Genomic DNA, 60,266 nt, shown 5'->3' on the forward strand with positions numbered 1-60,266 from the left:
TGTCGGTGAGGTGAGGATAGGTAAGGTCTGATTTTCTGTGCTGTTGAGAAGGCTGTCTCCATCCAGCAGCAGTGTTCTTCTTCTTCAGTTCTAGCAATCTTTGGTGCATAATACAGGTCTGAGGCCTGTTAGGTTAGTTTCTGCTTCTAGATTAGTTTGTTCTGCTGCCAAGCGTACTTCCAGTTTTTCTGCAGCTCCAAGCTCAAGGCCAACCAGGCTGGTTTGTGTGTGTGGGTGCAGGCAAAGAGGGGGGTGGCTCTGAGACACCAGAACACACTGTTGGGCCCTCTGGGTGTCTTGGGTCCAACTAAACGAAACACCATTATTGAGACGGTGCCCACCTGATGACCCTGTAGATATGCCTGCTCTCTCTCCATAGAGCTTGTGTATTTTTTCCAAAGTAATTGCTGTGAGAATGAATGTATCTGATAGCATCAGCAGGTTAGTGAAGAGAGAGCGGACAGCAACACAGGATATAATACGTGAGCAGGTTTAGGATGGGGAAGGGTTGGAGTGTGATCTTGTCGTGGGCCACATTGTATTGTGTACTTGTACTTTGGTGACTCATTTTTAGTCAACATGTCCTCATGGATGAAAGTCCTTCGGCTCCCAGAGTGACAAACACTGATGTTTGTGTCGATTTTAATGGTGCCCCACGTATACACAAAAGGCCTTTTCATCTGACCCGAATTAATTATTCATCAAATGATAAATGAATCAATTTAAGATTAGAGGCCATTAATTAAATCTGCTGCGAATTTTAAATAAGTGCCTTTAAAGTTATTCAGCGTCGGCTGGCTTAGTGTTTTCAATGTGCCTCGAGTTGTTGACACCAGGCAGACCCCAGTCAGTGCTTTCAGACGATTCAGTGTGTCTAATTTAGTTTCCAAAGAGTTCTCTGTTGTTGCTTCATAAAGCTCCTAAATTGCACTGATACTGTTGTACTGAGGTCTACTGATAAGCACAAAGCCTTTCCTGTTTCATTGATTCGTTCTTTGCCCTTATTTAGAATTCCCAAATGGATTAGCCATTTTAATAATTGTTTTATTAAAACGTATTATTTTCTCATTCCACCCATGTGGCCAGTAGTTTTGAGGTTTATAGACAACAGGAATAGAAAGCACTTCTGGCAAAGCAAGTGCTGAAAGGATCCTTGAGAATAAAGATGCTGAGAATACTGAGGATTTCCAATTAGACTTATTATTCTTTGAGAAGACAGTGCTGCTCCCTGACCACATGCACCTCTGTATTAGAAGAGCTCGGAGCCAGGAAGCAGCATGAAGCCTGACAGAGCTCGCCTGATGTTTTGTTTTGGTCGGGCAGAGCAGAGAGCCATGGAAAATCGTGGTCATAACTTAAAATGTGCTCATGCTGACTCATATTTTTCAATTAATCTAAGAGCAATCTTTCCATTTCTCCTGCATTAGTGCATACATAGATTTTTCAGAGAAATTATTTAATCACATTGTCCTTGATGGGACCACTCTGGCAGCAGTTCATCCAGTTTCTCTTAGCCTTGGTCATCTTTTATCTTTTTCATCACCTGCATTTTCCCCTGAGCAAAATCATAAATTCAATTCCAGCAACTCATCCATCTGTTTTTCGTAGAATAGTCATGAATGTGTTTTCTTAAATATGTTTTCTATCATTTAAACCTATTTTATCCCCTTTGAAACCAACAAACCAACCTTCATGTACTGACAGCATACTTGCAGCATGACATTGGATTTACTTAAAATTATATTAAATATCTACCTTTTGTGGAATCCATATTCATCTAAACGATGAACTTTGAGTGATGCAGCCAGTCTTCTTCTTTTCCTTTGGGCTGCTCCCTTCAGGGGTCACCACAGCGAATCATCTGCCTCCATTTAACCCTATCCTCTGTATCCTCCTCACCCACACCAACTATCCTCATGTCCTCCTTCACGCCATATTCACTTAAAGGTGACTATGGTCCAGTAAGAAAGGTACTTAAAATCCTACACCTTCTTCACCTCTACTCCCTGTAACCTCACCGTTCTACTTGAGTCCCTCTCAAAATTCCTCTCCTTTCCAGAGAAAACCTCCACCTCTCTAGCTTTTCCTCCACCTGCTCCCTGCTCTCACTACAGATGACAATGTCATCTGCAAACATCATGGTCCACGGAGATTCCTGTCTAACCTCATCTGTCAGCCTGTCCATCACCACAGCAAACAAGAAAGGGCTCAAAGCCGATCCTTGGTGCAGTCCCACCTCCACCTTGAACTCCTCTGTCACCCCTACAGCACACCTCACCACTGTCTTACAGCTCTCATACATGTCCTGCACCACTCGAACATACTTCTTTGCCACGCCAGACTTCCTCATACAAAACCACAGCTCCTCTCTCGGCACCCTGTCATACGCTTTTTCCAAATCTACAAAGACACAATGCAGCTCCTTCTGGCCTTCTCTGTACTTCTCCATCAGCATTCTCAAAGCAAATATTGCATCTGTGGTTCTCTTTCTTGGCATGAAACCATACTGCTGCTCACAAATGCTCACTTCTGACCTCAGCCTAGCCTCCACTACTCTTTCCCATAACTTCATTGTGTGACTCATCAGCTTTATTCCTCTGTAGTTTCCACAACTCTGAACATCTCCTTTGTTCTTAAAGATGGGCACCAGTACACTTCTCCTGCCTTTACTAAAGCTGTTTCAAGAACAGACAAAAACAAAAACCTCTTTTTCCACAGAATGTGCCCCTGAAGTCCTTTATAACAAGTCAAATGAAATGCTATGAAAAATATCTGTTAGTGGACAAAAATCTAACTCAAATTGGTCCAACACAACTTCCTCATTAAATCTTAATTTTATACAGCACAGTATGTGCAACACTGAATAAAGCTAATATCTGCTCAGGCCACGTTGCCTCTTACATGACTGCTTCGTACTGTCTTGGTTCTGTAAGCATGTTTGAGCCTTTGAACCCAAATATACAAGCACAACATTAAGACAAATAAAAAAACACAAAACACACAGTTTTAAAGCAAACCAAGTGAGTCATATGTTGATTTCTGAAAGCACTGAAGCCAAAATCCTGATAGGAAATCAGTCTAAATGTTGCAACAGGGTTTTGGAGTCTTTGCTATGCTGCTATAAGGACAATACAATTTAACAGGTGTATAGGCTGCATATTCACTAATGACTCACTGGCAGCAGCCATCAATAATATAACTAGAAACAAATTCATTTCAAAAAAACTAACAGGCATTTTTTATCTTAACTACTGCAAGATCTTTGTATGTGTGGTCTGGTTTTACTCAGCACAAAATATTAGATTATTAATAATCCACTTACACAGTCTATCCCTGTTTCTAAAGTCTGCACTGCATGTGGTAAAGTAAGTATTTTTGCTGCCACCATTATTGTGACCTCTCCACAGCTACACAATTAGTAGCTACGCAATTTCCCTGTTGATATTAATTTTAATGGCGCTACAGGAGTGAAATGCTAAATGACTTACCACTACTATTTATCATGAAGTTTTAAATATCTTAAATGCACATCATCCACTACATTATGCAGCAATGTAATAATGCTTTCATCCATCCATTGTGGTGAGGTTATCCTGTGCAGACTCTTAAAATCAACCTGTCGTTATGTTTTCATGCAGTGACCATGAAACGCTTGCTGTCATCTATCATACATATGATTTCAACTGTAGAAAATGAAATGTAACACATGTAGAGTATAGACTATATAATCTGTCTTTTTAAAATAATTCATTTTCAGCTGTACTAACATCAAACACCTTATTTATTGTTCATAAATGCTGCAGAGAGACTGAGGGAATGCTGCTGCTCTTCAGGTTGCTTACATATGCTGCACTTTATGTGTATGCAGAACAGGCCAGCATCCATACATCACTGTCAATCTGCAGAGAGCCTGATAAACTATTCTTAGCTTTGCACAGACCGAGCAGGAAAACACTGTACCACTCCCAGTTTTACAGGCAACGTACCACAGTCCTCATCTCATCTCCCAGGCTTATTTACTGTTGCAATGCAGGTAAAACATCATCACTACCAAAGGTACAGCGAAAAGGCACCAGGATGATGATTGAGATTAACGTTATTAGAGCTCTTAGCAGGACATCTGTGAATGATTTGTTTGTGAAGCTGCAGCCAGCCTCCTATGAGGAGAACTACAAATGGTTATTATGATAAATCTGACATAGGAAGAACGTGCAACGTCACACGATGATGTGTGACACACACATGCACAGAACAGAAATGTGTTTTTGGATATCATAGCCTAATACACACCACCATCACAAACTTGTTGCAGGACAGTTTTCACTCTCTCCAGTCCTTGCAAGACAACAGATATAATGTATAGAATTATATGTATATTTTATTAAACCACACAATCTGGCAGCCTTAGGATCTACTATAGTTTTCACTCTTACTGTATACTGTACCGTAAGAAGTGCTGCCTCTGCAGTCCTGAGCTCAATGGCTCCTAGGCAGAGCATGGCACCGCAGCACTGCAGTATATGGGGGTCCAGGCAGCAGCAGCTTGTTTAATGATTCACATTGATTTCCTCATTTTGCTACTGACCTTTCGTTCTTGCTGCTTGTTATTAGCCAAAACTGTGACAGAAAAATACACAGAAGAGAGAAGGTAAGCTACAGTATATATACACCATACATTATTCTGACTTTAAGACCTTGCTGGGAATATGGAGATGCCATTAGTGAAGAACCAGGTGAAAAAAGACCTGCTGTTTACAATCACACTGTTCTCCTGTTATTTACGATTTAGTGATAAACAAATAAAAACAAATTCAAATAAAGGTTTTGTGTCATATGTCATTATGTCTTGGGATAAACATACTCATCAAAAATGGATGAGACGTGAACTTGAATTGAATTTTTACTAACCTTGACAGTCTCCTGTGAGGATCGCTACCTTGATGTGGTTTGGGGCTTGCGTTTCTCAATGACCTGGAGAGCGATGCTGGCAGACTTGTCTGTAAACTACAGATTACAGGCCAAGTTGATAATAACATGACCTGAAGATTGTGATGGGGGACTTGAATGAAAAGGTTAGAAAAGACAGCACCAACTATGAGAGCACTATGGGGAGAGTGGGATGTGGTACCATGAATGAGAACGGACAGAGGTCATTGGAGGAAATCTCTTTCCACGCAAAAACATTCACAACTAACCTGACAGTCTCCAAATGGAAGGCATAAAAAAAACAGGTAGACCACTTCATGGTACCTGGCCACAAGATGTTGGCTGTGACCATCATGTGGTTGTTGCAACAGTGCGAGTGAAGCTCAGGAAAATGGGAAGCAGAAGACCAGTAAGAAAGATATTTGATGGAGAAAAACTGCAGCTAAGAACCTGATTTCAAGCCTTGACAGTTGTAGAAGACCACACACAGATAGACCCACAAGATGTGAACACCAAGTGGGACCATGTTAACAGCTTATTCACAGGCTAGTGAATCACGATTAGGAACCAAAGAAAACATGAGGAAAGACTGGATCACAGAAGGAACCTGCCAGGCCATCAATAGAAGAAGAAAATTGAAGCAGCAACTCTTAGAAGCCAAGTCAGAGAGACTGAACGAAAGATACAAACAACAGTATGGAGAAGTGAAGTGGTCAGCAAGAGCAGATAAACAAGCGTTTGTAGATGCAAGCCAGGCAGAGGATGCAGCCAACAAAGGAGAACAAGCAAAGGAAGCAGAACACGATCTTAACATTAACATTGCACCACCAGAGAAAGAATAAGAAAGAAAGAAAACCTCTCAGCTATCAAGTCACTTCACAACAGGAAATCCCCTGGACAGGACAACCTGAATGCAGAATCATTCAAAGCAGATCCAGCACCAGCAGCAAAGATGCTTCTTCCACTCGACCTAGACAGCCAGAGACAGAACAACATGCGGATAAACATGTTGCTGGTCAGATTGGGGAGTCCGGCATTTTTTGGGCAAAGTTGTATAGAAGAATAATAAGTTGTGATGTAATGAGGTGTCGGGTGCATTTCCAATTAGCCTTAGCCAGCAGCTTCGGATCGATGTGGCTCTGGTGCCAGGAAACATTGGACTATGGTAGCTGGAATCTCTAACTTCACATTTCTGACTATAGAGCTGCCAACAATGTCTGGTGGGGACAATCGGTTAGAACTGTGAATAGGCAGTGAACAGAACCGTGAACAGCCGTGGGCTTCTGCTTAGCAGGATGTTTCTATCGGACCAGCTAACAGGCTCCACATCCGCTAGCTGGGCTAAGCTAGCTGGCTTTGGTTCTTCCACTTCAGTGATCCTCGCTTCCAAAGCTACCAGAACCTCCCACTTATTCCAGGTGTCACTGTGACTACAGGAGGCAGAGGAAAAACTAACCATGTGGTATACTGAGCAGGAAAGACGGGGAGAGGTCATGCTAGCAGCTAGCTGAGCGAAGTGGTAGGCTAATGGGTGCTAAGTCTGGAAATAGCAAGAAGTATTGGACAAAAAAGATGGTACTTGCTACAGGAATATGTGACGATTTATGAGTTGTACAGAGTCTAGTTAGCTTTGAGGTGAGTTAGACTGGAGCTAATCTGTGAACAAGCTGTACAGAAACACACAGCACAACACACTAACAACAGGAAGTGAATCCTGTTACCCAGGAAATACGTCACCAGCTTGAAAAGGACTGGTGTCCCCTTTGTTGCTGCCCCACATTCCAGAGATGTAATGAGTGTAATGACTGACTGACGGCCTTCTCACATACAGTGGGTACAGAAAGTATTCAGACCCCTTTAAATATTTCCCTCTTTGTGTCATTGCAGCCATTTGCCATAATCAAAAAAGTTCATTTTATTTCTCATTAATGTACACTCAGCACCCCATCTTGACAGAAAAAAACAAATGTAGAAATTTTTGCAAATTTATTAAAAAAGAAAAACTGAAATATCACATGGTCATAAGTATTCAGACCCTGTGCTCAGTATTGAGTAGAAGCACCCTTTTGAGCTAGTACAGCCATGAGTCTTCTTGGGAATGATGCAACAAGTTTTTCACACCTGGATTTGGGGATCCTCTGCCATTCTTCCTTGCAGATCCTCTCCAGTTCTGTCAGGTTGGATGGTGAACGTTGGTGGACAGCCATTTTCAGGTCTCTCCAGAGATGCTCAATTGGGTTTAGGTCAGGGCTCTGGCTGGGCCAGTCAAGAACGGTCACAGAGTTGTTCCGAAGCCACTCCTTTGTTATTTTAGCTGTGTGCTTAGGGTCATTGTCCTGTTGAAAGGTGAACCTTCAGCCCAGTCTGAGGTCCTGAGCACTCTGGAAGAGGTTTTCTTCCAGGATATCTCTGTACTTGGCCACATTCATCTTTCCTTCAATTGCAACCAGTCGTCCTGTCCCTGCAGCTGAAAAACACCCCCACAACATGATGCTCCCACCACCATGTTTCACTGTAGGGATTGTATTGGGCAGGTGATGAGCAGTGCCTGGTTTTCTCCACACATACCGCTTAGAATTAACGCCAAAAAGTTCAATCTTGGTCTCATCAGACCAGAGAATCTTATTTCTCATAGTCTGGGAGTCCTTCATGTGTTTTTTGGCAAACTCTATGTGGGCTTTCATGTGTCTTGCACTGAGGAGAGGCTTCCGTCGGGCCACTCTGCCATAAAGCCCCGACTGGTGGAGGGCTGCAGTGATAGTTGACTTTGTGGAACTTTCTCCCATCTCCCTACTGCATCTCTAGAGCTCAGCCACAGTGATCTTTGGGTTCTTCTTTACCTCTCTCACCAAGGCTCTTCTCCCACGATTGCTCAGTTTGGCTGGACGGCCAGGTCTAGGAAGAGTTCTGGTCGTCCCAAACTTTTTCCATTTGAGGATTATGGAGGCCACTGTGCTCTTAGGAACCTTGAGTGCTGCAGAAATTCTTTTGTAACCTTGGCCAGATCTGTGCCTTGCCACAATTCTGTCTCTGAGCTCCTTGGGCAGTTCCTTCGACCTCATGATTCTCATTTGCTCTGACATGCACTGTGAGCTGTAAGGTCTTATATAGACAGGTGTGTGCCTTTCCTAATCAAGTCCAATCAGTTTAATTAAACACAGCTGGACTCCAATGAAGGAGCAGAACCATCTCAAGGAGGATCAGAAGAAATGGACAGCATGTGAGTTAAATATGAGTGTCACTGCAAAGGGTCTGAATACTTATGACCATGTGATATTTCAGTTTTTCTTTTTTAATAAATTTGCAAAAATTTCTACATTTCTGTTTTTTTCTGTCAAGATGGGGTGCTGAGTGTACATTAATGAGAAATAAAATGAACTTTTTTGATTTTGGCAAATGGCTGCAATGACACAAAGAGTGAAAAATTTAAAGGGGTCTGAATACTTTCCGTACCCACTGTATTATGAACAAAATGGCTCTTTGAGTGGTGCTTATACAATACCGCCACTCCATCCATAACATAATGACCGAGATTATCTATAATATCTAAAAAAGTGATGATTTATTCATTGAATTTATTGTTAAACAAATTTAACATCAGATTATTCCAACCATTCTTTTATAAGGAATTTCACCTTACATCATGTTTAGTTTAAATTCATTAAAACTAGAAGAAAAATTGCAGGCAGGTAATTTGTAAATTCTTTTACTGTGACTCTTTTAAAATGAAGTAAACTACATGGATGGAAAAATGTCTTTTGTTTATACAACACAAATGCATCCTGGAGCCAGGAAATGCATTTAGCGTGTTGGAGGGAAATAGGTTGATTAGAGTTATTTCAGTTTTTACTTACCTGTGAAGCACAAATGCTTCCAGGAACATGCAGCTTCACACTTCAAAAGATCTGGATGCTTCTTAATATTTAAAAAAAAAAAAAAAAAAAAAGACAAAATCAGCGGCTCAAAATGACAGCACATTCAACAGCCTGTCTCTCATCGTATCCACTGGCTCCCACACCAACTTTTTATTCTATGACAAATTGATTAAAAGGCATCGTAGTTATAGAACTAGAGACAGGCCGATTTCTCATTAGGCTTTGTATCATCATAATATTATCACAATAATTAGTATTTGTAATGTTAGAGGCAGCAAAGCTTGATAAAGTCTCTCTCTTCTCTTTCTCTAAACCTCCTGAGTGATACTATTTGTGACAGTATAGCTCTGCTATCGTATTAATGATCCTCACACCAGTTCATTCCCTTTGTTTTAAAGCACATAGTAAGAAAACAGATTTTAAAAACGTGAACGATTTTTTCAGAGAGGTATTCTTTTCAGATGATTCATCAACATGAAACTACCACTTCTCAATCTCAGTGTTGTTGTAATGAGGGGGCACTAACAGTTACATAAATAAATGATTCCCTTCTGACTGGAACGGTACTGTTCTGTTGAATGGGTTGGTCATACAATGCTCTTTGTTTTGAAACAGTTTATGGTCATCACTCGGATTTCATGTACAACTTCACATCCGTAGTTGAATGGATGGATTTTTTTTTTTTGTTCCGTTTGTTGAACAACCTGCTCCCGAGTAGGTTTGAGATTATGGATATGTTGCCATGACTACGAGTCAACAGACCTTGTCCCATGTCAGATCATTACAAAAATGATCACGTCTATAATTGAAGAACAAAAGTCCTCAACACTGGATGAGAATGATAGATAACAAGCTGAAAAACAAGGCCAGGAAGGAATCAGAGATTTGAGTCGAAACTAGAATGAGATGTAGGTTGAACATGTGTCAGCGGCTCCACTACACTTTCAGCCGTATCAGCATATTAGTCTGTGATTGTGATGCAGCTGGGGGGATTTTCACTGATTGCATCTCATGCTCTATAAGCTGTATGTTAAAAAAATAAATAAATAAAATGAAATAAATGCAAATCACATAATCAGTACTAACTAGTAATTATGAGTACTGATTATGGTTTTTATTCTCTATTCATGTTGGCTTCACTTAAAAAAAAAGTGAAGAGTGAAATGCTTCTCTGAGAACACTGGTCTATTTTCTGTGTTTGAAGAACGAAATTATCTGGGTGAGAACTAACAGGACAATTACAGAGGTTAATATCATGTTAGCCTGGATGGTCGAGCCACAGTTGAAGAAAATGGTCTGATTCTGATGCTGAAAAGAGATGCTGTTGGTTCAGTCATTCCTTCAGTGAGACACTCTTTAAAGCACTAGTTTAATGATATATATAAACCTTCACAGTGGAAACCCAGAAAAAAAGCAAAGAAAACTAAAAGTTGTAGTGAAACTTTGCCTCTTTATTCACACCATTTTCTACTCCAGCTATGTTAGAAGTTAACGTAATTGTCAATCCTCTAGTTCCTATGTCGATCATCTCATTTATCTGTACACACTATATAAAAAAAAGTCAAGATTATATGTTTAGAAATCCAAAAGCGCTGTGAGGTGAAGAAGGCTCGACAGGTGCTGAGGGTTTTTGCTTTACAGTCCCTCAGCTCTCTTCCAGCCTCCTCCACCTCCACTTTCACTTTTTTTTTTCTCCATTAAACAAAAGAATATATTGAACAAGGCATTTGTACCAGAGCTTGGGAGGGGACTTGGACATTTGTAAAGCGCTTTTACTGTACAGCTCACGCAGAACACAACCAACAGGTCATATACAGAGCATGGTAAAAGAGGAATAGTATACTGCTTGGGCACAACACAAACACAATACAATGCAATCTGACAGAAAAAGTACCATTGAAAAGAAAGACTAATTATTCTCTTCAACTTTTTTAAGCATTTCATAGAAACAAAAGAGAAAGATAAATTGCAAACTTGGAGTAAACAAATCAAGAATATATATACAGTGAGGTAAAACACATTTGTTTTTAAAAGGAGGTATTTTCTTTTTGATTAAGTGACCTTTTTAATATGTTAATTAAGTTTTTTTTTAAAGATCTTCTCAGCTTTTGGATGACATCTATAAAGCAAGTAATGCAGACATCAATGCAGGCACACAATCACATGCAGTCTTGTCATTCGAGGTGAAAAATAAACGAGGTCTTGTCAAACTTAGGCACCAAATAAAACATGATAAAGCTTTCTGCTACCCTTGTTGCCACAAAGGCCTCACTTGCAGCAATGACCTGGAGAGAGGAGCAAAGTCTGAGCCTTTTAGTGATCCAAACCACATAAACGTTCGCACTTTCCCTGGAGTTTGACCACTGCAGATGCTTCAGCATCATGCAGCACATCTCTGAGACAATAGAGGGCAACCATTAAGGGAAAATGTTTTAATCCCGTAACCCTGATGCGGTTCTCATCACAGTGTGTGGATCATGCTAGCATAGATAGGTCGTTTAACCTGTGTGATCCAGTGGGACTGAATGGGCAGATACGATTGGTCCAGTCTTTGCATAAATAAGAGAAACGGAGATATGTTTAGTTGGCAGTTTATTAGTTACATCCAGCTAAAACTAGTGCAATCTAATAGAACGAGAAATCCTGCTTTTATAAAAGTGTTTTAGAGAGGTAGGATTAAACTCTGAGAATTTAGTAAAATGTAACTGGTGCTGTCGTTGGATTATTACTGCATTATATTGGCAGGTGTTTCTCTTATTTTGTCCACCACATTTAGATAATCGAGGGAAGGCTTAATAACAGAAACACCTCCCCATCATAAACAGTTCAACATGCACAAACTCCATCTTTCAATAGGACCACAGACACCTCTCTAAAACAGAGACACACTTAAAACATCATCTGAATATTGTGCCTTTCATGCAGCCTTCCCTGCATTAATTTTAGTTTGGTGCGCCCAATAAACTGACCAGAGTGTAGCACTGAGTGTACAAACATCTGTACAGTGGATATTTTTGCATGGTCACAAAGTTGCTGCCACAATCTTTGGGCTGAGTTATGCAGGTTGTGCTTGGATTAGCTGTCGACTCTGAGAGGGCTGATACATTCACTGCTGTGGGAATGTCTCAGTGCGTGGTTTGAAGCTGGCATAGTTTATGTTTCCTTCCTCTTTTGATCGTCCATCAATGCACACAGAGCACAAGAAACTGCTCATTTTGTACCTTTCTTGGCTTAAGTATAAGATGAAAAGGCTGCATATTTGACCAGACCTAACAAACAAGAGTGCTTCTCATTCAATGGGTTTGAGTCACAAAATGGCTCATCACACTGCTGCTCACATGCACTACCTCTGTGTTGACCAGTGGACTGAGGTTTGAAATTGTGTGGTGGCTGCATATCAACAGTGTACAGAATCCTCCTGGCCCCTTTAATCTGAGCTACAGAGAGAAAAGGCAAGGTAAGATTAGCAAGCTTAAACAAAAAAAAAGAGAAAAAGTCAGCCATGTCTGAAGGCAAAGGTGTTGATAGCAATTTCATTTGGCCACGATCAACAGTGGTGTTACTGACAGAGAGAGGTCAGATGCAACAGTCATTTAACTATGAGGGTATGAGACACATGTTTCAGCCAGTCTCTCTCAGAAGACATTCATGAGTTTGATCAGGTTGGTCATACCAGAACTGTAGAAACAAAAACAATGAGTCCAGGAACTCCACTGATGATACTGTAGATGTGATAAGGAAGTTTTATAAATGATATGTTTGATAAACGTTCTCAGGTGAAGTCACTTGAGTCAGCGTCAATTGGGTCTGACTAAAGGTTTGACAATGCATGAAGTAAGTATACCACCATAAATGTCTTCCAGTTAAGACCTGAAACAGTCTTACCCCCATCTGAACAACTCATTGCCTCATATGAACCAGTTTGTTAGCATATCCCAACCTTAAGATCTGAGTTTAAAGAGTTAAAGTAACAGAGCAGGCAGGGATGGGTTTGAGTTGGTTCACCTGTTATGAAGCTGTGAAAAAGGTGAACTGGCTACAGTGAAGCGGGGCCCTTGTAGCTACAAGATATCTGTTTTGTTAATTATAGAACAAGGAATGACAAGAGAGAAAGGCAAGATAGAATTAAGGACAAAAAGCCTGCTGCATAAAGACCACAAGAGAAAAAACAGCTGGCTGCAAACATCTTTTTACAGTTAAGTCATCTTGGGTTTTGGGAAAAGAAAAAGTACAAGGCTGCTGGTGACTTTAAGACAGAATGAAGGTGTCCTAGTAGAGGCATACCAGAGGTGCTGTTGAGTTCAACTATAGTTGTTGTAATGTCCCAGAGAATGACACTGCTAATGGAATACCTCACCCCACAGTCCCCACCTAAAGGTCCGGCAGGGCTAGCCAGGGCTTACTTAAAGGGATACTTGGAGATCTGAAATTCAGAATTTCACAAACCACCATCGGTCCCCCACCCTGCTCCCCAAATCCTCATGGCTTAGAACGATGAATCCTTGGCCCTGGTCTATCCTAGCAAGCCCCAGTTGGCCCTACAAGTTTGACCCTTTCTGTACACATTTAACATTTCATTTACATAGCCTGCCACCCTTCTTGCATTTGAATATAGCAGCAATATCCACTTTCCTCAAATACGAGGATAGATTTCTTCTTTTGTTTACTCCACAAGATATTTACAAGACATAATGTGTCTCTTCTGTCACTGCTGACCCTTTCTACATATTAAAGAACACTTATTTCACTAGAATGACTCAGTGGAACAGTGGGACCTCAGATGTGGCACATCACACCTTGTCTGATTTTAGCCAAACTTAGTTTCTGTAGCCTCAGTTTCCTTGAAGGGTAACAAGGGAAATGCTGAATAAAACCTGTTGCAACTGATTATGTCATTTTTACAAAAAACGGATATGTCATTTGGAAAATGCTTTGCACATTTTAAACGGTTGTTGTATATTACTGGTGAAATGCTATTTCACTTCAGCCAACTAGATATGCAGATTTTGTTTTTGTTTTTTTCTCTGAATCAGAAAAGAGCAATTAGCTCACGCAGAAACTTTCACTGAACATTTAACAATCTCAGACTCCACACAAGCCGCAACTTCCTCGCTTGTTCTGGACAGGGTGTGCTGTTGCTGGTGTTCAAACCTGACATTTGAAGTAAATTTTTTAAGACTTTGCATTACTATCATTAAATATATCATCCCTCCTTACTCCCTATAGTGCTGAGCTTCATCTTTTCTTGTGAAGAAACACCAATCTCAAACTCAACTTCTCTATATACACTCCACAATAACACATTGAGCCAATCCACACAAACTGCCTGGGTGAACATTATCGGCTGATCAAAACTGCGATTGCATTGAAAACTGTAAAAAGTGAGTTGTGGATGTTGAGAGTTTTATCAGCTGCTGTTGTTGAGGTCAAAAACAACCTTAGTAAGCCCCAGGAAGGCGAGATTTTTATTTTTTTTTCTAATTAACTGGTTTTAGTTTGGTTTGAGGGGATCTGATTTATTTAAGCAGTTTGATTTAGAAATTCAATCCACTGAATCAAGAAGTGATGTTAAAGAATAACTTCAGATAGGCTGTCATAAACCATGTTTGGTGAACAAAAATGCTTTCTATTACATTATCTTAGAATTAAATCCTCAAAAGCCTTTATTGCTAGACGTATAGCTTGTATATATTTTCAGTGTTTGTATATATATGTTTGACGAAAGACGCTACCTGTTACTGCATTATCAGCTGCTAAAGGGCATCAACATTGAGTTTTATCAAGAACACTTTTCACTGAGCAAATCCATCCATTATCTATACCCGCTCATTCCTAATTAGGGTGACGGGGATCTGCTGGAGCTACCAATCAACCTGACATACATGTTTTTGGACTGTGGGAGGAAACCAGAGTACCTGGAGAAAACCCACGCAAGCACAGGGAGAACATGCAAACTCCACACAGAAAGGCCCCTGATGGGTTTCAATCTAACCACTAAGTCACCATGCTGAGGAAATCACCCTCTCAAAAATAACTGGATGGTTTCGCTCTTCCCCCCCACAACCCTACACTTGAACTTCTAGTAGATGAAAATATTTTCAACTGTGCTTCATGTGCAGGGATCAAAGTGAAGAAACTCCAATGTCCATTGATCGATTGGCACATGTATCATTTCCCACCACAACCTGCATATTCTACAGCAGCTGATTAAACTGCCCTGCACTTTAAACCAGACGGGGAACAACTCAATGAAATAAGCTACTACAGTTGGTGGAGAGGTGGACTGCTGCTCGCCCATGAATAGTAGCCGAGGACAACTCTTTGACACACTTTAGTAATTCTTTGCGATGACTGCCTACAGACAGTGGGTAAGATTTGGGTCAGACCAACATGGCACAGAATGATCAGATTCAGGCAAACTGAGGACATTTACATCCAATGGCATCTCTCACCACAACTCGAAGTAGCAGCACATCAATAGACTATGTATCCATAAAGACGAAACTATGGAGACAGACTCCGTCACCAACATCCAAATTGCCACACAGGTAAATCCCACAGTGGTTCAGAAGTGCACTTATTGCTGAACAATCCAGAGACTCTGTGGGATTTTTTTTTGAGTAGATTATTATCTGAGTTCATAGTTACTGTACATGTCAATTATTGATTTTGTGTTTTTAATCTATTTGCAATTATGTATTTATATTTGACCTGTGTACCAAAAACACAGATGCTTTTGATGAAACTCAGACACATTCAGATCTGTAAGATAATGCAGAACGGATTTAGACGTATGGCAATTTTGGCAATCAGACAGATACTGAGAAACTGTTAAATCAGGTGCTACATATACTTCTTTCATCCATTAGATATAATCATGACACTACTTCAAAATAAAGAAAAACAATAATAGGAGCAGCTCTTGACTTATATGTTGGTCCCTTAAGGCTTGCTAAGACAAAACTGTCATTTGAATTTTACACATATCTTTCCATGTTTTGTTTATCATAAATGTACATTCTAGTAGAAAAAGACCTTGCCACAAAAAAAAAAAATAAACAAACAAAAAAAACACAACCTGTAAAACCTATGGCTTAGTAAATATCCATTTGCTATATTTAAATGAATGTACCTCACTGTTTTTTTTTTTTTTTTGGATTATCCTACAGAGAAGAAAACACTTGATAGCTTGATTAGCGCTGCTGCGCTGTCAATGGCACAAACATGTGAAAGGACAAAAATCAAATCTAAGAGTTTACATTTAGAGGGCAACATCCATAATCCTTACAAGTCTGTCTCTTTCTGAAAGCTGTTGTGACCTTATGTGGTGGCGTTCTCCAACTAAACACAGTTTGAGGTGCTGGAGCTCAGTTTCCAGTCCAGTGGGAGAAGATGCTCTGTGATGAGTTAATGCTGTGGTGGTTGGTGTTCAGGAGGCAGGGTTTGAAAAAATGGCACCAGAGATTCACCTTGGTTGTGGTTGCTGTTGCTGTTGCATGTGATGTATGTCCCTTGTTGCTTTCTGTCCCTTGTTGGGTGTGCATAGTACGAGCTTGCTGTATGCTCGACAGGGCTCCGACAGGCCTTCTCTAACACACACGCATGGAGCTGCGTACATGCAGAGAACAAACACACTCCACAGCAGCTGACATGAGAGGAGTTGGGTTTTTTAAGCACTGGCACTTTCCGGTAACAGCTGGTTTGGAAGGCATGGTGGCAGCTGATTGTTGTTGTCCTTGCTGTTTGTGGTTTAGCAGAGCAGAGTATAGAAAATAGACACATTTTTCTACTGTATATTGCATATGTTGCAGCATGTTCATCAAGAATGAATGAGGTCATCATGTCCAGTTTAGTTTGAAGAAAAAAACAAAAAACAAAATAAATTAAAATGACCTGTCTGATCCCCTGATAATACTATATGGGGAAGAAAAATAGCAACAACTGAAAAAACAGGTGCAAAAGTGTTGCAGAGATGAAAGGTTCTGCTTACAACTTCACTAGACCACATTTGTGTGGACCACATAGGGTGGCTTACAGACTAGCTTATGACCCAAGTGCTACTGTAACATGACTCAAGAGCAGGGCTGCAAACATCACATCAGACACAGATGTTTCTTTGTTGAAATATTATAAAATATAAACTATGCTATATTTTACTTTGAAAGTTATCTTCTTAAATGTATGTGGTTTGTATTACATTACTTTCAGCAGATTTTTTGGCCCAGCTATTTTAGGTTTTATTTGGTTTAGAAGTTTTTTGCGTGGCTTGTGATGATTTGCAAGTTTAGATTCAAATGAATCAGCCCCTCTTCTAACCAGACATTAAGTTCATTAGTTAATTTCAAGGTCCATTTTTTCCTTTTATTCAGTCAGCATTTTATAAAAGTTTTAAGATTTATAGAAGTTTAGCTCTTCAGATTTTTTGTTTAATGTAAAGATGTAACCACAGTTGTTGATTTGCCTAAATTTAGACTAATAAAAAATAAGAATAGATGGCCCAGATGCTTTATTTTTATGTGTTTATCTGTGTTTTACCCTGAGCCTGATAGGACAGAGGCCCAATTGATTGTATTCAGGTTTGTTTATCCTTTTCTCTTTTTTCAAAAATCCAATTTGGCCAGTGTGCCATTTTAATTTAACTTAATTTTTTTAAATATATATTTAAAATTTAATGTTTCTCGAATAAAAAGAAAAAATGAGAAAAAAAACCCCCACATACATTCAGAGAATTGTTTCCATAGTCAAACTTTGCAATTCTTAAATTCGGTGGTATTCGGCACAATAAAGTATTCAGATGAAACATTTGAAATCTTACCAGAAAAATTTTTTTTTTTTTTTTTTTACACTGAGGAAATTTTAAAATTTATCATTTAATCGAATAGTCAAAAACATAAATGCAAACTTGCAGCCCTACTGAAGTAGATGAGTAAGGAAAGAATGAAACGCTAATACACAAATGACGGAGTGATAATGAAGATGTGAAGAGATGAGAGCGAAGCTCCGACAGCTCAGAGGCCAGGTGATGTCTGGCCTTTAATTAACAGATGAGGCCTGAGCTCTTACTGGTTGGGTGTGCACTGAGCAATGGAAGCAGGAGTTAAGATGGACACCAGTTGCCTCTGTGGTTCTTTGGGGGATTTCATGTGATGAAAATAATAAATGAAAACTGAGGATAATGAGTGGAGGCTTCCTTTAATGCCTCTATCAGACATGGCCATCTCTCGGAAGATCTATCCAGCCATTCATGTGTGCTTGTGAGCCCAGTGCAACACACAAACACACCATTCCTTGGTTTCAGGTTTCATCAGTTTGTCCATGAATGAAATTGGACAAAATAAAAGAGAACGTGGGTATTTAAAAAAAAAAAAAGTCTTCAGTTCCCTTCAAACTAAATGGGAAGAACAATCAATGAATAACAATAAAGTAATAATAATGATGTAATGCTAAGAACATGAATGCCAGTCAGAGGTGTGTGTAGGTGTGTGTGTGTGTGTGTGTGTGTGTGTGTGTGTGTGTGTGTGTGTGTGTGTGTGTGTGTGTGTGTTTGTTTGGTAAGTGTGTCTACATCTTGATTCCCTCCTGCTGGCTGAGCTGAGACAGGGTTTTCTTGATTCGGAGAGCGGTGAGTCGGGCGGCACCGTTGGCATACCAACACTCCCTCATTATCTTTGCCATCACCCGCAAGGCCTCCAGAAGAGAGAGAAGACAAAAATTATTATGACTTAATTACATTATGACAATATTTTCAGCTGTGCATTAACCTCATGCTGATGTCTTGGGCAATACACTTTTAAACACACGCAGAGTTCAAAGGGACATCTGTTCGCTGAATCGATCCTGAAGACAGGCTCAGTTTTACTGTAGGTATGTGCTAAATCCTTCTCCCCCAGACAAGCAGGTTGCTGCAGACCATGAAGCACTTCAAAATAGTTAAAAGTACTAATATGGAGCTGTCAGGCAGTCAATAATAACTTTAAAACAGGCAAAATGTTTTCTTTCAGGCATTCAGGATTCAGATTTCTGGATCTGTAGTTTTTGAGTTGACCAGATAGGGCAGCATAGTCATACAGAGGGCTGTGCAATTAATCAAATGTGATTCTGATTTTGATGATGATAAACGATAAAAAAAAACAATAAAAATTAAAAAAAAAAAAAAAAACAAAACAATGTAGTCAAGAAAATCTCCTTTCCTCTAAAATCCAGTCTGCACAGAAACTATGTCATGTCTATCAACACTCTTACTTTAAGGCAGATACCCTCAACTATGCTCTCTGCTCCCTTAACCAAAGTTTCCCCTGCTGGTTTAGACAGAAGAGCTTGTCACAGCATTCATGTTCCACCTACACCAATATTTGTGACTCAGCTCACCTTTAAAAAGCTGGAACCTATAATCAAAGTTCAGCCTTGGTTCAAGACCATGACTCGTGCAGGTAAACAGGACAGCACAGTGTAAATGGAAAAAAAAAGATGGAAAATTGGAAAAGACAACTTTGTGTACTACCAACATCTGAGGTACTGTCTAGCAAAATACCAACACCGTGTCAAACCAGAGAGATCCAAGTATTTTACAGGAACAATGTTCAAATATGCCCACAGACCCAAAATATTATTTAATACAGTGAATACAATATTCAACCCCACAGTCACAAAACTCCCAGAAGGAGCAACGAGCCTGTTCCTGTCATCCATCAGATCGATTCATGATCTGAATGACCCTATTTCTTTCTCCTCTTTTACACATCATTACACATATGAAACCCAATGCACATACTATTTGGACAATGAGTGCTGTGCCCAGTATTCTAGCAATAATTAACAGCTCACAGTCCATGGCTAAAGATGTCAATCATACCAACTAATCTCAAATAAATGAATCACTTGTTTTTGTCCTTAGGTACTCACACAATTTTAATTATTTTATATTTTTCTCTGTCCTTTTGGATGGCCTTAAGTGTGTTAAGTGTGTTATTGGTAATCGAGGATTGGACCTTCAGTGGTTTCATTCTGTCCTTCTGATCTGTCTCAACCTTCTCCTCTGGAGTACTCCAAGGCTTAACAAAACTGATGTCCTAATCTTTAGCCCAACAATTAACTTCTTAACTCTACTCAACACGTACGAGCATCTCTCCTTGGATGTTATCGCCCATGCAAGAAATCATGGTGTTATATTTGATTCTAGTTTAAAAATTAATAAATGAATCTGCACATTATGTCTTCCATCTAAAATCACCTGCAAAATTCAAACCCAAATTAAGATCCAGGTCTCTGCTAAAGATTTGGAGATTATAGCACATTCGTTTATTTCCTTATGCCTTCACTATTGCAACACCACACTATTTAGCAATCAGCAGCAGCTTGATCTCATCTGCAAATGATTCAACACGGAGCAGTGAGACTCTTTATTAGAACCAAGGAAACAGACCATATCTCCTTCGTACTGGCCTGTCCAGGCCCGTCCTTTTTTTGGCAACTCTTTTGTTTTTAAAGCAATGTTTAATTTGCTTATTTGTCCTGTTTCATTTTAGCTTCCTTGTCTTGTTGTCAGATTATAAATCTCTGTAAAGGCCTTTGCTCAGCATGTGTTATTTTTAAATGTGCCATGTAAATAAAATGGCCTGACTTATACATATAGCCGTGCGCCTTTCTAAAAAATGTCAGATAAATTCAGTTTGCCACAGGGAGATTTGAGTTTCTGAAGGTTCTAGACATACATCAAGGACAATGAAAAACTGGGCACACTGGACCACATGAAGTTTTCTTTCCACCTGGTAATTCTCAGCTATTTTTCCTAACGCTTCTTTCTACTCCTGGTGATGGTTTAAAGAAACACCTTAAGTTTGAAAGAGCAGACATGTCCTGTTTACTCTTAGTGTTATGTGAACAATTTTTTTTCTCTCTTAAAAATTACTTGGTTTGAACTTGTTTTTTCTGAGAAATATGTCTGAAGCTAACTTTTTAAACAGAAAGTCTTCTGTCACCTAATTGGAAACTTCATATTTGTCACTGTAAATAGGCCTAGAGACAGGGGCTCCAGAGTTTACACTAATGTCTTCCCTTGGCCATGCAGTAAACAACATCTGGTATGTATGAGTCAACATGTCTGTCTCTGTGTCAGTCTGGTGAGATGCACTTCTATGAAACTTCCTAGATGGTCATTTAGACTACTGGGGTGTTGCGATCCTCTGTTAATTATGTGGATTAGAGAACTACAAACTGTCACTGTCTCACCACCAGTGTGTCCTTCAGCAGACTTAGCTATTCCGCCATTCTGAGCTTTGACTTACCACAAAAATAGAAAAGCAATGACAGAAAAGCAACACAGAACAACTTTCTCTGTGCCTGTGACGCCTTATGTTTTAAATGAGTTCTTAAGTTACACTCATATAGTGTCAAAGTGGGTCTTTTTAGGTGCCACATCAAAGGGTCTGAATGAGATTTCAGGTTTTGATTTAATAATTTTACATTTTTCACTAGTCACATTTTTAAAAAGAAAAATAAAACCTTCAAGGGGTCTCAGAAGTCACAAAATATAATGAGAAAGTTGTTAGGTTGCAACAGTAGGTTCAAGGAACAATCTGTTATACTACTTGCTCTTACTGCACTTGGTTAATGAGAACACAGCTCTGTCAGCCAGTATACAGTATATTCCTGTAACATCCACCTAGAAGTAGCAGCCCTGTAGCACCCACACAAGAGCTTTTATTTTGATGTTTGAAATAATTTTTATTCTGTTTCATTTCTTAATTTTTTGATACACATTGAACTTCACCCTAACTCTAATTTAATATTGAGAGCATTTTAAGTTAGTACAAATGTCTCTTCATCGTCAGTGCTGCATCCCCTTTAATAACTTCATTAAAAATTAATTAAGAATCATTTGTTAATTCAGGATGTACATCAGACATAATGTTATCAGGAAGCGAAAGTCACACTGCACCCAAAGAAGTCATGTCTGTGTTCAGCTTTGTCCAGTTATGACTCAGTCTGTCCGTGAACTCTCCTCTACTGTTGCTAAAGCTGAATTAAATTAGATCCATCAGTCGTGTATAGGATGTGTTTGAATGGATGAACTTAAGCCTGTTTGCAGCCTCACCTCAGTTTGGATAAAAAGAACTAGAAACAATTTGAGCTCTCCCCCTGTAAACATGATCTTTGCAAAGTTAGTTTGATACAGTGACGCTTGTCCTACCTCACAGCTCTGCCAACGATTGGGAATGTTTGGCCGAAGCTTCTGCTCACAAACCACTTTCCTCATTTCCTCCACTGATGGATCTGACTGAACTAGGTCATAGTAGGGCAGCTGGTAGTCCTCATGGATACCTGCCAGAAAAATATGCAATTCATATTTTGGCTTTACTTGCTTTTTTTATTCTGGTTTACACGATACACCATATGCTTGAATATTAAGACCAGTGTGTCAACATTTCCATAACTATGTCTGTTCTTCTTTAGTTTCATTTATTGATCACTCCCTCTATTAACGAGTAAACCTCCCATTCATTGAGACAATGATTCATCTCCCTTTAGACCCTCTCTCTCATTTGATCCTCACCTCCCATAGAGCAGCGGCTGGCAATCTCCCAAAAGACCAGCCCCATGGCATAGATGTCAGCTCGCTTGAAGGACTCAAAGTGTTTCATGTTTATGGAGTCATCCAGGACCTCAGGAGCCATATACCTGAGTAGAAAGATAATGGATTGTTATCAAACTATCTGTTTAAAGGATGTTTAAAGTACAAAATGTAACACAGGGAACATTCCTGAAACAAAAAGCTGTAAACATGATCTTCAACCACAGATTGCCTGTCTGTCCATGTTAAGAGCAGTGTGCACAGGTGAAAATGGGAAAGAGCACATAGGTGTGCAGTAATAGGTTGGGTCTTAAACTTGACTTAGAGCCAGAGCCCTTTTTGAAGTTAAACAAAAGCACTACCTCAAAAAAAAAAAAATGGTGATGTGGTCAGCCAGTTTTTGTCGACATCATCCATCTCTCCTTCTTGTCATTTAATTTTCCATCATCCATCACCATTGACAGAAAATTATTTTTTGGTAGCATAACAGAAAACTATCCACATCTTTTTTTTTAATTGACAATTTCCATCCATATCTCTAACTTAAAAAAAAAAAAAAAATAGCCACAAAGACCTCACTAAACCATCCAATCAGTAATAGCAATGGGCAGTGTGTACAAAGGGCAGGGAATTAATCAATGCAAGTTTATGACCGGCACTTCCTGGGAATTCCTCATTCATGGGTCAAAATTGCAATCCCTCATTCCTCTAGTAGTCTCTGAAGATATTGCTTTATGAAGCTTCTGTTTATCACCTGCTTTGTCAGCATTACATGTAATTGCTATCAATTAGGCTACTATCAGCTGGTATTTTGTAAGTGATGAAGAGGATTTACCAAAACATCCAGCAGGTGGTGGTATACACTGTAAAATCTAAATTAAGGAATCTTACTGCAAAGGTTGAAGTGAAGGACAGAAGGATGCAAGTACAGAGCAGTGCATTTTTAGCAGTGTTATAGACTTTGTTTTTCTTTTTCTACTTGGTCAAAACTACTGGGAAAATGAAAACACGACAAAACAAAACAAACAAAAAACGGCTAGCTTGGCTATGTCTAAACATACCAGTACCTCTAAAAATTAATTCTATGTTACATCTCAAGCAAAAATCGACGTGTAAAAAAGACATTTGCTGTTATAGCATTTCTCGGTGGGAATTAGTTGCCAGGCAACCCAGAGAGACTGAAGATGTTTATTGGTGGTTAGTAATTAGCATTAAAATATCCTCACATTTAACGAACTCCCTCAGTGTGTATAATATGTGTGTGTGTGTGTATGTATGCATTCACATTTCACACACAACCAGACTTATTCAAGTGAGATTTTTTTGGACTGAGACATACAGAAAACAAACACTAGTGGAATCATCAGTATTAACACAGATCTCTGCCAATACCAGTGCTGAATCATCATACTGAATCATTTAGTGGCACTGAAATACATCCGTGTCAAACCACCATGCAGAGAACAAGGTTGAGGGAAGGTGTAACCAAAAGAAAAAAAGAAAAAGAAAAACATTACAGGATGAAAACTATGCTGGCATCACTAGGGCAGGAGGAAGGGGGCTCAGTTTTCAACCCAGCAGCTAGAGGAATTTGTGTAATAGAACAACAGATGTGTGGACAGTAACACAAACTAAAAGTCTCCAGTTTGGAAATTTAATACCTGGGTTGAAAGGGTGGAGACGATGAGTAACTGTCTGGATATTGTAAGGGTAACAATCGTTCGAGAGAGTTTTTTTTTAAGTCTGTAATTCTCTAAGTCATGGGCACCAAATGTGATTTTGTTATTTTTGTGTCAGAATCAAGTTTCCACAGTACAATTATTGTAGCCATAAATCGCAACATTAACCAAACCACATTTTGATTCTATCACATCTGAAAAAAGATAAAAATGATTATCGGGTGGCACAGTGCTGTGGTGGTTAGGACTGTCCCTTTATAGCAAATGGTTCTGTGTGCAAATCCTGTTCAACCCTGAAGCCTTTCTATGTGGAGTTTGCATCAAGTTGCAGTATTTCTTGTTTTGAATACATAAACATGTAGTAGATTTACTGTAAAACAGTATTACGAATTGTAAGACGTGGATTTCACATATTTCCAACCTAGCAAAAGAGATGATCTATACAAGAAATCCAAGGTTTGTGTCAGAAATGTGTTTTTGATGGGACACGATGTCATGTTAGAAGTTGTCATCACTTCACCCTCTAGGCATCCAAGATATCATGCTCACAAGAATAGGACACTTATGACAAATTTGACCAAATATTCGTATGGTGTTCCTGAGATAATATATTAACAAGAATGGGACTGATTTGAGTGGAGGTTTGTAACAAATTTGAAGAAATTTCCTTGAAGCACTCGTGAGATACCACCTTCACAATAACAGGAAGGACATGAGGTTACAAAGACCCTGACTTTTAGTGGAGATTTGTTCAAATCTTCCCTCTGTTCATTCACTCTGTTGATATATTGCTCCCACAAGGATGGGATGGACACAGGGTCACATTGACCTTTGACCACCAAAATCTAATCAGTTCATCCTTAAGTCTAAGTGGATGTCTGTGGCAGAAGAGATTTCCTCAAGGTGTTCCTGAGATTCCGTGCTCACAAGAATGTGAAAGACGTGAGGACACAGAGACCTTGACTGTTGATCTCCAAAATCCAAACAGTTTATCCTTGAGTCCAAGTTGATGTTTGTGCCAAATCTATAGGCTTTTCTTCACACAGTTCCTGAGCAATAATGTTCACAAGAACAGGGTAGATGAACGGACAGGTGGATAACTTGAAAACATAATGCCTGCAGCCATGACTATCACCAATGCAGAGGCACGAAATGCTAATTAAATTTGATGCGTTCTGCTTTGCACACAATACCCTCGAAAAACAGAGGTAATGGTAGTTACAGAATTTAAGTTACCTCCTGACAAAATCACAGCAATACAGACCAGGAGGGAAAAGAGGACATTCAATCATAAGTCGACTGCTGCTAAAGTAAAAATGACCTGTTTGCATCAAAAAAGGTTAGGTTACCTTTTGGTTCCCACCCGGTGGTTTGGAGCTATGTCAATGGTGTCAGTGGCTGAGTCATGGCGGACAGCTAGACCCAGATCAGCAATGCAGCAGGTCCCATTCTTCTTCACTAGAATGTTCTTTGATTTCAGGTCTCTGTGGGCAATAGCTGGCTTACCTGGAGACAGAGAGTCATGTATAAAACAAAAACCCTGCAGTAACGGAGAATTAATATAAGCAAATGAGGGTAAGATATTTGCAAAATTCCTGAAATCAGATTTAAAACTTTATGACCCCTACAGACAAAAGTTCAGATTAAAAATAGATGAAAGAGACTCCAGGTAAAATACATAAACAGTTTAAAATTGGTAGTTAAATCGGCCCGATTTCCACTGAAGTCTCTTGATTACCTCCAGACACAGACCCCTCTGTAAAATCATGCAACTCAGAAGAACTTGAAAATGTCATTCTTAATGGCAGGTTTCCAGCACTAGTGCGTGTGTTTTTGCCCAAGTTTGCAGCACAGACAAGCACATCTGTTCATTTCTATTTGCATTTTTCTACTGGTTTTGCTTTCTATTTGAAACAAAATTCAAAATACAGAAGAGAAAATGATTACCTGTGAAATTCACAACAAACAAGTTTATAAAAATATCAATAGAATTGCATGCTGACTCACCTTGTGTGCCCACTATTTCCATGTGGAGGTGGGCAAGCCCACTAGCTGTGGACAGGGACAGTTTGATCATGCCCTCCACAGTGACAGTATAGCGATTCAGGTAGTCAAACAGGGAGCCATGTTCATGGTAGTCTGACACTAGCCACAGCTGAGTCCATGTCCCATTATCTACAAAGACATAAGACATAAAACATCAAACAAAGAAGATGAGCAAAGCTAAAATGTTAACGGAAAAGTGTTGTCATTAATTTACCCTGGAGGTCATGAAAACGTTGAAAGATGATCTTTTTTTTTTTTTCTTTTAATGAGTTTTTATCAGATTCAAAGACACATTCTCGTCATGGGGAACTAATTCATTAGGGTAAATCACTATGATGCCTGTGTATTCTGATTTTATGAAGTTATGCAATTTTTTATTAAAAAAAAAAAGAAGAACAACAACAAATGTTAACACAGTAAAATTAGAATTTATTTGTGGTTTAAGGGGTGTTCACAGATTGTGTTTCATACACATATATACGCATGCCATGGTGTGTGCAAGTGTGTGTGCTTTTGGAGCCGATAAAACTGTGTGATAATGTCTGCTTGGTTCTCACTGTGGACTGTTACTCCCCCACACTGTCTACCAGCATGTCTATTCACAATGAATACTTGTCTGCACTACCTTCAGCTTTACAGAGGTGCTTCACTTGTAACTAAAGCAGCCCACACTGTCATTTGCAGACGGTGAGAGGAGAGTTATGACATTTCAGTTTGATGAGGATAGGCTTCACTCAGTCTTGATTCTCTGAAGGCACTATATTGAATGATTCTGATTTATATTCTTCTCTTTCTCGCTGAATGTTAAGCCTAACTCTTTCCCCAGTGCAAAATGTGAGTCTTATTCTAATCCAGCCTCTAAAAACTCTTTGGAGGATTTTCACCTTTGTTGTCTGCAGCAATAAAGCCCAGGATGTTCTCGTGTCTTAGCATCACAGTCTGGTAAATCTCAGCTTCACGGAACCAGGAGCGCTCCTCGCGGGATGAGAAGATCTTCACAGCCACCTCCTCACCACGCCACTTGCCCCGCCACACCTCCCCAAAACGCCCTTTACCAATGCTCTCCTGGAGGATGATGGTCCTGGCAATGGTCCTCTGGACTAGTAGTGGCAGGCCTAGGGAAAAAGAAAAGAAAAAAGAAAAACATTTTTAAAGCTGAAACCAACTTGGTGAAGGGAACATATTGTTTTCTTAAAAAAATGACAATTGTAAATCACTTGAATAAAACCAGATGCTTCACTCTCTACCCCTGTTTGTCATTTGCGAGGTTTATGTGTTTGTGTGAACTTATTTGTTTACAGAAACAAAAACATAAATTACAACACAGTGGCAATAGCCAATACAGAAAAGAGGCACATAAGCAGGTCTATACATAAAAGGCCTACAGGAAAAATATAGTTAAACAAAAATGAAGCAAGTCACAAGTACATTATTGTCACAGTTTTTTTTCACTTTTTCAGTTCCTCTGCAATATAAAATGAAGTTTACATGTTCCCTGACAAGGAATGTTTATACCAAGATGTTCTGGATCGTCTTGGCAGTCATGAACTGAGAAAATAACATTATCCATCCATCCATCTTCTTCCGCAGTAGCCAAATCAGGGATAACATTATCCACTGGATTAATTTAAGAGTTATTAAGAAGAAGAGAAAGACGGGCTACAGAGAAAATGTTGATCTGCTAATACTACCAATATAACTCTGTGGACACTCCCAGTACATGTGAAAAAATGTGCTGGAAGTCACAGCTGAACATTAAGTGTCACTGGGGTGTAGTTTCATCTGGAATCTTTTGTATGGAGTAGGACATGCTCTATTGATAAGTATGGCTGAGCACCAGCTTCTACAATTTCATATAAAGATCAGACCATGTTCTATCATGTTCTGGCTCCTTATTGAAAGCCTTTCTCCATTCCACGATAATAAAACTGAAGAACTTGACAAAATGTTTCACTTTGGTCCAATTTGTTTTGTGAGGTGGACACAGTCCATTCACACATTTGGTGGGTGGTAAGAGGAAAATTCAAGGACACTTCATATGCTTTTAAAGTTGAAGACAAATAAGAGGATGCTGACAGCTAGTTTTAAGGTGCTGCAAGAAAAAAGCACTGACCCGAGAATTCTGACCCGAGTGTTTATGCGTGACTGTGTCTACATCAAAGCAGCAGCCACAAAGTCCCTATTATAAGTTATTCTGCCATGAGGACTGAGAAGCCAAAACTTTCTAAAAACAAACTCCAAAGTCATGTACATACAAGGAGATCATATGACTTGTATCCTAAAGCCTAATTGAATGGATTGAGGATTTCAGTACTTGAGCAAGGCTTTCCAATGACAGAGCAGAAGAGGGAGCAGCAGACAACCCTGTCTTGTCCTGTTTGCCAGCTGAATTTGTTAAAAGAAAGTAGTATCTGTGGACACAGTAGCAGAGGGTGGGTGAAATGTTTTCACTACTGAAATAAAAATAAATGGAATTTACTATTGCCCATATTATTTTCATTCCACTACATCCACATGAGGAAGCAACAGGTTTCATCAACAATACAAACTAACAAAAACATTCTGAAGGCCATAAGAAACCTTGTTGATAACAGACTAGTTTACCACACAAAAAAGCAACCTCTACACACTCTTACGTTGTTACAGCTACATCTAATTACAACTACAGTCATTTTCCATACACTCAGCTGTAACTGGAATGAAAAACTACAATTCTGTTCAGGTTAGGACTCACCAATGTCCTAATAAAAAACTAAATAAAAGGCCTGAAGTGCTAGAGTTTCTGTAACAGAGTTCGCTGCTGTTTCCTTCCCTAAACCAGATATATTTCCAAAATTAACAACTAAAATTCTGTAATAACCATTAGAAAATTATATATGAACAAACTGCTGATAAGGAAACAAAAAAAAAATGGAAGTTGAATGAAAATACTCCTCCAATTTTAACATGCACACCACAAACACAGACATCTGACTCAGCAAAGTAATTAAAACAGCCCATACAATCCTGCCAAAGCACACACATTGCAACAGTCACATACACAAGTGCATATTGTGCAATATGGTGTAAATAGCTAGAGAGAATGAATCCAAGTCCTTCCTTGGCAGCATGTTGGTGCCAGTCTCCACAGAGAGGTGGTAATTCATGGCTGGCAAAAAGAACAGCTCTTGCCAGTACATTGCATGTGCATGCAGCCTTAACCTGTGTCGGCTAGTCAATTTAACAGACTTCTACTTTAAGATATTTGCAGCTACGGGGTATTACGGTGTACTCAAACTAGTAGCAAGCCTGAAAGCATCTGACCTTCAAAGTCCAGTTTGTTTGACTAGCGTGATCACTCTGTACTGTGCGCTGGCCCACCTGAAGATGTGGAGCAGGGTATGACCAAGTGAACAGGTCAGCTGGCAAGTTGCCATGGATATAGCATCCTATGCAGTTTGCTGTAATGGCTACACCATACAGCTATATCTTATATTTCCTTTCCTTCTGACTCAGAGATAAGCGTGAAAAATGATGACAGAAATCATGTTTAGTCTGAACACTCTCAGAGGCTGACAGTGATTGCCCTGATGACAGCCATTAAATACAAGTTCTGATTTCTCTGTATCTCTTTAATCCAGGCTTTTAGAGGAAAGAGAGCAGTCAAAGTTACCACAGTGCACTTAAAGTTATTCGTTATGTGGGAACAGTTTTGCACGGGCACGGTACAAATAAGTCGTGATTATGAGCACTGTAGGTGTGCAATGTTACAATGAATGGTGATGAAAATAAAATAGACTGCATATACAGTTCTTGTTAAACCTCTTTGAGAACATACACACAGAAAAGCAATAATGTCCCTTAGTGTGATACTCCAATATTTAATGTTACATCAATGCACGGCAGGACCAGACCCTGAGCCGCCTGCCTCTGACTTTACAATAGCCACAGCTGCAACAGGATATTCAACTGGGACTGCTACACTCACACAGTCAAAAAGAATAAGTTACTATGGTTACAGGAATGCTCTGCGTCAATAACCTGTGTAGGTGGATCACGAACTTCCTGACAGACAGATGGCAGTTTGTGAGGCTGGGAAAGCACGTCTCTGAGTCCCGGACCATCAACACTGGATCCCCCCGAAGTCTGTGTCCTTTCTCCTCTGCTATTCTCCGTATACATCAACGGCTGCACATCTGCTCACCAGTCTGCAAACTCCTGAAGTTTGCAGACGACACCACACTCGTCGCCCTCATCTCTGATGGGGACGAGTTGGCCTACAGGAGTGAGATGGACTGTCTGGTGTCACGGTGCAGCACCAACAACCTGGAGCTCAACTCCCTCAAAACAGTGGAGATGATTGTGGATTTCAGGAAGGACCCAGCCCCCCCTCCACCCCTCATCCTCTGTGATACTCTGGTGACCCCTGTCAAGTTCTTCTGCTTCCTGGTCACCACCATCACCCAGGAGCTCAAATGGGAGCAGAACATCAGCTCCCTCACCAAGAAGGTTCAGCAGAGGATCTACTTCCTGCAGCAGCTAAAGAAGTTTCACCTCCCTTCAAGATGCTGGTGAACTTTTACACTGCCATCATTGAATCCATCCTGACATCCTCCATCACAGTCTGGTTTGCTGCAGTCACAGCCAAAGACAAGGCCAAACTGTCATCCACGTTGCTGAGAAGGTGATCGGCTGCAGTCTCCCATCTCTCCAGGAGCTGTAGATCTCCAGGACCCAGAGACACGCAGCCAAGATCGCAGCCGACCTCACACTGTAAGAACAGTTTCTTCCCCACTGCAGTCAGCCTGCTAAACAGTCACCCCTACGTGGCCCCTCCCCCAAACTGCAGTCAGTCACTTTTCACTTAACTCTTAAAGTGCACTACACTTCACGCACTCTTCACTTTTCTGTATATACATAGTATTTATTTTATTTTGATTCTTTATTCTTCCTTCTAAATTATTATAAAACTATGTACTCACTCCATACCTGTACATATGCTTGCTCTAGACACCAAGACAAATTCATAGTACTGTAAAGTGTTCTTTGCTGTACCTGGCAATAAAACCGATTCCGATTCTGATTCTGAGGTGTGTGTCAATGTGGGAATCTGGAGGCATCCTCCACCCATTTTTATCTGCCTACCTGGCCGGAAGATAAGGCTGGATTGGCAACATTTGGAAATCTTTGCAATTCACTTCTTTAGTGGCAGCTAAGGGAAAGTGGCTTGACCTGAAAGTGCAGCTATGGTGTAGTGATACCAGTGACAAGCACCTTGAACTCTATGTGCTGTGGCAGTGGCTACTTTGGGCACTGTTGGCAAGACCAGTTTGAGCTCATGAGGGTCAGAGCGGCGATCACAGAACTGTTCATCATGGGTTCATCTTGCTGGGGTTAAGCTTCCGCCTGTGCATCTTACTTTATGGCCCTCCTGCAAAGCAATTCAATGCCTCGACAGCAGTCAAAGTGGCCGCAGGTTTGAAGATCTAACTTCCAAGACTAATCAGACCAGTACCCATTCTGTTACTAGCTCAGTTTCAAGTTATTGAGCTCCAGTAAAATGTTTTATCCAGGTCTATTTATTGTATTATACTTACCACAGTAAGGTCATTTGCTTTTTGAAAGCAATTTTTATTCCATGTTTTTTTTCCTCGCTCTATGAAAGTCCTTGGAGGTGCCATTGATTTTCCTCTAGCTTATAATATAATCTTTACATGTGAATTTAAATACATGTTTGATGATTCATCTTTTAGTAACTCGTATGTTATTTTTATCTTAAAAGTTTCTTTTATTGCCTTTAACTAATGGCAATGTATAAGAGAATAAATTCATAACTATCCACATTTATTTTGGGATGGTTTTGATGTATTTCCAGAGTTCTGGGAGGATGGTGAAAATAGTTAAGAGCCTTGGCGCGCACACACACACACACACACACACACACACACACGTACACACACACACACACACACACACACACACCACTTCTCACCAGGTCACGCTCTGTCTGCCTCAGAAAAAAACGTCTTTTTTGCTGTGAAGATGAAGCACCATTTCATCAGACTGTATAGACAATCTGATGGATACTTGGTTATTATATTGGCACAATTGTAATAAAAACAGGACCTTGAATTAGACTATAATTTGGTCCTGTGGACCTATGAAGACTACTGCACACTGATATAAATGCTATGGTGCAAGGAACAGCTCTGCAAAAGTGATGCAGAGACATAGTGTTTGAAAATCTGAAGCTGTAATTTTCTTTATCTAATCACCAACATGTTGCACTGAACACTTAAGGACGTGACCTTTAAATGCTAGTAAACACAGGCTATGAGAGAGCAGTGGGAATGCAAGGTAGCATCCTCATTCACAATTTAAATGTTACTTCAAGTCACTCCAGCTTTGGCAAAGTACTTTAGTACTGCCATCATGGTGGGCTTATCAGGAAATCAGCAGAGACTAGGAAGTAAATGCATCTAGATAAGAAAGAGTCCAGGACATGACTGTGCATGAGCCTAATTTCTTTTTCTCTCTTGCAGCTGTTTTAAAAATGTAGTAACAAAGATTTGAACAAATTTAATTATTTCACTGAATGAATCACCCCACACAAATCAAATTTCAGTCTGAGGTCTTCTAGCAAGGACATTTTGTATCTCTGGACTCAAACGTCGTACGTCGTATCAGTATCAGATAAAGCAGAGAGAAAATTGTTTCAGTCGAGCAACACAACACAACTGTGGAATCAACAATAAGGCACCAGGTTAAGCCATGAAGTTACTATTTTTTGCCTACCTGATCCAGAACCAGAGGTGGTCATGTCATAGATGAGATCCTTCAGAGTTGTTCCAACAGTGATGAATGGATGGTCCATCGAGTTGTCCTCTTCGTTGGGTACCCGGTGATGGTGGTGATGGTGGGCCCCAGCACCACCGTTTGTTAGAGCTCTGTGGCTGTGGCAAACATAAAACGCCACTACCAGCAGCAGGCAGAGCACACAGACAGGTCCGGCAATCACTGCTGCAAGGGCCACAGGGCCCAAAGAAGGAGGCTTTTCTGTGGGGACTGCAGGACAAAAAGGAAACAAACACAATGTAGTTTAGAAAATATACCAAAAGACAATCTATGATCTGTGAGTGCACTGGGTGAGAGTTGGTTTAGACCATTGTGGCATGGTATTTTTACACTAATGATGGTGATGGGTTGTTGTTGCAATAGTAACCTGCACAGTGCTACAGGAAAGTCAGGTTTGGATTTGAAGAGTCGATGATGTGAGGCTACCATCATCATTATGACCAAATCAGGATTCTGCCTAGACATAACAACCCTTACACCTGCAGTGCCGCTAAACCTCGGCTAGGCCGGGAGCTGGCAGTGATTGAAGCTGTTCATGACAGGGCAATGGAATGGCTGGGCGATAGTCACCTTATCTCCTTTCTCACACCTCATTTCATTATGGAGAACCCAGTCGCTAAATCACTTGCAGAAATGTTATAGTTGGGTTAAGGTCGTCAATATGTACAGCCATTTTCCACTGTTGGAAAGGTTAACTTCAAATAAATGAATGGCTGGCAAGTGGGAAACCTAAATTACTCGACGCAAGGCTGGAAACTAACTGGTCAAGTGGTGCAAGGAAACATAGCATCTGCTAAGCTGATGGGTGATTTGGCCTGTAGGCAACACTCTCACAAAACCATATGCATACACATAGCACCATATGGTCCGAACTGAAAACTACAATGAAGTGAATGTAGATAGACATCTGAACACAAAGGGAATACATGAACAGTGAAATCTGAATCATTCATACAATGTAGAGTCTCTGTGTGTCTACTGTGTGTTCTTGTGCAGGTTGACATAGGATCCTGTTTTCTAAAACATCTCTCCAGTGGGAGTGTCATAAGTAAGCATCACTTTGCTTTACAACGTGAAAGGTCAAGACAGTTGGTAAAGTAGAGCTTCACTGAATATTTTATTACCATCTGTGTAATAGATGAAGGCAGGGGAGGAAGTGTTTCCTTAAAAAAAATGTTCTAATAAGGTTCTGATCTAACAATCTCCTAAAAAAAATTTGGTACAGTACAAAAGCATATTAGCCTTCATATTACATATTATATTAATAAATTGCTTCCAACTAGACAAGGAATCAAAAATAACTTATCTTTCATATTTAATGTGGGCAGTTATATATACATTTCTAACATCATGCTTTCATTTTGATGTGACGAGTTAATGAGTTTAGACTAATTATTAATTTAAAATTAAACCTTTAACACAATTATGTGTGTAAAAAGTGGCTGGGTCTAAATATTTCAAAAATCCACCCTAGTTATGTCTGTAGCTTTGAGCAGAGGGGTAATATCAGCTAGGACCACTGTACATCAGATATGTGAATTTTGACCTGAAAACATGCTTTTTATAAACTGTTAATAGTAAGTAATAATTCAACAGTCTGTCATATCCTTTTAATAATTTAAATATCTGCAAAACTTAGTAAATTGAATGCAGTACCTTTTCACTATATTCAGGTATTGGAGTGGTGTGTGGCATTTATTATAATTGAAAACTGACATGAGGAAGAAGAAGCTTATTCATAAACTACAAATAAGCTTACTGCTAACCAAAAGTAATAAAATGCAACCTTGCAGCTTTGACAATTGAAAACTTCTTAATACATTAAACAGCTGTGTTCTAGTACTTTACATTTTTAGAGACATACAGATTTGCTGTGCAGGGTTTTTTCGCCTCGCTTTTGGCCACAACAGATGAAAATATATTTTTAAAGATGATTCATAGAATGTCCTCGATAGTTTTCTCTTTCACAGTGTTTAGCTTTTAATACAGTACTTTGGACTCAGTTACACAGAACTGCTGCAGCTTTACAATGATTTTATTCTAAGAGTCCAAGCACATCAAACACTTAGTAAGGCTGTCCTTGTGATTATGCATTAATGTTAAACTGCCACCAGAGTTACTGTTATAAACTGTATGTATGAACAGGCTTATGTCATTCATTTTTTACACACACACACACACACACACACACACACACACACACACACACACACACCCTCACACACACACACACCCTCACACACACACACACACACACACAAAGCTGATATCTAAATAATATGGGATCTAAAAAATTGGCAAAATTAAACAGCTGATTCCTGCCATGGAAATGCAGCAAAAAAAGTATTGTGTTCTATACTGTGCTGCTCTTGTGCTCTTTTCTACCAAATCCCCTCCACTAGGCACAATGTTTAATGCTCCCTGCACAGCAAGGGCCTCTTACATGCTCTTGTAGACTTGTTTTAATGACTCATTTTCACAAAGCTAAAGATTGGCAGAGTGTGGGAATAACAGGAAAAACACTTTCATGTTTTTAGTCACAAAACATTTGTGGGGCAGTATAACATGAACCGTTGCCTGTAATGAGAATGAAAAAAATGTCAGTGGAATAGACTTGTGAATGTGGGAGTGACAGCAACAGAAATAGAGAATAAGGACAGAAAGGAAAAAGGGGTTTGGCAAATGAAATTGAAGGTCAATGTTCATATGATTTTGGACATGAAGTGTAAATAAATGCTATTAACTGGTTTAGCATCCTCACAGTATAACACGTTTTCAGTGTTTGTCTTCTCAAGTTTAAAAAAGGTATCAGAAAAAAAGATCAAATCTTTAACTGGATAACAATTTTATACAGAATAATTCAGTGAATTTATCTCCAGTTAGTCTTCGATTAACATACAATAATAATTGCAGAAAATAATTGTTACTGTGATGGATTGGTGACCTGTCTAGGGTGGACCCCTGCCTTTCACCCACAGAGAGCTGGGATAGGCTCCAGCAGATCCCTGTGACCCTGAATAGAAATAAGCAGGTATAGATAATGGATGGATGGATGGATGATTATTATTAGTTATAACTTAACTAATACAAAGTATAACTGAGCAAGTCAACCCATATTTCATAGAATGCACTGAGGCTTGCCAATTTTATTCCTTCCAGACAAGATGGAAAGAAACAGACAAATTGAGTTATAAGTTGAATAGTGACATCAAGCTGCTCTATCTACTAATTTCCTTTAAATTCAAATTAAAACCATGCTGCTAGTGAAAATAAATAAAGGAAACTGGGGGAGAAAAGAACAAGGACAAGATGTGCTTAAAAACTGTAACTGAGAGGCAGTTGGCTTTGTCACTTAAGCGCCAGTGCATCACACATCTGTTTAATAAAAGAATAAAGTCACAGTTGGAGAATATGAATATGAGAATATGTTGGAACAAAGAGGACAAACAGTGTCAAACTCAAGTTATTATTTTAAATAGATTATTAAAATGTTGTGGTAACACATTGACTAACAGTTAAATCAGGTTTCAGGGTAGATATTATATATAGTTATTCATGCCCAGCTTATAGTCTGGAATTGAAATTTTACTATACATTTATTATTCTTTATAGTAAATGGTGTGGGATGGCAAAGAACTGAGGCCTAGTCACCTGTTGACACGTGTATGAATAAACAGGAAGAAGACAACCTGTGTCTGTGTTTGTTAATCACAGCAATAATGCATTTTGTGCACTTTCACAGCTGATTATTCTATACAATGTTTATACAAAGCTACTGAAGATGGATCGTTGCATATTACTTACATTTAGATCCCTCTTACAACCAACATAGCTGCTTTTCTTCCTGGGGGCCCCCCAAAAGAAATGATTACATCATAATACAAAAATACAGCAAATCAACAAACTAGAAAAGCTGCTAATTTAATACAGTTTAAAAATAGTGGTTGTGTAGCTAGAACATATAAATTTTTGTTAATTTTGTTCTTGTTTAAAGATAAAAACAAATCTGTACCAAGCATTTCTCTGAAGTATAGAAATCAGCAGGGGGATAGTGTTGTGTGTCATGAGACAGTAATTAAACTCATTCTGCTTTTTGAGGGTGTAATGTGTAAAGGGAATTACTCCATGCTTTCATTCCTCCATTTACAACAATTTGCTGCCATTAGATTTTTTTTTAAAAAAGGAAGTAAAGTATTATATTTTATTAAATTTATGGCCACTGGTACTATATAAAACTTGATGGTAGAGGACATCTGGGATTTTGTACAAATATGTCTTATATTTATAGCAGAGAAGAGCCACCATGTCCTTTACCAGTGATCAGCCTAAGGATATGCAGTCTGAAAATGTTTTTTCTTTTCTTGCAGTTGAGAGAGTTCTGCAGCTCGAATGGATAAAACCTTTGGTAATTGTGTCTTTATTTGGTGCACTTGACCATGCTGCTGAGTGGCTCATCCAAACATCTAAGAACTAATACTTGAACAACTATGCCCTGAGGTCATACACTGTAAATTTAGCTGTACACTGTAAATTTAGCTCCTCTCTATTTTAATCATTGGGACACTAAAGGATATGATATAAAAGACATCAATACGTAGCAAGGCAAAGCCAAAACAGAATGGAAAAAACCAGTTTGTGGTGAATGTCAGTCAAAAAAAAAAAACACAGTCAAACTCCTTCACGGGGACGTGAACACAGAGACATAAAACACATACTGATATGATTTAGTGTGACATACACTTCCTGAGGACACCACTATCTCTGATAGCCATTCCATCTAAAAATCTGTAAATCTGCTTATTGTGTTTGTACATACATGGATACACAGCAGAGTACTAATTGATCACTCAATATAGAATTAAGTGCTAAAATTTATATTTTGCCACATGGGTTTATAAGAAACCTATATGTTAATAAATTATGGAAAACTGTTTTGTATTTCTCCACCACCACACAAATAAATTTTACATGGAGCTTGAAAAAAATTCAAATTCAATGGAAAAAGGTAATGGAGGCTGTAATTATTACTGGGGTAGAGGTACAAAACTCCACACATACATGCTACAGACAGGAATAAATGTGTCAATGTGCGATGCAGGTACTGTTAATATCATGCCAACCCACCTCCTCCACATAAATTAATTTTTAAATGGGTGTTGATCTCAAGCTAATTTTATAAATGCAAGTACACCAAAACTGTGCTGTTAAATACGTAATTAAGATGGCTAAGTCATATGAGAACCCTTTTATTAAAAAACAAGAATGCCAAATCAATTCAGCTGAGCACAGTTGCTTGTACTGCATCATATCCTCATGTCTCCATCTGTATTGTTTTTGTACCAGATCAGTGACTGTGAACAACAGAGATCACACAGTAAGCAATCCTGTTCATAAAAGTACTTAGTACTTTGTGTTAAGGAGGAAACCCACCAATAATTTACACACCTTCAGACGTGGAATAAGTCATCAGTGCTAAGGTGATCGGTTTCACTGTTTTTCTGCATTTCACATTGTTAGCCACTACTGTTACTGAGTACTGATACAACTAGTGAGTGACACTAGTGCACAGTCCAAGCTTTTCATGAACTTACCAGTTAGGTTTATGGGGCGAGGTTCTTTGTTGCAGTAGTCTTCATTACAACATGCTGGGTAAATGCCCGTGTCATCTTTTACAGACGGTGCACAAATAAATGGCCTGTCTCGTGGGATCAGTTCATTTTCATGTATGCACTGGCGCTGCTCGGCAGTCCACCGGTTGCCCGATTTGCGTGCGGCGACGAAACACACGCCATCCGTTGTACAGCTGGAGTTGGCGCTGCAACGGTCACAGTAACACTGGAGGGCTTGAGAAAAAAAAAAAAAAAAAAAAAAAAGGGAAAAACAAAAGAATGAGGAATTACAATTAGGACATTACGTTTTCATGCAATTTCACAGCAGGTATGAAACAAACACATGGTTTGTAGACTTCAAAAATTTATTTTAGAAAAGTCATTGACCAAAACACTGAGACTTTTGTTTTTAAATGGACAGTGAAACCTGCATTTAGACCAACAGAAAGAGCAACGGTTCCAGTTAATTCACAGAGAATCAGATCAAATACCGCAGCAAAAGAAAAAAAATACTTCTACTTGATGTATTTACTAGGGATGGGCATTTCAAGCTAAAATGCCATTTGAAATTTGCAGAGAATCAGATCAAATACCGCAGCAAACGAAAAAAAATACTTCTACTTGATGTATTTACTAGGGATGGGCATTTCAAGCTAAAAATGCCATTTGAAATTTGCAGAGAACTAACAAAAAATGAATTCAGATGACACCTCCCCAAAGAGACACAGTGCATGCCCAACACACAAGAAAGCTCACATGCAGTGTCATGGCTGAACAAATGCCATCAAACTTCAAAAACCTTCCCCCGCAGACGAGGCTAATGGGTAGCGTGTCCTTTGCTAGCATCTTTGTGATCAGGGCTGGTGTTTGCTCTGCATGTCAATCATTAATCTTACAAAGCTGTTTGACTGCTGATCTGCAAACCCCCACTGCCCTTCCTGCATCATTTCTGAAATAGTACAGGCTGACCTGGAAGTGAAAAAAGATAGTTTAACATTTTTATTTTTGATATTAATCTGAAATTCTTTTTTGTCCTCTTTTATGATGTGCTTTGCTCTTTTTAGTTCACTGCATCTCATGGGACATGCAATTGCTCACTGAGTACAGCTTTGTTACACTTTCAAAACCTGCATGACTTTTTAATTTTATGCAAATTTTAACTTTTAAATCATGTTTCCCTAAATGTGCTGAGCAGTATTTAAAAGAACTGAAACACACATCTAAGACTCAATCAGAGGTTTCCTGCCCCCACGGTATACTTCCACCTACATAATGTCTGTCTGGGTGTGTGTTGTTTGGGTATTTGGAAACAAACTCTCAAGAGGAAATATGAGACATTACATCACACAGTCATGCTTCACACACACACACACACACACACTTTCATTTTCCTTTAAACATTTGCTTTATTGCTGGTAATATGTGCACGAGAGAGGAAGAGGCAGACAAACACACAGCTGTATTAATGTGGAGAGTACATGGCTGACATCACAGGCCAATAATACAATGGTCTGAAAGAGCACTTTGGTTTATAGTTCTTTATGATTAGAAATTAAAGTCTGGCTTTTTAATAATACTTCTCAGAAAATGCTGCATCATAAAAGCCACAACAAAAAGTAGTATCAACAGACAGACAAAGTTCTACACAATTTCTGGGCTAGACTCAGTTATGAAATCACAGTGCTTTTAAAATGTCTATTCAGTCAAGTACTACAATATGTACCATCATTGAAATACACTGTATTGCGGGCACATGTCTCATCTGTAATAATTATAATAATTGGATTTGACATTTGAAATCTGATGATCCACTTTATTTGAGATCTGTCCAACAAGTCCAATATGCAGACTCAGAACAGCAATGAATGTATCCAGGTACTAGACATCACGTTTATCATACGTATCCTCATCTTAACAAACAACTAGTGCATCACAGGTTGCTTACATGTGAACAACAAGGCTTTACTATTGACTATAATATGATAGCGGACTTCGCAATATGAGGAAAAACTGGCTGAGAGAATAAATTGCAATTTGTAATTGAAACTAACCTAATACATGCATTGTACATCAGGCCTCAGGCTAGCCAATCGGGTACCAAGATTATGTATAGTATAGAGCATGAGACTCAAAAAATACAAAAAGAAAAACGAACATATTTTTTAATGTATGTTTTTTTTCTGAAAAGATGCTAAACTATCTTTAATTACCTCTAAACCACTGGGAAATAACAGGCCAGACACTAGCAGAGTCAAATATGTGCTTAATGGAAGAAGTCTGCTTTGCAGTCCCTTAGGCTTCAAACAATTAGCAGTGGTGATATGGAGTACTATGTATAAACCAGGTCACTCTCTTTCTCAGTGCCCTTGCTCCCAGCACAGGGCTGACAGAGAGTTCAGGGTCTGGTATCAGTATGCAGCTCAGAAACACATCATGCCAGGCTGGCAAGCTTAAAGCAACCCAACACACATCCGAAGACAAAATCTTTGAAAAATTAATAGGTCAGGTGCACAGTCTGTTGGGTAAACGTGCTGAGAATGTCTGACATCAACACACACACACACAGCATAAAAATATACACCGGTGGATATCTACTGCGTTTTCTCAGCGGTAATGCTAGGTTTAAATGATAAATAATGAAGTATATACCAGCTCAAGTGCCGATCACATTACTTGGAAGAAATAAACAACACGTCTGAGAAAGTTACAAGACTATCCAAGTCTTAATGTACCAGCAGGCACTGTTGCTCATGGACTTCATGGAATTGTGTGGAGGTGAATATTTCATTTTTCATAAAGAGGCAAAATCAACAAAGATCACACAGTGGATGACAGGAGACATCAAAATAAAAGCCAGCTGACCCTGTTCTCCTCTGACTCACCCTTAGAACAGCTAAGGCCTGTCTGTTTCCTGTCTGTGCTCATACTTCCAAAGGAAAGAAAAAAAGAAAATCCAAGTTACTTAAGGGCAAAACAATGCAATATGGGTCACTACAGCATGTAATATGAATGTAGTCAAAAAGAAACAGTGAGGTTCAGTAAGCACATCCAAAATGTTTTTAACAAAGTAGTAACTGCAGTTAGAGCCGAATAAAAATACAGATTATCAATTCTTAAAATCCAGTACAACATTTATTCCTTTTTCTCAGTAATCAACATGTACACTACCAGTCAAACTACACTTTAGCAATGAACTGAGTGAGAACATGTGTCCAAACTTTTGACTGGTACTGTAGATCTGCACTGTATATTAGGTGTATGCAGTGATTACATATAAGTGATCCAGTTTAAAATGTTCACTGTGGAAATTAAGGTGTTTAATGTATAGCCTACAAAGTTTATTTTAAATTTAAAATGTTACTGAGCTGGCTATATTAGCTATTTTGAGTCAGAACAGTCCCGTAAACTGATAGACTGTCTATAAGTGGACCAGTTGCTGTTTATGAGGCTGTCATGACTCAACAGTTAGCTGTCTGACTGACTGTTGTACAGGATTGAGAGATCACACTATGAGAGGCGCAGACTGACAATGGACTGTTTGCTGATATGAGCTTTCAGTTTGCTTTGTGGTGCTAAAATTGAGTGAGCGGCGTGTCGATTCTGTTTTATTTAGGCATCTTGTCCCTGCTGGGGAGTAAAGGTTAGCTTGCTGCTGTCTATTGCTGATATGCTGTCAAAACAAAACAGGACACATTAATTAGTGAGCAGACTTTCAGTTTCTGTCCTGCCTTTGCTCAAATGCATCATCAAAGCGGATGTCTGGACTGAATAACCTCATGTGTAGCATTTATTTTTTTTAAATCATGCATAATAACCCATTAGAAGTGCAACTGTCATATGTGTTGAATATGAAGACCTAAAAATTTAGGCTTGTATTGTTTTAGACAACATTTGCAAAGAGTATAGATCCTTTATAAACACAAAACATGAATACAAACACATCTGTTTGCTTATGTCAACTCTGCACATTTTTAGACTCACAGACACAAGTGCTGCTCAGTTGCTGTATGTAAACAAAAATGTAACGTCCCAAAGAATCTGAGAAGTGCTTTATGTAAAAGTGGTGTGTGATATAAAGGGTCATAAATCAAAACTGATCTCCTCTTGAGTCTGTGAATTGATTTCAAATTGTAATATCAAAATTATGATAAAACTGAAATTTTTGCAGCGTAAATCACAAGTTTCATCACCACTTTCATCATCTAGATTGATTCCTTGTTAAATTCCTAATAGTTTCCTCAAACAAAAAACTGTATTATATGGTACAACTGACATTAGTGTGTTTGATTCTTAGACTTGCTCAAGATGTGCAGATCTGGAAGGAGAGTTACGATGTTAAGTCGAGCACTATACCTGACGTGACGTGGGATAGGTAGACAGACCAAGGACAGTCTTACAATGTGGCTGAGATATTGCTCACAATGAGACCAAGCAGACAGTCAAACTGGCATCAGGATTGCTATTGCACAACACATCAACAGGGTAAAACTAACCTGCCTCACAACTGTCTAAACTCTTCTCACGTTCCCTGAAGAATGCAATTGTGTATTGTGTGTCTCTCTGGGAGGCGGCGTTTGGACCGAGCAGTCCAGTAGTCATCAGTTTCCAGAGGGTGGTGTAGAGCACGTCCCTGTATAAACGTGTGTGTGTTATCTGTGCAAATATTTAATTGTGCTGTTGATTCTGAATTAGAGCCTTGTTATTATAATACAACTTAATTTTCCTCTAGGGATTAATAAAGTTTCTAAGGTTCGTCTCACTCAGTGTTGCTATTCTGAATGTTTGATTCAGCAGTCCACCTCTTATCCTCTCCTCTTCTTTTATCTCATATCCCACATTGTTTATTATATTCTGGCTGCCACAAACAATCCAGTCCTTCATTCCAATGTGCCATGGTCAGGACAGAAACAGACACAAAATATCTGTCACTACATTAATCATTTATGAGTAGCAAATTTGTATTCAGCATGCTTGAAAAACATGAACTCTGGCAAAAAAAAACAAAAAAAAAAGCAAACCACAAAATCAATACATAAAGCGTCTTACAGTTGTCAACAGAGACAAACAAAAAACACTGTTGAAAAAAAAAGTGCTTCAAATGTCAGATTACAGTGAAAAATATCCACCACAGTTTATTTTGTCTAAATGTACTGCAGTGCCATCTAGGGGTTCAATTTTCTGGAGTGTTTTAATCAGCCAGCGCACCTTCCTATTAATTCCTCCCACAGTGATCCATGAAGCACCATTTTATATCCACGTTACACTTTGTGCATTGTTGCATGTAGTAGCCAGGCAACAGAAGCAATGCATTACAAGCTGCCTATGAGCAGTTAGAGGCCAAACCACATGTATCCTTACATCCACCCCTCCTTTCCTCCTCGCCCAGACTACCCTATTTAATTACATACCCCTCCTGTCACGCTCTCCCTCCCTTTTCTATTTACCCCCTCTCTATCTCCAGTCTTTCTTCACTCGCACCCTCTCATTCTTAGGACAATAGAAGGGAAATCCCTGAGACGGTTGTCAAGAATAAATGAAATAAAGGGATCTACAAGCCGAGGACAGTGCAAGTCGATATTTCAGGACACGAGCATGAAATGAATTGAGTATAATCTCCCTGGCCATGGATGTGTTTGCATTCAAGTAGGGCGTGGGATTAAAAATAGTGTGTGCTTACAGTCAGTAACATGCATAGTTGAGCACGACTACGCCATTTAATTGGACTACTATCCTTATTCCAATATACAAACAGGAGGAGAATTGATTTATTGACATAAGCAGCCTATGTCCAACTCTGCTACAATAGGCGGTGATACACCTTCCTTTGAGCTTGTTAGCATTGGACCTTTTTACAGTTGACTGATTACACACAGACTCTGACTAAACAGGTGACAAACAAGCTGGAAAGCAGCAGGCTGATAGGGTGAAAACATGGAGAACTTCATGAATCTCTACATGGCTGTATGCTTTACAACCTTACAAATGAGATGCAGACAGAGGCAAAAAAAAAAAAAACACCACCGTGTGCTCCACTTTGTGCACTCTGGAGCATGTGCAGAGAAACTAGGCCATTTTGTGTCCAATTAAGGTGTGCATGCAGGAGTAACTCAATGTTCCACATTATCTGGGTGTGTTGGTCTGACTTTGAGAAATTCAATTTACTATTAACATTATTCCTCAACAAAAGGCGTTTTTGGAACAGGGGAACTTTTTCATAGTTCTTAGAACTTTTGGAAGAAGTCCCTCTTTTCTGTGTTTCCTCACAGCAGGAACTAAGAACAATAATACCTCGTAGCTCTGTTTTTGGGGAACTTTTAACTCCTACACCAGAGTATATACTTTTCAGTACAATAGGAACCACAAGTGACGTCCATTTATGTTGATTCTTCAGACACTAACTGAAGAGAATATAACACCAGCACCCGGCATTTTTAAAAGATAATTTTAGTAGTGCAGTTAGTACAGTTTTCACATGGAAAAAACTTGAACGGGAAATCTTAACAGTTCATAGTGTAATGTCAATATTTTCACGAGTGTTGATGTTAACGTTATGCAGAAGTGACGTTGCAATCGCAGCCATCAGCTGGCTTACGTTACTTCAGCATTGTTATACCAAAATTTAAGGTGATAAGACACATGCAACTGTCGTAAAAACATCTCAGTATCGATAAAAAGGGACTGACAACCAAGTAGGGACAAAATTCTAATGGGTTGGACAATTTGGAACCAGTTCTAATCTGAAAACAATATTCACCCCCATCCTGGTAAAACACCCAACTTATCCCCTCATCTGTCTTCTAATTCACTGCCATTCACTGGAACTTGCTGCACTGTTTGCTGTGCCCTATTATGCCCTTCTCCAGCTGGCTCATAACTGGACTGGTTTCATTAATTTGATTTAAAAGTATGTGTAGCCCACTGCAATTTAAATAATATACTAAAATATAGCCACTGCATTGGGCCGAGATAGCTTTTCTTTTTTTTTTTTTAACCACAGCCTGAATAATTTATACGTGCACTCTTTGAAACCTAAAATTCATTAGCACAGTTGATTTCTGAAATAATTTACTCCCATGGTTCACACATTCAGCTCCAGTGCTGCAGCCAAAGTATCAAACAAGAAAATTAAGGTATTTGAGCCTGAAAACTGCAACAACAACAACAAAAAAAGTCTACCTTCTACTGATTTTAGTGCTACCACTACACCTGCTACAGCTCCAGCTACTCTGACTTCTACAGTAGATGGTAGTGACAGCACACATTTTACATTCTGTGTTACAGGACCAAGGAACTACGCTCAACAAGATCCTACATTATCTGTTTTGACATATTCTAACTTCAAGTATTATTCTTATTCTTCCTAGAGATCTCAACCACCCCTTTAGAGCCAACATGTTAGGTTTCATCAGAGACTCACAATCATTTTAAACTGGGAACAGAGCTGCTAACGAAACCCAACTGCTTTAATTATTAGTCTGAACAAGTTAGTATGTCTCGGTCTCTACTTAAGATGTATGTATTATATATATTTTCTTCCACATCTATAAGATGCATTGGATATTTTAGATTAAGAATAGGTTTATGATCAACAATGTGACTCATTTAGTTACATTAAGGCATTGTGAAATGTCATAATGAATAGCAGGGATGTTAGCATGGCTAACATCACCTTCACTCCACTCCGTGAATGTCGAACATCTCTGAAAAGACCAGGAACATAGGTGCCCTTGACGGTCCCCATCCAACCGGACCAAGCCTGAAATGATCTGCAAAGAAGAATGGCAGAAGATCCCCCAGTCCAGGTGTGCAAAGCTTGTCGTGTCATACCCAAAAAGACTGTAATTGCCCATCAACTAAGCACTAAGTAAAGGGGACTAAATACTTATGTAAATGTGATATTTCAGTTTTTGCTTTTAAATAAATTCAGAGACATTTCTAAAATTGTTTTCACCTCATTATATGCTACCAAGTGTAGATTAATGAGAAAAAAAATGAATTTAAACAATTATATCAGGCTGCAACAAAAGAAAATTGAAAACAGTGAATAGTTTCTGAATGCTCTGTATAATGACTGAATATGTAGGGTCAAGGGAAAGCACGGTAATGCTCAGTAGATAACATTTTCCCAGTTCTATTAGTGTAGACCTCAGATCATTTCAATAAATATTGAGCTTTCAGCTTATCTTCATTTACACAGATCCAGAGGAAGGTCATTAACTATATAATGCAGCTCACAGACAGTTTGGCATCACTATGCCCCAAAATCACCTGATATTGAAATGCCATTTGTGGTTGACTAGTTTTTCTATTAGATTTGTTTTAGATAACAGGAAAAGGTAGCCTTGGATGACTTTTCTTCAGCTTCTGTCATGGTTAAAATAGTAAACATTTTGGTTTTCTTTGTCTTCTAACACAATAATCTAAATGTCTTTAGGTTTTCGACTTAGTCAAACAAAATAGATATTAGAAATTCTGATGCGTAGTTTTCATTATTTTTTGCCATTTCATAGCCTGAGCAATAACTTTAATAAATTGTGGACATTTTTCATCATGGCAAGAATTTTGGAACAAGTGGTGTGCATTACTGTCTGCCTTTTAAAATAGACCCCATGAACATCATTGTATCACAATTTTAAAAGTCTACACATAATGACTTTAATTACTAAACAGAACAAAAGTCTCAGTACATCACAATGTGCCACTTCTTACATACAGTTTGACACTCAAGGTCAAGTGACTTACCTGATGGATGACTAGCACTGTAATTATACAAAACAAATGTTGTTACTACAAAATGTCACAAAACAGTAACAAAAACCACATTACCATTAGAACGCATCTCTTAATGTCCTGGTCTTTCCAACCAGCAGTCTAAACTGAAATGTCTGACGCAAATACAATCACAAAGGAATGAATTAATTTTCTACAGATCAACTGATCAATTAGATGCCTTAATGCTTTCAGTCAAAAAAAAAAAAAAAAAAAAAGAAATTCAAATTCTGTATTTATTGCAAGACTATTTTAACCCTTTTCATGGTCAAATACAGAAAAAAAATAGATAATTCTGGTACACTTCAGAACCACAGAGTATAATGAAATTCTACTACTGGGAGCTGAGACCATTTCTGTACAGTCCCAAAACATCTACTGCTGGCCAGACACTCAGTCACGGCAAAATCGCCATTTTATTTTGTTCACAACAACAGGTGGTTTATATCACAACAATATTGTATTACTGCAACACAACAGAAAAACAAACATGCTGAACAATATTTGGCTCTCCAGTATTGTGAAATATCTACCCTGACACCACATGACATCCAGTCAGATGCAGTTGAAAGACACTGTACTCTTGAACTGAACTTCAGCCTCCCTCAACAAATTGGAACTACAGCCTGGATGTATATAGATACAGACATAGTTTAAAACCACTAACTATTTATAAGAGCTCTATATAAACCTGACGCTCTTCTGTACAATCTGATTAAGGCTAAATAAAACAGTATAAGGATAATGTTTGGAGAAAGACATGGGTGAGAAAAAGTGAAGGCAAAAAAAAAAAAAGTTGTCGACAGGTTTTAGGTGCGTACAACACGGCATGGAGATGCCCCAGGAGATTCTTCAAATGAAAAGAGAGGATAGAGTTTAATCTTATTAACTGACTCACAGCAAAGAGCAGGAGACAAAGAGATACAGCAAAAGACAACAGTTTCAGATTGCACAAATCAATATCAATTCAATTCCACAACACCTACGCAGAAACTACAGTTACACATACCTACACAAACACAAAACTGTCATAGTCTGGAAATGTCAAGGCTGTAATTGAATTATCCGACACTGAAAACGTAGTCTCTATGGAGAGAAGAAAATGAAGTGCTGTTCCTTTCAGCTACATTCATCTAAATTCTTCAGTGAGCAAGCATCACTTGCAATCACCAGGTTACAGCACCACTTTACCTAATTATACGCCGCAGTTACCGTTTTTTTTTTTTTTTTTTTTTTTATTAGTGCGAAGCTATGTTAATTTGTCAAAAGAGTGAGATCCACAAAAGGTTAAATAAGGGGAGCTGATCACAGTAGAGGTTTAAACATCGTGGTTCTGGGACTCTTCTTGGAATGAAGTCACTAAACTTCATAGACCTATCTTTATAATAGCTTTTAGTTGCACTCTGTGGGCTACTTTTGCTTTTAATTCTTTTATCTGCCAGGGTGATGTATTTGTACCAACGCAGAATGCAGTTCGGTAAGACTTTACATGTCGTTTTTAACTTGCTGTGTTACATCAGACACTGAGAAAAGTCACTGGTCAGGGACCAAAACAGTCACTAACAGACTCAAACATCTGTAGAGACAAGACAACCTGTTGGAAAGATGAATATCTCAGCACCGTTCTATCAATCAGCTTTTACGGTTGAGTGGATAGACAGAGGCCACTTTGAGTAAAACACATATGACAACCTGCTAGCAGTGGAGCCCTAAACTTGTGGATGGGCTCACCTGTTATGTAATCTATCTGTGGGTCTGGGGGACAAGAAGTCTGCAGAAATTACTATTGCCTCTGTGCTGGATCCAGTTGTTTACTACTAAAATGGTTGATTTTTCTATTTTCTGTGCAAAGTTAACTTCTTAGTGCTGAATAATCTTCTTAAATGGCCTGTCAATAAAACAGAATGGAGCCAGTGAGTGTGTGGGCACTGCTGCCAGTCTACTCGAAGCTAAGACTCTTCTCTGAGAGCCTATTAATCTGCTGCCAGGCATACAGCATATGGACGTCTAAAGAAAGGTCTCAGAAGACCGAACGCTGGAAAGTGTGGGAGTTACTCTGGTTTCTGGAATTTCAGCAAGCCTTCATTCAACTCTGAAGTGTTGGTCCCACCATGTCAAGCTTTTTACCACTACACACTTACTTGAAGTACAGTATATATTTATGCTTATGTAGTATAATTAACACGCCTTTCAAATCTCAGGTATTTGTTGATCAAAAACACTAAGCCACACCTGCTTCTACCTGAGGCCAGGTGTGGTTATCATGGAAGATCAAAACACAGATGGTACACAGCAATAGAGATCACCTGGGTGTTAGCCTAGAGCGCACTGTGAGCAGTTGAGTGATGCTCAATTACTGTGACACTTGAGTATAAGGTATGTCATGTTTATGTCTAATCAGATTTATTGGTTACATGAGCTGTCAACTGAGAAAACTATTAATGTCAGCCTACTAGGGGTAATTTTAGAAATGACTGAAGGATTGTTAAAAGGTCCTGTCCAGACTTTTGTTTTTCATATGAGACAGTCAAATGAGCCAGCATCATTTCAACAGTGATCTACATCACAGTACAGTCAATCCCAAACCTGCCTATATGTGGGTAATATTTTAATGAGACAAATAGGATTTCAAATGCTCAGAAAAATACTTTCCCTAGTGGGAGGTGAGGCGCCTGTGGCCATCTGAAAAAGTTATTTTTCAAATTTTATGAAAATAAAAGTCCAACTTTGGCATGAGGCATTTTGATCAAGAATCACAATATTCCGCTCTTTGTCTACCCTGAGTCTACCCTGTTTTTATCCCAGCGGTATTCTGTAACAGCAGTGCTGTTAGAGGCTGAAATTACCCACCCTGAGTTAAACACCAGGCTCAACGTAACCATCACCCAACTAGTCACATTTGATCCACAGCCGGGTGCCTCTGAACTTGACCAATCTTTCTGTGGAACACATTTTGTCTGCAGATGAAAATGCTGTCATCTATGTCAGAATAAATAACATGCTTCTTATTAAAACTGTGAACACAAACTACTGTTCACAAAGAAATATACCAGGTATATACAACTGATGGGTATACTTTTTTTTTTCTAATAGGGACAGCAATAATAGTTTATGTGCTTGGAGCACCCAAGGCTTATTTCTGCACGGGTGGTAGGAGAAACGATTTCAATACCAGTGCTGTTCCAATACTTTACACTCTAGTGTAACATTTACATATACACAGTCAAAGTCTCTGAATGTATGAGGCCTTCAGTGAATCTGCAGTTCTGGTGGTGTTTTGGGTTGAGCACATAATTTACATGTTCTTTTCCAACTGCTTCCATAGATCATTCTTGGAATTGAAGCAGTAGAGAACCGGGAAGCTGGAGAGTACAATGATATGTTTTTACTCCATGTTGTTTAAAATCCCTTTACGTAGTTGAGTGGAGCAAAGGAGACCTCTGTGCTTCATTAACTGCTGTAATCAAGAAAATCTTAATTGGTTCTCACCTGGCTGTCTATGCTCTGTATTAGTGGATATCGGAATTAAGTTGCACTTTCCTGTTCAGTGTGTATTGTTGGGTACTTTCTGAATCTGTTTTTTTCCAGAGGGTACACAGGGCTGCAAAGCCAGATGAGATTTACGATGTGTGAATTTATCGTAAGTCATATGTTGTTTGAGAGATACATTTATCAGTTAAAATGATGAAAGTGAGACTTTTTCAAATCTAGTAAACACAGAAAAGAAAAAGAAAAGAAAAAAAAAAAAGAAAATCAATAAAACTATGAAGCACATGAGAAAATTTCTGTTCCAAGAATAATTGGCCCAAACTCTATGATCAATCATTTTTTCTCTTAATTTAAAATCACAATCATAGCTGAAGAGTTTTCTTTGAAGTAAGTTTTCTCTTTTAGGTTTACACACACCCTTGAAAACTTATTAACTTCCCTAGAATAGGTATCTAGATGGTTTGGTTCATCCTTGTGAGCTAGAGCTACAGCCTCTAGAGAACATATATGACATTTTAACACTCCAACAGCCAAAAAGAAAGCAAATACACCAACACACACATCCACCCACTGGTCTACATTTTACCATTCAAATGTTTCCCTTGGCCCCAGGGAATGCATTATGTCAATGAACATCAGGTGTGTGTGTGTGTGTGTGTGTGTGTGAGAGTGAGTGTGTGTATACACGTCTTTCTATGGTTGTGTGCACACGTTTTGCTCTGGTACCATTCTTGTGTGGATATTTTGTGAGGACTGGACAAAATGTCCTCAAATGGTTTTTTGAGGGTTAAGACTTGGTTTTAGGGTTAGGGTTATGTAGCTGTGATGGTTGAGGTTAGGGTCTAAGGAATGCATTATGTCTGTGAGTGTCCTCACAACTATAATGAGGCATGACTGTGTGTGTGTGCTGATTCCCCTTTATTTCTGTGGGGCCTTTCAGCTCCCGGGGTCATTTCCATAGGTGATGGCCCCACCAACCCTACCTCTATGCATGCAGCTAGCTCCATTATGGCCAGCCCTTTGTCCATGCCAGATGTCCTCTCTGAATGTGTGTGTTGAGCAAAGAGGCCCACTGCTCTAGACCCGGATGAACCTCCCCCTCACACAGACCAACCAGAAAGTCTGCTATCTGCCCTGCTGAATTGTTTCACCTTGGAGTTTGACGCTAGAGCCAAAGCTCACTGACATGGGATAAACCGAACAGTGCCTCACACTAAAACAGATACAACACACTGTCCTTGACACTGGGAAAACTGGAGGCCAATCACTAGCTTTGGACAGGAAACCTAGAGAGTTCAGACCAGGCTGGACAGAAGCACAGTGCCACCTGTGTATACAGAGAATTTCATTGTGTGTGTATGCAGTGATCAGCTATGGTAAGTTACCAATGATCCAGAAATTCTAGCGTGAGAATGGCCTAAAAACTGGTTGCAATGCACTTGCATCTACTCGTTTTTCCTCTGTTGCACTTGCAGAACATTTGGGCCTAAGCTGTATTTGCTGACAGGCGATATCACTAAAGATGAAATGTAGCTGAGGCAGCTTTTTGTTCCCACAAAACAAAGAGAAAGGTATGGAGGAGAATGGGAGGCAATGAAAAGGCAATACATCTGTCTGAGTCACTGGTCTTATAAATATGGAGTAGCATGATCTAAAGGTTAGACAGCCAGTATCCTGCAGCTGCTCCAACCGAGACACAATGCACGCCCACACACAACACATACACTAGATCAGAGAAGGTTTGAATCATTTCAATTCTAATGAAAACACTAAGCACATAGAGAATTATGGCTGATGGAAAACCTGATCATAACCATTAGTGTTTCAGCTTTTGAACCCCAAAATACTCTCACCAGCCTTTACAAATCACATTTAATTTAAATATGCCAGTACTCCTCTGCTTTCATGCAGCATTGTCTAAGCTGGACAGTCCAAAAGCACATCAGTCTCAGATAAATGACACACACACACACAGAAATAAACTGAGAGAAGCAGGAATTAAAGTTAGCATTCAGCAACATCTTATTGAATACCAAATAGCTTTTTCTAACCATGTGAATAACAGAATTGATGCATTTAATTGTGACTTAAAGACCAATTACTAGACTAGCATGACACTGGCACTAAAAATTACAGTAGTTACATTAACTAAATCAGCAGTGTAGAGTAGCAGGGCTTTCACCACATATTTTAGTCACTGTTCAGCACTTGCATAAGTTGTTGAGTCTAAGTAAAAAACAGCACAGTGAAAATAGTAATTGTGCTTAATTTTTCAGTGTCTATAAATTCGGTTCATCACTAAGCACTTGTCTTGGCTTTGGAAGCTGTGCTTTGAGTCAGTGAAGACTGTTATAGCATTATGTTTAGCACTAACTTGCCCACATTATGCTAAAAGTGCTCAAGCATGCCTTACTTCTCCCCCCCGACCCTCCAGGGGTCCTGCTCCCCACTTTGGGAACCACAGGTTTACAGTGACTGTGTTATCACGTGTTTGCAGAAGTCCATCTTTTTTCCCAAATGTCTGTGTGGTCAGGAGAGAGAGCCAACAGAGACTAAACACAGGATGTGAACTAAAGATTTGATAAGAGATTTGTTTGGCCTCAAAGGTGAACAAATCTGGGTCCAAAACGGAACCGGATGAGCTGGGCAGGATGACCAATCCTGGAAATTACAAACAATTATAATTAAACTAGCTTTCTTTATCAAAACTAGGTTTGCAACAGCTAATCAACATTATAAATAAAAAAAAAATCAACTATTAAAATAATTAGAAAGGAATATTTTAATCAATTAATTGAACTTAGTGATGCAGCTGTTTTTGGAGGCACACAGTGACACTGAGCAGCTACAGAGAGGAAAATGGCAGAAGCGAAGAAGAAGGAAAGTCACGTTTTTTCATAATTAAACAATTTTTACACCGCTATGTATAAAGCAGTGGTGCCTTCTTGTTTTGGTTTTCTGTTATGCGGTCATGTTTACGGTCCTCAGGCCAATTGACGCAGTAACTTGCGCATTTCACTGAGCAGACGGACGTCTGTTTTAGCATTGTTTAAGAACATGCAGGGGAGGATCTGTTCAGACTGAACCAGCTGACTATGTGACTGGCTGCTCTGGTGCTGAGCCCCTCATTCTACATCCACAACACACCTGGGTGTGACAGGCTGCTCTGAAATGTCAACAGCCCTCTATCCAAATTACAGTAATGTTTTTTGTTCAATTTTGTTTTCTATAACACAGTCTTATACAGCCTGGTGACGCATGACTGCAGATTTATGAAGGACTACAGGCTTAAGTTAGGGCTGTTCTGTTTAATTAAATTAATATGATTAATAATAATAATAATAATAATAACAACAATAAGTTCTAATTAAAACTCATTTAATGAAATATTTACATATTCTAACACTTCAGTTTTCATGTAATTTTGTCACCTCAAACTCCATGATGCATTGGTGCTTTGCTGTCATATGCATAGGTAGTCTCATAAGACTACTAATCCATAATGCAATGTAAAGAGATGTCAGGCTATCCGAGTGAAAGGACAATTTGCACTGGATCGACAGACCTCCACGCATACACACCTTATCACAAACCCTTTAGTTAAGCCCTGACACACCAGCATGCTCTCTAACAACACACATTCTGCACCTATGTAAAAGGATGTAACTAGCCAGAAGTCTGTATTTAAAAGACCACTATTTTAGACTATTGTTGTTTCCATGTTCAGAAAAAAAAAGTCAACACATGTCTGCTAAACGGCTGCAGAGCTTATCTCAGCTCAGGTTGGCAGGTGAAAAAAATAATGTGAAGCGCACTAAACTGATTATTCTTGTATTTGTCAGTCAGAGCACTGTCTCCTACACAACTTCCTCTGTCAGTGATTCAACTTGGGTCAGGATACTAAAGACTTCAGAGAAATCAGAGGATGCATCCCAGTAAAACCCACACTTACACTGGATTTGTCAGCAATGGTCTACACACATTTACTACTTTTGAGACAGCATATTACTGAGATATTAAACCACAGCCTAAAGAGATTTTATCAAACTGGTGTAGTATGTGTCTGTCTTACAAACATTTTATTGAACAGCTGCGGAAATCAAACTTACTTCTGTGTCTCTTTGGACTTTTCTTGATGTTGCCTCAAACTAAATACTCTTAAAGTGTCTAATACAGTCAAAAGACTGATCAGGATTAAATACTCCAGTTTGCAAGACACTGTAATTCTGAGTTAGGTCTGACATGAAAAAGCATAACTCCTTCCTCTCACAAACATAGAATCAGCAGTAGAGCTTGTGATTCCCTGGCCACTGCATGAAGGAAAGCAGACTGGGTGGCTATTCATTAACGCATTGCTGCCTTTGAATCTGATGGCCACTGGCATAGCTACAACCTCTCAAATTAGTTGTGGTTCCTTGGGCTGGGACAACAAGCGTCCAAAGTCACCCACATGCCTGGCATTCCTCCACTGCTACTACTGACAGAAGCAGCACACAGGACCCACAAAAAACAACGCTACACAGTAAGGTTGTACAAAATCATAAAAACACAAAAAAATGTCCTCCAGCAGCTGAGGAAAGGGGTAAGAACATGGATTACACATTAAAAGTGCAAAATACTCTCTCTTCTGTCTCCAGGGAATTTTTGCAGCCTTGCTATGAAGATTAAAACACACCACATCATATCTTACATTGAACCCTCCAGAAAAGAGGAAGCAGAGCTCCCACTGTGGCCTTGATGAAAAATCCCATGACTATGGCCTTAGAAAAAATATCCTTCCTGGTTTGTTGCTGTTTTCCTTAAGGGCTAGACACTTTTGCATCAGTGACATTTGGGCCATAGATCATTTAATACATAACCAATTAATTAGAATGATATTTTTGTCATTTCAGCATCGAGCAACATCACAGGAAAACCACATACAAACCACATGTAACAAAGGCGTACGTGGGGTTGCAAATAATTCTCTTCATCACCAGTTCACCTGGGTTATTGTGACAATGAAAGTCTATGCTAGGGCTGTGAAATTAATCAAATTTTTATGTTGACTTCTGGGGAAATCTATGACAAAAAAAAATGTAATTGAGAAAAAAATTATTTTTGCCACATTCCATTTCACTTACCATGCTTTCTGTTCTGAATGATACGCACACGTTTGCTCCTCCCAAGGCCCATGTTTACTCAGCCTATACTGTTCGTGAACGTGTGTTTGATATCTGGTGGTATTTAAAAATCAGTGCGAGTGAAGATGGCTGAGGGAGAGCAGCAGCAGGATTTGGTCAGCAAAAAAAAAAAAAAAAAAGGTAGAATCAATACTGCTTCCTGTAACAGTTTGGACTCGAGGACTCCAACACGAATTAGAAATGTGCAAGACTTGCTACACAGTGTTGTCTACCCCAGTAACAAAGTGTTTTTAACCACCCAAAGGTGTTTCTTTTTTAGGTTCAATAACTGTAACGTGTTTCCAAAGCCAAAGAGCAATCGTGTTAAACCATCCTGATTTCAATGTTGACCAAAATGATTGTGATTTTTTATTTCCATAATATAGCAGCCCTAGTCTATATAATGTCAAATAGCAACTGAAAATGCTAATCACAATTTTCTACAGCCCATGATGAAGTCTGCAGGTGTCTTGCTGTGTCTTACCAACAGTTCCAAATCAGCTGGCATATACAGACTGGAATAACATTTACATCCACATCACAACCATGACACCTAAAGAGCCTGGTCAGGAGTGCACAAAGAAAACAGGAAACCACGTTAAAAAAAAAAAAAAAAAAAAGTCATAAATCCCTTGAAAACGAGTCCACATCTGAAATTAAAAGATGCAGCTTGACATTCATCAGTAAATGTTAACTCCTGTTAATTTGTTTCATTAAAATGCCAACACCTCTTTCCTATAATATAATAAATACTTTGAAGTATCACTACATTGTTTAAAAGTGGGACACACACTATAGTATACACCTCTCAATCTCAAGATATTCCATTACCAGTAGCAACCCTAGAGCAAAAAGAGCTGAGATGACATCCTAAACCGATCCCCCTAGATCAGGACAGTCCGAATTGATTTGAAGCCTCCCCTGACAGTCACTTGCATTTGATTCAGAGTGCTGACACAACACTTCATCCTTTATACCAGCCACTCCAGCCAAATGTGGCCCATTTACTTACTCTGCCTCTTGGGAACAGAGGAGAAGCACAAGACTCAGAGCAGGGAGAGGGAGAAACCAGTGACACCACCTAATTCAGCCCACTGCCATGGCTCAAATGTGTGAGGATGCTTTTGTGTGTGTACAACACCGCTGTATGAGAATGCTGCTGAAGCAAGTGTGTTTGAGCTGCAGGGGTGTGGTGCTGAACGCTCAACAGTAACAGAGCATGTAAATGTGCTCTTTGCGTGAATCTATCCCTTTACAAAATATCGTACAGCCTGAATAGTCAGGTCACTCGCATTGTGACTGAAATGTGCACTAGTGCACTGCTCTGTGGGTCAATTTACCTCCGTCTTAAACGCTGGCTTCTTTTCTGATGTAAATGATGCAGCTCCAACCATGGACCCATGCCATGACAATCCTATTGCTGGGGAAAGAAAGCGGCATTACCTCCCTCCCTGTGTGTCCCTCAACCAGTATAAGAATTTAATAACCAGTGGGCAGCTGTGTGGTTTATGAGGACAGGACGGTGATTTTTGTCACGGGGAGGTTCCGATAAGATCTTTATGTGTGCTGTTTGAAAAGCATGCTCTTTCACTCATGAAGAGGCTCTCCCTCTCTCCACACAAAGGAATGTCACACAAAGAAAACGCATGATTCTGAGAGTCAGTGGGAATAAAAAAAAAACACACCATCGCCTATTTGTACCTACAGGGAAACACTTCACATGCTGACTGCTGAAACAAAGAAAAACGCTCACGTTTCCGCTGCAAAACGAAAATTTAAATTTCCCCACAGTGAAAGCCAAGCATGAATGGCAGCACTGCTGCTGGCTGGCGTATCAGAGCCATTTTCTAATGAGGACTTCTACATCCTGAGCCCAGTTGGCAAATCTTCGTAGCCTTAAACATCCCATCACACGATTCCACCTGGAGGAGACTAAACCAAAGGTCTAGGTCGATTTTAAACATCCGAGCCACTATACTTTAAATCGGGGTAGCATAAACATCACTATTTGGAAAGTCGAGGTTTGAATGAAATGATGCAAAGTTTAGAAATGTGTACACCAGGCAAGACACTTTAACAAATCGACTATAATTAGACTGGCACCCATTTATGCAGCATTTCATCACCATCAATCATCTAATCACCCATCACATGAACAAAACCACAAGTTCCCATACACCTGAGGCAAACTACATGCGAAAAACCTGTTTTCAGTCTGCAGGCAGGTTAACAGGAAGGAGCTCGGCTATTACACATCATATTTAAATTACACAACACAGAATATAAAGAAAAAACACAACAGGCTCGACAAAACAAAAGCAAACAAACAAACAAACAAGACCGCTACTCTAAAGCAGACCAAATATCTACTTAAAAGCTAAGACCATCAGTGTATTAGAGGAGAAAATAGTAAGTGAGGCGTAACCATGATGTGAAACAACCCCGAGTTAACGGTCTGGTTGCACATTCAGTCCCGACTCGACACAAACTTGTGCAGATCAACTCCGTGGTCCCAAAATGTGCGTGAGCCACATGAAGGTGAACGAACACCCAGAGCTTGACAAAGCAAACATCCACTCAGGGATGTTGCCAACTTTGTTATTTGCGAAACTGACTGCTCCACCGGACGGACCCCTCCGCTGGTCTTTGTCAGGCAAATCCCAGACCACAACAGAGAGGCCAGCTGTGATCCTGAGGTGCAGCCGTCAGAGCCCAACGTGACTTTCAGGTCCCTGCTCCTTTCTCCCAGACAATAAACATTCCTCAGACAGGCAGCAGCAGGCTGGCCGCCGACCCTGCGCCATCTTAGTTAGAGACACTGCTTCTTAACGCTTCTTGGACAAAGAGCTTTTTTTTTTAACGGAACTGAAAGTGAGACCGGAGAGCGTAACGTTTGACAGATACGCCATAAACATAAAACACAGCTACGTTTCAGCCATGTAGTAGCACTTACCGGTATTTTCCTGAAATCCCGTCCCGAAGAGGACGAGCAGAAAGAGCGGTATTGCACCCATCGTTTCTACGGACCACACTGGCAACCGACTGCTAACTTCTCTATGCGCTCGGGGAAGGTAGACGCTGATTGGCTAACAGGTCCGCAGTTCCCGCCTCTCCAACGCCTGGGTGGGGGGTGAAATGCGACGCTGATTGGTCGAGAGATCTGCCACACCCCGCGCCACTCTACGACTGCTGTAAACAAACACTGTTGCTATTCCCCATAACGAAGTGTGTGTGTATGAAGTTAGATCCAAGTATTTCTATAATGTAAAGTGTTTTTTTTAGATGGAAACGTTTTCATACTTGTCATTATATCTGTGAAATTCACTCCGTGTCATCATGAATAGGCAGGGAAACGCTAAGGAGACTAAACATATGATTTCTTTACACCTCTCTCTCACAGTGGCTTTAAATAGACACCCCCACATGCACATAGAGGAAAAAAAACTATTTTGTCTTAGAGGAAGACAGTGAAGAAGGTGACAGTCATGTGAGTTTGTCAGACATAATGACCGTGCCACCGTGGCTCTGACTCAGGGAACATATAATATAAGCAAATACAGATTCATTTCTTACTGATGCCATTCTTTTCACATAAGATGTCCGTATGCTGTGGCCAGAGCCATGTGCATCGTCCATATGTCAGTCTACTCACACACACATACACACCAAGACAGATGCCTAACACAATCACAGCAGCTTATGGACACACACACCCACACACACAAACATCCCTTGCACATTGTCCTAAAGCCTATAGTCCTTCCTTTGTCCACATTTGCTCCATCTCTTGTGACACACACACACACACACACACAACCTGGCCCCATCCCCCTCTGTATGCACACACACACACACACACTCGCACACACACACACACACACGCACACACACACACACACACACACACACACACACACACACACACTGCCTATTCATGAAGAGTGTGACAGAGATTGATGATGGCCTATTATTTGATGTCCAACTGAGCCCAGCATAGGCCAGCGTGCACACACGCGCGCACACACACACACACACACACACACACACACACACACACACACATACACAGAGGCTGGCACACTCTCATGCATATTTATTGCAGTTATCTCTAAAATATATAAAATGGCCAAATGTACTGAGCAACATTCACATAAATAAACATTCACACAGATACACACAAATAAATCATGTAGTGCAAAAGCACATAATATAAGATTTTATCAAACATTTTAAATGCTGTATTCACTTAGATGTCAAATGAGAAGGCACCTCTGACTCTTCATCCCCCTTACAAACACACAAAGGCA

The 60,266-nt window shown here is 39.4% G+C and overlaps 1 protein-coding gene across 3 annotated transcripts; it reads right to left on the reverse strand.

The window, feature by feature from the left end:
• Positions 1 to 10,234: 10,234 nt before the first annotated feature.
• Positions 10,235 to 59,021, reverse strand: tgfbr1b (transforming growth factor, beta receptor 1 b). Of its 3 annotated transcripts, none has more exons than XM_026291778.1 (10): positions 58,913 to 59,021; positions 38,522 to 38,773; positions 32,871 to 33,140; positions 26,981 to 27,211; positions 26,058 to 26,225; positions 25,400 to 25,556; positions 22,354 to 22,478; positions 21,991 to 22,121; positions 18,350 to 18,488; positions 10,235 to 18,285 (listed from the first exon to the last, which is right to left on the reverse strand). In XM_026291778.1, exons 1-9 carry the CDS (start codon positions 58,971 to 58,973, stop codon positions 18,363 to 18,365), a joined length of 1,521 nt encoding a protein of 506 aa, XP_026147563.1. In that variant the 5' UTR covers positions 58,974 to 59,021; the 3' UTR covers positions 10,235 to 18,285; positions 18,350 to 18,362. The 3 variants fall into 3 exon arrangements, with proteins under 3 accessions (XP_026147563.1, XP_033181659.1, XP_026147562.1); XM_033325768.1 differs by having other exon boundaries at positions 10,235 to 18,278; positions 18,343 to 18,488; XM_026291777.1 differs by having other exon boundaries at positions 10,235 to 18,488.
• Between the last annotated feature and the right edge of the window lie 1,245 nt (positions 59,022 to 60,266).

This window comes from Mastacembelus armatus, chromosome 20, assembly GCF_900324485.2.
Source record: "Mastacembelus armatus chromosome 20, fMasArm1.2, whole genome shotgun sequence".
NCBI lineage: Eukaryota > Metazoa > Chordata > Actinopteri > Synbranchiformes > Mastacembelidae > Mastacembelus > Mastacembelus armatus.

What these genes read in the sequence shown, in the direction of transcription:
- tgfbr1b (XM_026291778.1), bottom strand. Translation starts at nt 58,973, where the DNA reads ATGGGTGCAATACCGCTCTTTCTGCTCGTCCTCTTCGGGACGGGATTT. An exon ending in CACCTCTGGTTCTGGATCAG is followed by an intron (nt 27,212 to 32,870) that starts GTAGGCAAAAAA and finishes CTTTTTCCCTAG; the next exon opens with GCCTGCCACTACTAGTCCAG. An exon ending in CAGCCGCTGCTCTATGGGAG is followed by an intron (nt 22,122 to 22,353) that starts GTGAGGATCAAA and finishes TTTTTCTGGCAG; the next exon opens with GTATCCATGAGGACTACCAG.